The 72089-nt window shown below is 38.4% G+C and overlaps 1 protein-coding gene and 2 long non-coding RNA genes across 3 annotated transcripts; 2 read left to right on the forward strand and 1 right to left on the reverse strand.

Moving 5' to 3' along the window:
• Positions 1-792: 792 nt before the first annotated feature.
• Positions 793-4120, reverse strand: LOC141548292 (uncharacterized). The gene is made up of 3 exons (XR_012483887.1): positions 3997-4120; positions 3727-3843; positions 793-1050 (listed from the first exon to the last, which is right to left on the reverse strand). It is a non-coding gene; the product is annotated as an uncharacterized LOC141548292 (long non-coding RNA).
• A 1003-nt stretch (positions 4121-5123) lies between these two features.
• Positions 5124-20274, forward strand: LOC141548513 (transcriptional regulator ATRX-like). Its single transcript, XM_074277459.1, has 8 exons — positions 5124-5173; positions 5592-5644; positions 8183-8226; positions 8530-8636; positions 10157-10270; positions 16194-16300; positions 17397-17461; positions 19523-20274. The coding sequence occupies exons 2-8, from the start codon at positions 5624-5626 to the stop codon at positions 20157-20159; spliced, it is 1095 nt and encodes a 364-aa protein (XP_074133560.1). The 5' UTR covers positions 5124-5173; positions 5592-5623; the 3' UTR covers positions 20160-20274.
• Positions 20275-28845: 8571 nt separating this feature from the next.
• Positions 28846-49017, forward strand: LOC141548662 (uncharacterized). Its single transcript, XR_012484019.1, has 3 exons — positions 28846-28935; positions 47504-47637; positions 48915-49017. It is a non-coding gene; the product is annotated as an uncharacterized LOC141548662 (long non-coding RNA).
• The last annotated feature ends 23072 nt before the right edge of the window (positions 49018-72089 follow it).

The raw sequence follows: 72089 nt of genomic DNA on the forward strand, positions 1-72089 counted from the left end.
TCCTAAGGAGGAGTCTGAGCAATAAGCTGTTTAGTTATAAAGCTTTCAGATGTTACAGTAAAGACATAACATATTTTCTTAAAAACAAATCCTTGGTTTCAAATATTGGATCCAAGGAAGAATTTTGAATCCCTTTTGGATAAGGGTGACCATACAATAATTCATAAGGTGACAATCCCACATCCCTTCAGGGTTTTGTTCTATTCTTGATAAGGCAAAGGGAAGGCACTTGGTCCAGGGCGATTGTGTCTCAGCCAATTCAGTCAGTTGCTCTTAAATTTCCTTATCCATCCTTTCCACTTTACCTGATGGGGCGGATGCCATGGGGTATGTAAGTCCCATGATATTTGTAGAGCTTGGGCCACAGACAGGAGGATCTTAGCTGTGAAAGGGGTGCTTTGGTCTGAATCTACCTGCTCCACCAACCCTTACCTCAAGGAGTACTTTTATGACGGCTGAGGCCGTTGCCCAGGAAAGGGGAAAGGCCTTCACTCATGAGGTCAGATGGTTCCCTAGGACCAACAGGTATTTGAGACGCTCCACTGATGGCAGCTTGGTAAAGTCCACCTGTATGCTTTGGAAAGGCCTGATACCAGAGGGCCTTTCTCCTTTTTGGGCTTGTCATTGGACCGCCCTATTCATCCTCTGATAAACAGAACACCCGCTGACCAGTTGCCTGCTATTGTGTACAAGCCAGTGCCACCAGCTTAGTCAGCACCACGTCACACAGGCCTCAGACACCTCAATGACTGCCCTGAGGTAAATGTTGGAGTGCATGTCTCATACCTGCTGTGGTCAGTAACTCTCTGCTATCAGGGAGGAACCAGTGCCCCTCTTTATTCTCCTGAGAGCCAAGGCTTTGGATTTCCTGCTTCTCTTCTGGGGTAAGGGAAGGTGGAGGCATTGGAGGCAGAAATGCCACAATTAGCACCATCATCTCCTCCATACTTACAGATTCCTCTTTTCCAGCCCGTTTCACCTCTTCATCCACAAAGCAGTTTCCCCTTGTCTCAAATGAATCCTCTCTTTGGTGCCCCTGCACATGAATCACTGCAACGTTTTTAGGTAACCTAAGATTAGTCAAAATTTCAGTGACCAATGCCTTTTGTGCCAATCCCTTCCCTTTACTGTTTCCATTCTTTCCTCAAGTAATTTACAGGATCTAATTTCTTTTTGCCTTCACTTATACAAAGACTTAAATATTTTACCTCACATTTCACAAATTGCAATTTGTCTTAAGAAACTCTCAGTCCCTGTGCTCCTAAATAATTTAACAAACTGATAGGGACTCGGACAAGGTTACTCTTTTTCCTCCCTAACACAAAAAGATTATCTATATATTGTAAGACTTTTAACAATAACAAATTTATCCCAGAATGTTCACACAATTCTTATACACCCAAGTAGATGTTCCATAAATTGAATATTAGAAAAATCATTTTACTGTTTAAAAAATATCCAATACACAGATAAATCTCAAACTACATATTGTCCATAACAAAAATATTTTCAAAAGGACAAAGGCAAAAACTATTATCCTTGGAGTCCCCCTAACAATTGGCATTTAGTACAGTTAATTAAAACTTCTTATTTTCACATAAAAGAATCTGAAAAGTTCTTAAAAACATCAAACTTTTTTTTTGAAATAATCCTTTCAAACTATATGTCACATTTCTGATCATATTCTTTAAACACGAAAATCATTATGTCTCTAAAGAAACAAATGTTCAATCAATTAACATCTTGTAAGAGCAGCCTGACCCTTTAAATCAGTTTGCTTTCTTCAGCCAAAAACAGCTGCAGCTTTCCACTGCTGCTCTCTCCTCCCAAAAACACATCCTGTCTCACAGCCATCTCTCTGTGACGACCCTTTTGAAACAGTTCCTTCTTTTTCCCACTGATTTCTTCTTGAAATCATTTGCTCCCACTAATCAATCCTTCTTAAATCACATTGATTCTCCTGTCCCATTTCTCTGTCTCTCTCCTCCCAATGCTTACTTACTCAAACCTTCTCTGACATATTTTAAACACTCCCAAACCCAATAACTCTTCTGACTAGATGCTCCCTTTATCAGTCTCTCTTGTCCCTTTTCTTTGAATCACCTTTAAAAAACAAACAAAATTTTAAACTTTTTCATAACACAGTAAATAGTTAATAACTCTATAAAGCTCACATGTCCAGTAAACAGAATCCATAATGTTAACAAATTACCCAATGTTTCAGAAGCAAACCAAATAGTTTTTTTTTCCTCTTCTTTCTGCCTGAGTGCTCTTCAAGGCCACTAGCAGAAATTTCTTTTTTCCTCTTCTTTCTGCCTGAGTGCTTCAAGGCCACTAGCAGAAATGTCTTTTTCCCAGGTGGCTTTAAGCACACAAGGTTTTATTGCCCTTACTCCTCTCTAACAGATTTGAAAGCCTGCTTTACAAGGAAAACTTCCCCACCAGTTTAAAATAGTCAAGTTTTTTTTCCTTTTACTTACAAATTGATATAACAGGTTGAAAAGTTTAAAATCACAAAAAATTTATTAATTTTATAATTATAAAATTTTTTGACATATATATGCATGAGTAATTTTTTTAATAACATTATCCCTTGCATTCATTTTTCCAAATTTTCCCCTCCCTCCTTCTACTCCCTCCCCTAGATGACAGGCAATCCCATACATTTTACATGAAAATCACAAAAATGTTATCCCAAGCATAGTTGCAAGATGAAAATAACCAATTGCCAAATTTCTTAACCATTGTTCTTAAATTCTTAATCAAATGTTGCAGACAATTACCCAGTTTAGCCTTCTTTACCTTTCTGTTCTCTAATTCCATGAAAACAAACTTGCTAATAATGATTTTTTTAGAAGTATGTCTAATTTTCCCACAGCTCCAACAGCCCAGAGAGCCCCCATGTTCAGCTATTTACCTCTCTTACTCTATTTTTATTCCTCCCTTCTACTATCTGCAACTTCTTATTTCCAATCTTAACACACATGCTAATTTAAAGTTATTTTAAAATTCAGCAATACTTTAGTTTGTGAAGTTTCCTAAAATCTACCTAGATATTCCATTCAAACATCTTTTCTTTAGTAAGCCAGAAAAGAGTTAAGCACCAATTATTTTACATTAATTTTTTATTTTTTTGGCAAGATTCCCACAAGCTGAGTTCTGATAACAGGGCTCCTTGTTTACAGGAGTGATAACCACTGTTCTTCTATTTTCTCAAAACTTTCCAAAATTTATTTTCTCCCTTCTCTCCCTCTTCCTGCAAAGCCAGAGGCAGAGGGAGAGAAAGAGGAAAAAATATTTTTCAAACTTCTTTTTTTTTTTTTTCTACCTGAGCCACTCTGAAAAAATTAGTACTCTGAATGTATTCCAGTTCCAACAGTTCAGCCTGATATTTTTCTAAGCCTGTAACACAGAGGCTGAATTCTTATCTCTTATGAGCTTGCTAAGTTTTAACCCAGACCAAAAAAATGCAAAGCAGACAAACATACACACACAGACAGACACAGAGATCTATTTTTCTTGAATTCCCTAGCGAACGTCCTGACACAAATCCATGGACTGCTGTCTCCCCATATTCTCAGGACTGGTGTAGGTCACCCTTACACCAACAGTCACCCTAGAGCGCTCTGGAAAGCCCTTTCCTTGGGATCTGAGCAGTCCTCCGGTTCTTTTAGAGAGCTTGTCTGTCCCTCGGCCCATAGACCCCAGGCTCCGACTCGCACTTACCTCTCCAGCTACTAGTAGATCTTGTAGACTGTGCTGGTGGTCAGGACTTGTCCATTGTCTTCTTTCTTCAATCTTCAATTCTACTTTCCACTGAGCATCCCTGCCTCGGGTCATTGTCTAAGAGGGGAGGGAGGCTGCTCACCCAGAGCCAGACACCATGGAGAAAACTGCTCTGTGGGTGCCTGTCCATGTTCTGGGTGCACACAGCCGTCTCCCCCAAAGACCCCATCCCGGAGAGCCCCAATAGTGAGGGATGTAGAAGACCCTTACCCAAAATGACCACTCAGAAATCACTCATAGAAAGCAGACTGCTTTATTAGAATCTCAAGAAGCAGACCCCATCCTGGTCTGTGAGCCCAATCTCACAGCAGGATAAGTCCAGAGCCTTGAAAATGCTTACAGCTTTTCTACATTTCAGACAAAGAACCTCCAAAATCCCGCCCTCTATGTGTGGTGATTGGTCACATAAGTCTACTGTCCCCCTCGTTGGTCAGTGGAATGTAGCAGACAAGGTAACATACAGCTTCTTTGGCCACATAATCCCTTCCTTGGACAATGGGATGTAGTCCAGGCCTTATCTAAAATCACATGACTCCACAGAACAGGAAACTGAGGCCCAATAGGCTTGATCTACTTTAGTTAACAGTCTCTGATCAATATGGGCTGTAAGTCCTTCACCTTTTCCCACACAGGGATGTGCTAGAAAAAGATAATTTGGCAGCTATGAAGAAGGGTGAAAGATGAAGGAAGTGCGAATGTCCTGCCTGGGTCAGCTGTGTTTGTTAAGAAAAAGGGATGATATGGAAATAAATGTAACAATTATTTGACTATTTGGAATAAAGGTTTAATGGTGATTTTAAAAATCAAATTTATTTTATTATTAAGGTATTTTAATTTTCCAAATGTACACAGTGATAGTTTTCAACATTCACTTTTACAAGTTCCAAATTTCCCCCCTTCTTCCCCCACTCTCTGCTCCCTAGTCAGGAAGTGATCCGATATGGCTGAAATAAGGGCAATTCCATATTCATTAATTATGATTTTGACTAAAGATTTAAAATGACACAGTAGCATAATAAGTGCAAAAGAAAAAAAAAAGGAGAAAGGACGAAAAGGAAAAAAGGGGGAAATGGGGAGAGAGGGTGAGAGGCAAGAAAAGGAGAAGAGAAAATGAGAGATATGAGGAAGGAAATTATGAAGAAATCAGAAAAAAAAAAACAGTGAAGGGGGGGGCAGGGAGAGCAAAGAGGAAGTCAGACACAGTTTCTATGGAAACGCACAATCCTGCAGTCCCGAGGTGGTCTCGAGAATCTCGAGCCCCATTGGTTTCCGGTTACAACGATTGGCTTACTGCTCGTCCAATCATCTTCGCTTATACTGGCTGCTCGGTGCGTGGGTGCCATTTTAGGAGAAGTGAGATGGCGTCTCCTGAGCTCCGGCTCGTGAGGTAAATATTTCTCCTTTTAAAGACATGTTTTTTACTTTTATTTTTCCCTTATCGACATTTCCTTTAATAAATTGGTGAACATAAGTCCTTTTTGTGTTTTTTTGAAGAATTTCCCCTTATTTTCAGTGCGTTATTTCAGGTTTTTTTTCCCCCGCTTCGACTTGGCCTCGTTTAGTTTTTCCCTTTTCCTCACCCATTTAGCGTTTTCAGTATCTTTCTCGGAATTGAAAATGTCATATCATTTGATTCCCCTAGACAGGATTTGCTACAATTTTCCGGCTTTTATATTGTTGGAATTAAGTGCTCTTGAACTGTTTAAGTGACTTTTAAAATGTTCCATTATTGCACGTTTATTTTCTTTTGTTGAAGTAATGGGTAATGCGAATGATTTATTTTTATCTTATATCTTTTTTTCTAGATAAACTGTGGAAAACACAGCGATCTTTCTCAATGGATACTCCGAAAGACGAGGTACGTGTGATTTCTTCTACTGTAAATGAATTTTAAGCATTTAAAAAAATCCTTATCGTTTCTGATTCTGTGGTAAAATAGTTTATGAATCTAAATAAACGACCCAGGCAGAGAAAAGTGGATTTTAATCACTGGTTGGGTGTTTTTCATTCTGAATTCTTTGGCCACAGGGGGAAAAAGCCTTTTGTGACGTGTAACTCCCTGAGATTCTATTTGACTCGGGCCTAGTTACCATTAAGGCAATATAGTACGTGTAATAAAAATCCATGTTTCCTGATAAACGCTTGTTCTGTGTTCATAGAAATGCTTATTGACATAAATTCACTTTTAAATATATTGTTTTTAGTGTAAATATGTCCTTTCCTAATTATACCCTGCTTGAGGGTAACTGGGGAAAGGAAAGGAGGAAAAGAATAAAAAAAGGCTCACAACAGAGAACAAAAGAACAATTTACAAGGAAGTGAAGAAAACATGGAGACTTATTAATATAATTTCTAATACTATTATATGTGTGTGTGTGTGTATATACACTTTCTTAAACTGGTAATTTTTGGTAATTATTTTGAATCCTCCCTGATGTTCTCCTGAGCACATGGCAGTGTTCTTTTTGGTTTTGTTTTGTTTCATATTTCTTTTTGGTTTTTCTCTTTTATTAGTATGCTTTTTAAAATAAAATATTTTTTTAAAAATAAAGTGTATAAGAATTAATGATTAATTGAATGAAAAAATGGCGAATCGGGAGTATGATGATGTCCTTGACAATCATAAGGAATAAATTGTTATAAACAGTGTAAGTTTAAATATGACAGAAAATATATTCAAAATAAAACTTAAATTTTTTTCTTTTCAAATAAGACAAAGGTTACAGGAGAAATGCTTGTTTTCAGTGCTATGATTCAGCCATGCTAGAAATACAACTATATTAGTCAAATTAGTAACTTGAACATAAATATATACATGGACTAAGAGGAAACTTTTTAAGATACAGAGTAATATTAAAAACTACCAAATAATAATTTATTCATAAGTAAAGAAAGAACAATAGAAAAGAGAGAAGGCAGGGGCGGGAGAGGGAGAGATCTGCAAACTCTTTTATGCAGGAAATATTAGATAAGATGTGTAGGGACCTTGCACTTATTATGTTAATAGATTTGCTTCCCCTGCACCAAATTCTAATTGAAATAGGGAAAAGACTGGGAAATGGATGAAAAAAAAAAAGAGCAAAAAATGGAAACAGCTCAGGCACTCAGCAAAAACATGTTTCCTGAGACTAGATTCTATAATTTGACAAAAGAGTAATTTCCCTTTCTACTTCCACCTGCCTTTCAAACATCTAGAACTGCATGGGAAGGAGACATCTTAAGCCTATTATATGTAAGATTATTTTTCTTATCTTCCCTTTTTCAGACAAGGATATCCACCATCTTTGTAGTCCCTCAGGCTTACAGCCTAGGACTCATTCTGAACTTCTCAGTGTCTCTTACCCTCCATATCCAAGTTGTTGTCCCAGCATATTGATTTCACCTTCTTAACCCCTCTCAAATACTCCCTTTCTCTCCCCCTCATAGAGGCCCTGGTTATAATTTCACAGGTAGACTATGGCAAGATCCTGACTTGAGTTTTTCCCACTCTACTCTAGTACCTTTCAATCACTACAGTGATTTTCCTAAAACACCTTTTCAATGATGTCATTCTCTGTTCCTTAGCTCCCCCTCCCCACACCCCATATCAATAAACTCCAGTGACAAGAGCAACTACAAAATGCTTGGCCATTCAAAACCCATCATAACCTACCACTCTTCTGTCTTGCATATTCTTCTTACCTTACCCTCTATGATACAGTAACACTGGCCTGGCCATTCTCTGAACAAGACCTTTATTTCTGGCCATTTTCCCATTTTCCCCCATCCCTGCAATGACCTCCTTACTCATTTCTAGCCACTGATTTTGTTCCTTTAAGTCTGAACTAAAATCCGGCCTTTTCAGGAACCTCCCTAGCCCCTCATAATTCCATTGTCTCCTTTTGTGAACTTTTCCCATTTATCCAGTGTATAGCTTCTTTTAATCTGTTTGTTATCTTGGTATATAAGCTAGTCAGCTTCATGAGTACAGGGATCATCTTTTTGCATCTCCTGTGCTTATCTCAAATCGTTTGGCAATTATGATCTCTAATTTATTGAAGTAAACTCTGGGATCTGTTAGTTGATGTCATGAACAATCTGACACAAGTGAAAATGACTGAACAATTACATCTTTGGATAGCTAGGTGACTTAGTACAGAATGGCCTGGATTCAGAAAATCTTATCTTCCTGAGTTCAATCTGACCTCAGAAATTTACTCAGAGTATAATCCTGGGCGAGTCACTTCACCCTGCTTGTCTTAGTGTCCTGCCATGTAGAATGAGTTGGAGAAGGAATGGCAAACCACTCCAATATTTTTGCCAAGAAAACCCCACATGTGGGTCATAAAGAGTTGTGTACAGCTGAAAAACAAACACCGTGGATTCGCTAACACTTGTATTTGGTTTTTCTTTTTAGGGTGGTGGCCATTTTGAAGAGCCGAAGCCATCATGCCCTGAGAGGTTAGTTAGTGTTTCTGGCCAAAGTATTTGGATTTATTTAAAAAGTACAAATACACCAAGGATGTTGTCCATCTAACTGCTGTCTTTATATCTCTCTCTTCTTTTATTTCTCCTTCTATATTTTTGTGAAAGATACAAGGAATGAAGTGATGCAAGTTAGTACTGAGTTGTGTATGGAATTATGAAAAATGACTGTGTGTATGGAATATTGAAACGATTTCATCTTTACTAACACCAAGGAAGCTGGTTTTCTGCAAAATTTCAATTGTTTTAAGTATAAACATAGATTTTAATTTTCTTTAGGAAAGAACATGTGGCCTGTGATGATGGACAGATGATGCATGAATGTATGAATCCACGTCATATACATGAAAAGTCACCTATGGTTGAGACAAAAAGCTTCACAGAAGGTATATTGTATCATAATGATTTACATATTTGAAAATTAACACTCCTAGTTATGGGTAGAAATTTTGGTTTTCTTTGTATAAAACTACTTTTCATTGTCCTAAAATTTTAGTCATAGAAGAACTAGATTCATGGCCAGAAGGGATTTTAGAATTCATCTAAATCTCTGTTAGTACAGATTAGGAAACAGGTACTAAAATAACATGGCTTACTCCAAATCATTTGTCATTATTTGTCATTAATAGTCTGTTTGGTATAGGCCCCTAATTTAAACTATCTTGCAAATTACCAATTTTTGAAATGGTTTGATATAGGGAGGTTTATTTTAAAGATCATTTTTGTTTTATTTTAGCTGTTGGCTTTTATCCTGGGGAACTTTTGACCTTTTTTTTTGTTGCCACTTCTTGGTTTGTTTCCTGACCTTGGTGTATGCTTCCAATATTCATCTTCATTTTCTACCCACTGTTCATTTAGACACTGACCTTGGGCTGCATCAGCCATATAGGTGAGCTTTTAATTTACCTCAGGAGGGAGAGCCACCTCACTTCCTGCTCATCTCTTTTTGCCTCAAGGCTTTGGCCTTCTAGTTCATTCAGGTTTTGCCTTATTTTCCTGCAGTTGGAGACCTAGACCCCTAAATGCTCTTACCAAAGTGTCCATGGGCACTTGATCTGCCAAATCTAATAGTTATCCTTCTACCCTCCACCTCAGTCCTAATCCTATTTTTATCTCTATACTGCACTTCATACACATGTTATAGTATCTCATCTTCTCTTGGAATTATTTTCCTGCCTCTGTCTATTTCTTGCTCGCTCTCTCTCTTTTTTTTTGTTTACATTTTGCAAACTACTTCTTGGCCTTGGGACCTTTCATTTGTCTTGGAGATTATTCTACATTAAAGGCTGTGATTTCACCAATATACAGTGGACACCCCGAGCTATGTATAAAAAGCACACTGTAACTGTTGTATTTTTCCCGGCCCACATCAGCTGTCTGGTATTGCTCCTATTTTACACATGAGGAAACTGAGGCAGACAGAAGCTAAATGTCTGATTTATAGATACAGGCGCCTTTGTGTGCTGTCACTAATGAGAATGAGAGCTTCTTGAGATCAGGGACTTGATTTTCTATTTTTGTTATCTGTGCTCTGAAGCTGTGCCAGAGGGCAGGTAATACTCTGAATCTTTGGTCTTGGAGAATAAAGCTTAAGATTCTAAAAGCAAAGATTCTAAATCTTTGGAATGGTTTTTCCCTCTGAGGCTTTAGTATGGAAGGAAGAATAAAGGCAGAATATTAATGCTCCATCTTCCTCCCATGGCTTTTTCCTAAAGAATTTCATTTTGAATATCACAGTTCTGGTTTTAAAAATTTCTGATTGCAGGGAAGAGGTTGTGATGAAGTCCCTTAGCATCTTGGAACAAACTTGGATTTTATTTTATCCGGTGCTTTTTAAAACTTTGTTTTTAATTCTGATATTCAGGGTGGCTTCAGTGTTTTCACCATGATTGTTAACAAATTGTAGGTAATGTGGTTGAACAACCAGAACCGAAGAAGAAGGAAGAAAAAGGCAATTTTCAAGCAATGGAAGTTAGGCCAAAAAGCAGACTGAGGACTAAAATTTTCAAAAGACGTGTTGGTAAGTAGTTTAGTTTAAAATTAATTTCAAAGTATATTTTGTAAAATAAAGAATATTGAAAATCATTGAAAGATCTGCACTCATATAAAGAGACTACAATATTGTAATGGGAAAGAACACTGAAAAAGAAATTGACCACTTTTTATAACCATAAAGAATGGAGGAAAAGTATATTTTTCCTGTGATGGAGACAAAAATGGAGTGACAATTCCTGTGCCTGTGATGGAGGTGTTAAGACCCTGGTGAGAGGTCTTTTTCTGCAAACAAACCAGGAGTGTTCAGGTTAATGTTATTCCCTGGGGTGGGGGGTGGGGGTGGGGGGGCTAGAACAAGTGGAGTGGAGATGGTGACATTCAGGTATGGGGCCTTAGCTGACGGTGCCTCAGGTGGAAGGTGTCCAGTATCATGAGAAAAAATGAACAGAAATGTGGAGAATTAATTTATTTAGGGAAATGGCCAGTGAGCAAAATAGGAGAAATAATGGTCAGAGAGAGGGGAAACACTTGCAAAGTAATAAGAGGATTAGGAATAGGAGAATGATGACAAAATAATGTGACAGGCAAAAAAGAAGAAATAATCAGAAAGAGGGAGCAATGAAGCGCCAACATTTTTAGAGAGTCAAGGAAGGATAAAAACTATTGGGCTTAAGAAGCTGTGTAACTGAAGCTAAAACAAACTGTCGATTAATAAACATTTATGAAGCGCCTATTATTACCAGGTGTCATGCTAAGCACTAAGAATGCAAAGAAAGATAAAACACAATCCTTTTCTCTGAAAAATATATCATAGTCTAAAGGGGAAGTAACTTGCAATCTACCTTTATGTGAATATTTTGATACTTCAACATTCTTCTCCCTTTGCTTTCAAAATTCTTCCTTAAAATTTTCCAAGTTAAATAAAGACCAGTTTTATTCTAGAAGATTTAAAATTTTCCCCAAACCCTTGTTTGTGGCCTACTACTGATCTGCTTTGATACAAGCAAATTGGTATTAACCATACAGCCTGTAATCCAGTCTAGTGTTCTGTCAGTTGACCTTTCTATCCAGATGTTTCATACAGCACCATAAGCAAAGTGCTTTGCTGTCTTTCTCAAAAGTTACAGCTCATTATTATGAACAAATATAGTCAAATTTTGGTCACCAAGAATTATTTCTGGAGGGTTTGTGATTAGAAAGAGGTTAATTTTTTTCATTGGGAGCTTGTTCATTCTGAACTAACAGTAGTCTTGCCACAATGATGATGAGTGTTTTTTGTTTTATTTGAACTTGTTTGAAAGTAAGTTACATTTTTAAAAATCTCTTTGTTTGCTTTAGCTCCTGCTGTTGGGAATTCACCTTTACTTTCTTGTTGATCCCTTTTGTTAATTCCTTTCCTTTCTCCCCCTTCTTAATTTGCTGTTCAGTTGTGTCTGAAGCTCTGTGACCCTGCTGTCTGTGGGGTTTTCTTTTTGTTTCTCTTCCTTTGGTAAATAAATTAAAAAATCATGATTAACACCCCAGCTTTTTTTAATAATACATTCTGCTGCCCCTACTCTTTATTTTATCTGTGTATATCTCATTTTTATTTGATAGGTATTATATACTCATACACGTGTCTCCTTTTGGTTGAAAGCAAGAAGCTGTGGACCTTAACTTTGTCTGTTTCTCTGTTTCTGCCTTAAGAGTAAATTAATACTTGGGTATTTTCCTCCTTCCTATTTCCCCCACTCTCCTCCTCACCCTATTTGCCTTCTGTCTTCTTGTTGCTGTTTTACTTCTCCCTGCCACCTTGCCCTCCTACTCCTGTCCCCTCTCAGGCTTTTTCTTTCCTTTCTGGAAAAACAGTGAGGTTCCTTCAGTATCTGCCTCCCCCCGGCTTATCAGTTCTTCCTTTTGTTTCTCATATGAATTAAATGAGTTTTCTTTTTTATCTCTCCCTACACAGTTTTATTTTTTTAGACTTGAACTTTTGTCCTCAGTTCGGCCCAAGCCTTTCTTTTTTTTTATTATAGCTTTTTATTTACAAGACATGTGCAAGGATAAGTTTTCAACACTGACCTTTGCAAAACCTTCTGTTCCAACTTCTCCCCTCTTTCCCCCACCCCCTCCCCTAGCTGGCAGGTAGAACAATACATGTTAAATAAAGTATATGTTAAATGCAATGTATGTATACATATTTATACAGGTATCTTGCTGCACAAGGAAAATCTGATTTAGAAAGAATGTAAAAATAACCTGAGAAAAAAACCAAAATGCAAGCAGGCATTAACAGAAGGAGTGGAAATGTTATGTAGCCCAAGCCTTTCTTTAAAAAAAAAAAGTTTGTTTTTTTTGTTTAAAACTTAAATATTAAAAAGAGTTAAAAAAGAAAAAAAAGTCATATTCATATCAGAATGTAAGGGAGGGTTCAAAATATGTAATAATAAATTCAATGTCAAGAAAGCCTGTATAATAATGAGGGCATTGTATTTCTTACAGTCTGTTTCCTAGTAGGTTTTCTTTGTTCTCGGTTGTGTACTTTTTACTTTATTTTTTCCCACCTTTCCTCCCTTGCACATTCAGTCAAGCAGGCTGCAGTAAGTATGTATATATTTATGTTTATATATGTACATGTATTGATATATGTATATCTAACGTATATACACATACGTATAAAACAGATTAACACGGCTGGCATGTAATGAAGATTTCTGTATTTTGACTGAATCTTTCAAGATTTTGGCCTAGTCTGGGATGCGTGATTACGACCCCTTCCTTGGTTCTCTAATAACTTCTGCTCCTGTTCATTATTATTTTTGTTTTCATTTCTTATTTTTAATCTCCCCTGACTCCTCTGCTGTATTACTACCTGCCCCCTCGCCTTGCTAGCACTTAACCTGCCTGAAGATCCCTCCCTTATTCTCCCCACTCTCCCCCTTTTCCCTCTCTCTTTATTGCTTTTTGACTAATGTAATACATTTCTTCCCAGCCCATCTCATTTATTTATAGATATAAAAGACTTTATCCCTTTATACATGTACATGTACCATCCTTTCTTTAATCCATTTCTGATATGAGTAGGCTTCCACTCCTCACTTGTCTAATTCCTTGCTCTTGTCCCTCATTTGTTCAATGGAGTTATTCTTTCTAACTTGTCCTTCATCATTTTGCGTTTCAGAACCACATCATCCTTTCTCTGCTTCTGGTTTTCTCTCACACTAATTACTAATGGCAGTCACAGACATAGGGTGTACATCTGCACACAAGAAACACATAGTCTCCCTGATTGAGTCCTTTGTAATTCATCCTTGATGCTTCCGGGATGTTTTTCTTGGATCTTATGTGTCTCTTTCCAACAAAAACTTGAAAGCCTGGCAGCTCATGGGATATTCCTTCTCTTAGTTCAGAGTTATCCTTCACTTGCCGGATGTGAAAGTTTTGGCTGCAATCCCACTTCTTTCCATCCTTGACATATACTGTCCCAGGACCCATAGTCTCTTAGAGCAGCCGCTGTGTGGTTCTCATTATGGCAGTGTCATGTTTGGTTTGCCCATCTCTCGCCTCCCTCCTGGGCCCCTTCAGTTCTGCTCTGTGCAGCCCTGTACCACTGAGGGAACATGCATTCAGTTCTACCATTCCATTTTCTCTAGAGTTCTATCTTTTTAAAAATATTGATCATCTCTTAAACTTCTTGTTTGTTTGTTTTGATGAACTTATTCCCAAAGGGGAAAGTTAAGGGCCCCCATTTGTTTGGTGTTGTTGCTTTTCCCTTATAACTCTTTTAAGTTTTTCTTAATTAATTTAGATATTGCATCACTTGGTGCATGTGTATAGTGTTGATATTATTTCATTTTTTTATGGTAATTCTGAGTGAAAAGTCATTTTCTAATTTCTTTTAATTAGACATGTTTTTGCTTTTGCTTTATCAGGAATCATAATTACTGCCCTCTGTCCCAGGCCTTACCTTTACTGTGTTGTGTATCTCTTTGCTTTCCAATGTATTTCTTACTTTTTAATCCACTTATGTTTTGTGTTTAGGTTTGTCCCATTTCCATTTGCATTTGCAGTTATTTTACTATGTAGTTCCCTTCAAAATATCTTTCCCTCATTTACCCTTTTATCTATTTATTTGATCCAGTCCTCTTAGTTTATGCTCACCTCCTCCAACCCTCTTTCCCTTCTCTCTTCCCTACCTGTAGAACTAAACACGTTCCTGTGCCCATCTCGGGCTGTTATTCTCTCTGATCCACTTCCAGCGGGAGGGAGGTGCAAGCATTATTCCTCATTGTAAAAGCTCTTCTTCTTTTCTACTTTGATGTAAAATAATTTCCTCCCTTCTCCTTCTTCCTTGGAGACTGAGCCTTTCTTGGGATATTTTGTAATTGTCTTAGAACAATTGTTTGACTTGTTTTCCTATACTCTCTGCCCTCTCTGAGGCAATATTCTGTCTTTTCTTTGTAAAGGAAATTTGATTTTCTGAAGGGCTTTCCTGTCTTCCCAGAATTCTCTCTCTATGGTATTTCCTCTGTAAAGATACTTTGCATTTGCAGTTTTCTTCCTCCTCTTATTGCTTGGACCAGGGCCACACATTTCACACTCAGCCATTGCTCACAAGTCTTGTAATCTGGAGACATGTGGTGATCTCTGTCAGAGGGCCCTCATTCCTCCACCCAGCAAATGCCTGTGGATCTCCCAGGATCTCTTCTGCCTTGGCTTTTCCTTGGACATGACGCTGCTTTTCTTTCAATATTGTCATTTGCTGGTGGCTAGATCCCTCCTGAGGCTCCCCAGACCTTTCTGTCTCTCTCCCTAAGCTGCCCTGGGCTAGAAAAGAAATCATCCTGTGTTCTTTGCTGGGCTTGATTAGGGCAAGGCTTGCTTGTGTTCTAATTGTATGGAGAAAGCTTTTAGTTTATCCCCATTGCAGGTAATCCTTGCTGATGACAGTTATAAATTTTACTTATCACTTCAATGCAAACTGCATTTATTATTATGCCCTAGGGCTTTTTAATAGGAACAGGTCCTTTGTTTTGGAAAGGTCTTTCCCGGCACCTGTGAAGATAATCACATGACTTCTGTGGGATGTTCTTTCTTTGGTGTCTGCTTTTCCATTACAATTGTCTAATTATGCCCCCGGCTTATCCTTACTCCTTAGCCATCCTTTTTTTTATACCTGTCCATTCTCTTGTGTTCTCCTCATTTTCATTTTTAACTAGCTTAACAGTGCAGAAACATGAGAAGTAATTTCTGTCCTAATCTTTTTCAAATATTTGTTTACAACCATTGAGCAATTGCCTAGATTGAGCACTCTAATTCAAGCCCTCCACATCTTTGTTGCTATAATAATTTTCCTTAGCGATTGGTTTAGTTCTGTTATTTCTTTTCCTAATTAGCCTCTAACAAAAAAATACAGACCCATCTATTGGACTTTTAACGTCCTGCAATATTTTCCATTCTAACTATACTCGCTTTCCTTCCCCAGCTGACCTCTTGTTTGACATACTCATGGTTCATCTGTGTCTGTTCCTTCATCATGATTGTTGTTCCCACACTATCTGTCTTTCTTCTGTGAAAGTTTTTGTCATGTTAGTGGTGTCTGACTTTTCATGACCACATTCGGGGCTTTTTTGACAAGAATTCTGGAGTGGTTTACTGTTTCCTTTTCTAGTCCACTTTAAAAATGAGGAACTGAGGCAGAAGTGAATTCAGAAAACTAATGATGAGATGTCTTCCAGTTACAAAAGTTGTTTTTTTTTTTTTGTGAAATTTATAAAACTTATCCATAATGTAATGTAAGTGAGCAACAGTAAAATGATGTGAATACATATATCTTTGAAAATTCCTATTGATTAAGCAAATAGGACATGGCCAAAAAGATATTGCGATATAAAAATGCAGTTTCCAAGGTTTTATTGAATTTTAAATTTTATTTGTGAACAGACTATGTTTTAAATTTATTTGTTTAGGGGAAAAACTTTATGAGATTGTGTGTTGTACCGCTTGTGGACGACAGGTGAACCATTATGAGGAGGCAGTGTATAGACATCCTGCACTGAATGTTCTTGTTTGTAAGGTATGTAAGTTATGAAGTGGATGATGATTTTGTTATCTGTAAACTATTATGCCTTTTGTTTGGGAATAAAGAACAAATTCTCCTTTTAGAATAAGACATCTTTTTTTATTTTTATGAATTCTCTAATGATTTATTTCAAAGTGAAGATTCTCTTTAGAAGTGAGATCCAATAAGTGCTGAACTTATAACATCAGACTTGATTCATAAATAGGTTAGTTTAGATAAACTTAAGTTTCTCATACACATGGGGACAAACATAAAGACTATGTGTGCGCGACCTGGGAGTTATTCTGATCAGTCCTAGTGGCTGCCAAAGAGTCTTGACCCTATCATAGTGAGGTAATTTTCACCCTCTTTGCTTATTAAGAACATGATTAATTAAAAAACAACTCAGTATTATTCATGTTTGACCGTATATGGAATATTTTGCTTTCAATAGTTCCTACTTCTGGTGAGAGGAGAACATTTCAAATTACCTCTTTAGAGATCATTATTTATTGAAATAATAAAAGTAGTTTTAAAACCAGCTTCTTTTCCTTAGCACTTTAAGATTTATAAAAGGTTGTTCACATGCAAACTTGTTTGATGCACAATAACCCTGTGCAGCTCTATTATTATAATATGTTTTACTAATTAACTCTGAGAATGAATAAGTTGAGAAAGGAGTTCATGTGAGCTCTTTCAGACTCTTATCACCATATAGAGTGTGCTTGAGTGCAAGTAAAGTTACTTTTGAGTGTACTAATAATGTTTTCTGTTGTTCCTTGGACGCTGTTTATTTTCCCTTTATCAGGTTAGGTAATTTTTTCCTTTGCACATGTTTTGAATTTCCTTTAAATCAGCTTATCAGATAGCAAAATGAATTGTTCATAGACATTTTGTTCTTCTGTTCCCCATGATATATCTTTACTTTGTTCGCAGTTCTTTACTTTTGCAAAATGTTTCATTTTTTCACTGCAACTAAATGTATCACCCCAGTTTTATATTTAAATGTAGTGTATGCTTAGTGGATTTAAGCATTTTAAAATTTTTGTTTTGTGAATATTAATTTAACAGATTTAGAACATTTAGAATTGAATGTTCATTCCTTTTTTAGAGCTGCTACATTTTTATGAGTGATGACATAAGCTCTGATTCTACTGGACCTCCTCAGCACTGCAGGTAGGAAGATATCTCACAAAATAGAAAGCATTCCTCTTTGGGGGATCTCTTAAATAGTTTTATTTATTTATAATTCATTTATTTTATTCTCTCCGTCCGTATTGTGTTAAATGTCAGAGATTACAGCATATATTCAAAATGAAAGGTATACTAATTTTAAATTTATAACTACCGATATTTTCTCATTGAAGAGAAAGAGGCATGCAACTTGTTATGGTTTAATTTTTCATTTGGATTCAGATCTTCTTGAGCTACCCATGATTTTACCAGACATTGTTAACCTGGTTGCTTTTAGAAAATTTCATGATATCTCGGAACTTAGACGCTGAAGAAATTTATACATTGGTTGTACTTGCTGTTTAAAAATAAATCTTTTTAAGAAGTTAAAATAAAATTTCAGGCTAAAGACACCATTGTACCCCAAAGGTGTCCATAACACCTGGGCTCTCTACCACTATTGGGGTCTTTAGTACATAGTGTGCAAGGGCTGCATCATATCTGAGGGACCAGGAAATAGATTTGGGAAGGACGAGAGTCTGGTTATCTCATTTTATTTTCTGTCTCCCCTTTGTGCTAAGTCAAAAAAAAATACAAAGTCTAGTTTATACTCAGTTTCCAACATAACTGCCACAATCCTATTCTTTGTTGTTGAGCCATTTCAGTTGTCTCTGAAATTTTTTAAAATAAATTTATTAATTTTTAATATGCATAAGAGTCAGATGAGCTTCTTCCTGAGCTTACAACAACCTTGTCCAAACTAGCCAGGTAAAGTGCTTGTTCATGGATGTTTAGCTAGTCAGTGAGCCTGAATCTGAACTCAGAATTTACTGGACTAAAGGCAAAACTCCGTATTATTGTTTGCCACAAAGGTACTCACAAATGTCTGCTTCATAATGAACAAACTTACTTTCATTTTCTATTGAGAAAAATCACATTGTTTTCATTCATTTCCACTTGCTTGTTGTAATTTTCAATGCATTGTGTTCTTCAGTGAACTTTTAAGTTTTATTTTTTAATGAAATCCCCAATTTTGCTTTCTAAAATTTTTTTTGCATAAATGCATTTTTGCTACCAAAATATTAACTTTTTTTCATGATTTTCTTGCATCACTTTCATTATTTTCCTTAACTTTTCTTCTCCCTCTTTACTTTCTATTGGGATCTTTATTTTTCAAGCATTTTTCAGTGATTCTTTCTAGAGTATGAGACTAATTCACATTTCTCTTTATGACTTTGAATGTGGAAGTTTTGACTGTTGATATTTTCTGATTTTGTGCTTTGATCTTCCCTCTCACCAGAGTAATTACTTATGGTCATGTTCTTTTTTGTTGTTTACTGATTGATCTTTCCAGTCTATCTTAAGTTGTACCTTTGTAATAAAATTGGGTCCTGAATGAAGAGAGCATTGCCCCAAGCTTTAAGTTTTTTTCTATTGGTTCAGAGCTGTTCCTGGGCATCTGTAGGTTTTCTGCTTTTCTAAGGTGTTATGGTCTAAGGAGAGATGTAGTCACTGGTTTTCTGGTCTGAACTTTTAGAAATCTGTGAGTGACCATAAGCTCTCTTTGCTGAACTGGATCTGTGAACCACGCCCTTGGCTGCTAGTCTTCGTTCTTGCCTTAGGATGGTAATGGGGACCTCCATATGCCCAATGCAATAGAGTCCTGGGCCCACTTTCTGCCGAGTTTCTCAGTCCTTGCTGAGAGCCCTGGAAGCCTCAGCTGCTGCTGATTCAGTTGCCTTTCAAGGTCTTGTGTGGGAGACCCAGGAATGGCCACATTATGTTGGTTTTATCCTTTTCATTTTTTGGTTCCTTCCATTCCACAATTAATTTGGGGCAGGATTTTAAAATTGTAAAGATATTTCATTAAGAGAGATTGGATAAGTTCCTGCTTTTACTTTTATAAGTACGTGAATAATTTAAAAATATATGTTGAGGTATATTAAGGTATATTAAGTTTTCATTAATTAGTAAATTTTTGTTTCTGATTAACTTTTTAAAAAGTCCTTAAATAGTTGACTAAGAATGATGCTTCAATGTTTTTATTTGTTTTTTACTTTTCAGATGGTGTGCAGAAAGTGGACGTCTCGTTTTCTGTGATTTCTGTAATAATAGTTTCTGTACAAAATGTATTCGACGCAATCTAGGGGAAAAGGAGCTGTCAAGAGTGATGGATAAAAACACTAAGTGGAGTTGTTACATTTGTCAGCCAGAGCCTTTAATGGATTTGGTTGCCATATGTGATTGTATATTTGAGAATTTAGCATTCTTTGATCAGCAGGCTAAAAAGAGGAAGTTAGTGAGTGACAAGAGTGATAACAAGTGTGACCAATCTGAGAAATTAAAACAGGGAAGCTCTGCTGAAGAGGCACATCAGGTGGATAATCCTTCCCCTGATACTGCACCAAGGCCTCTTTCTACCTTACAGATGTCAGAAGCACTGATTGAGCAGACAAAAGCATTAGTTGAGAATGTTAGAGAGACAAACACCGCTTTTCTGAAGCATTTGCAACAAACATCTCCTTACTCAGAAGTGAGCCCAAGTGAGAGGTCCTCTCAGTATGAAATTATGAATTCAATGGTCAGGGAGATACATCATGCTCAGGAGGCCTTGGAAGATTGTCTGAGTACTGAATTAAGTAAATTGGTTGTTAAAGAGGTAGAGGACAAGAATAAAGAAAAAGAAAAGGAGAATGCTTAAAACAATATTAAAAGTCTTAAGATTTCTTTGTTAGGACTGGTTAAGAGATATTTCCTTGTTCATAGTTTTTGTGATTTGTGAGCTACAAATCTGTCCAACCAGATTTGTTATGTTTGGGTACATAACCCTCTGTTTGTTTTCTGTACACTGTCTCTTCTTACTGCCAGTCCTCCCTGGTCAGGGGAGATGCCCAGTTCTCCTGAGATGTGATTAAATAAAGGTTCGTTTTTCTGCATTGCAATACCTCTCTTTTTAATGGACTTCTGACCACCCAGTTTTCCTGGCTCATCTGGGAGAACTGGGCAGAGCAGGGAAATCTGAGGATCTCAGAAGGTTGTTCATACCTTTGGACAATCTCGGGTAAGGCATGCGTGGGAAATGTCCCTGGGGTTGGATGGGGTAGGCATTCTTCTGGGGCCGAAGCAGAAGCTACATGTGCATGGAAAAGCTAAAGGGTCCTGTTGGTCCAGTGAAGTTCCAGGGACAGGATATCTGGGCTGGGGCAGATGCTGTGACTCCATCATTCCCATCCCAAAGAAGTGAGACCCAAATTCACTTGGGGCTAGAGATGGAGGACTCATCCTCATCCACAACAGCTCCTGACTGATAAGGGTGGAGATGGATGTGCATGTGCCCAAATAGCATCCAAAGGAGAAGTGTCCCCTGTAGAGGCTGAGCATGCAGTGACATCCCTCCTGCAAGGCCATGAGAAAAGTCATTGAGGCAAGTCTGGAAGACACAAATCTTATGAAATTAAAACTGGGGGTGTTGGGGTACAGTGGAGTCACCCCTGCTCATCAAAACCATATCGTTTGCAATGAGAATGTGCTCAGGCTTCCCAGTCCCATTAGACATGGTGAGATGGACAGGATCCTTGGCAGCAGTGAAACCACAGGTGGTGGTAATGAAGGGGCTCCAGAGGAGAGGGGCCAGCCCTGAGAGTGAGGTGGTCTGTGGAGGCTGAGTGGTCACTGTGGGCCACATCTTGTAAGAAAACTGAGAGCCCTAAAAGTCTCTTCTCCAAACCCCACTGAAATCCTTTCTGATTTACCTTCAACAAATAATACAACAGCTAGGTCGATAAGGGTGAATAGAACATTATCCATACATATCTTTTGAAAACAAAAAGCTTTAAAAATAAAAAAACCCAAAAGTGTAATGCAGGAAGATATACTTGATAACTCTGTAGACATTCCTGAGACAACTAATGAAATACCACGTAACCAAACACACAGATGACCTCTGGAGAAGAAACAGCAAGGGTGCAATTCCCAAGACACATCTTGTTGGAATTTAATAATTCATGCCAATCGGTGATATTGGTGGGAGAACAGAAGGGATGGTAAATGGGAAGAGAATAAAAGGGAGTGTGGGATGCCTGTGGGTCAAACAGCATTGACAAGGAGGGCAAGTGAAGCCTTGTAGTCTCAAGAACTGAAGAGTCTTCAGGGGATGGGAGAGGATGTCGAGGGAGGAAAGATTTAAAAAGGGAATGGGAGAGGCCTAGTTTTGGTAGTGGAAGGAGGAATCTACTTGAGGGTGGAAAAGGGGAAGAAGCAAATAATGGGAAAACATGAAGCAAAAAAAGAACTAAGAAGCAAACACCTAAAGGAGGAAGTGGTAAGAAATGAAGATAAAGGAGCTGTTGGGAATAGGGCCATTAGGATAGAATGGAAGGCAGCCCAGGACTGCCCCAGTGGGACACTAGGAACGACCTGGATGGGGGTCCTACTGAGGACATTGAGGAGTTTAGGGGGTACTCAGCTGGTGCTGTTTTTAGCTTTCTTATGTTTCCAGGGCTTAGCTCTTAACCCGGCACATAATCGGCACTTCATAAATGTTTGTTTAATGATTAAAAGGTGTAATTTTAGAAGAAGAGCAAAGTATCAAAAGAAGAGCTAATAACGGTGCCAAAGGTTGCAAAGTAATAAGGAAAGGTGAGGATGAAGAAAAGGGCATGGGATTTGCCATCAAAGAGATGATGACCAATGTGAGAACAGAACATAGATTGTACATAACTGAGAAGGGAGAACAAGCAGAGGTGACTGATAAATGGGAGGATAATCACAGGGAAAGGAGAGACCAAGACAGGTTTATAGGCAGAGGAAAAGTAGCCAATATCCAGAGAGATATTGAACTGAGAGAATAGACATGCTAGAGAAAGTGGTCTCCTGGAGGAAATGGGTTGGAAGGACCCATCATGCAGGTAGAGAGGAATTTGGATCAGTAAGGTGTAAGCTCATCTTTAGGTGTGAAAAAGGCATGGAGGAGGAGACAGTGGCAGAGGCTCTCTGAGTGATTTGTGAGGAAGAGAAGGGAACAAGAGGGAGCTCTCAGAATGACCTACATATTTTCTGGAAAATATCAGACAAGTTCTCAACTGAGATTTCAGGAGAGATGAAAATTTTCTTTTCTTTTTTTTTTTTTATTAAAGCCTTTATATTTTCAAAACATCTGCATGGAGAATTTTTCAACATTGACCCTTGCAAAATCTTGCGTTTCTAATTTTCCCCACTCCTCCCTAGATGGCTAGTAATCCCGTATATGGTAAATATGTGCAATTCTTCTGTACATATTTCTACATTTATCGGGCTGCAAAAGAAAAATCAGGTCAAAAAGAGGATAAAATGAGAAAGAAAACAAAATGCAAGCAAACAACAGCAAAAAGAGTGAAAATGCTACGTGGTGATCCACAGTCCCCATAGTCCTCTCTCTAGTTGTACATGGCTCTCTTCTTCACAAGATCATTGGAAGTGGCCTGAGTCATCTCATTGTTGGAAAAAGTCAAGTCCATCAGAATCACACAGTCTTGTTGCCATATATAAAGATCTGGGTCTGCTCAGTTCACTTAGCATCAGTTTATCTGAGTGTCTCCAGGCCTCCCTTAAATCAGACTCCCTTATATCTCAAAGAATTCAGCATCACATGTGAGATTCCAAATGTTTTTATAGCGTTCTTGCAATCCAGGGACACAATGCGGGGGGCATTTAGAGTGAGCATTGGTGAGCCAGACTTTCCAGGAACAGTCTATAAAACCAGTTCTGACAAGTTGGGAGATGAGGACCATAAATTCTTGATAACTTAGAGGACTTGGGAGCCAAGATGTCTGAAATAGAAGATCTCCCCCTTATCTGAGATTAAACATTTACAGTTTATAATCCTAAAGTAGCCATTCTTGATTTATATCAGTCCTAATAGTTAGGAAAGGGGGGGGTTGCAACCAGTAGGATTGAGGTACAATTCAGGTAAACTGAAGTAGAACAATTTAGGGAAACTCTGACACAACAAAGGCACATCATACAGAAGAGGGGAAATTTCATAACTTAAAAATAAAAACTGTCTCAGTATTAGAGATAGATGAAGGGAAATATAACTATCATAAGTTTAAATGTGAATAAACAATTTGGAAAAAAAAAGAACAACAGATTGGATAAGAAAACAAAACCCTATAATCTGTTGCTCGTAAGACAAACATTTTTCAAAAAGACATACACAAAACAAAAGTAAGGGGATGGAAAATAATTACTACAATAAAGTAAAGTTTTGTTAGTATCTGTGCATAATATCTTCTGATTATGCTTTTTGTTCTGGTTTTGCTGTGATTTCACCTTTCTCATTTACTATTTTATTGATTTGAGCTACTCTTTTCTTTTTAATCAGATTAAAAAAGGGTTTATCAACTTTATTAGTTATTTAATGAATCAGCTTTTAGTTTTATTTATCATTTCTATGATTGTTTTGTTTCCAACTTACCTATTTTCCCTCTGATTTTTTTTTACTTATTTAACTTTACTCATTTATTGGATTTATATTATTAAAGTATATTCATTTCATTAATGTTCTTTTACCCTTTTATCAATGTGAGATGATTGAGGATATGATCTTAAGACTCCGTGACAAAAATTTTGACATGTTTATTCATTATCATTTCCTTTTATGGAATTATTAATTATTTTATTGATTTGGTTCTTTACGATTTCATTAATTTTCCATTCACTTGCATATCTTTTATTAACCAGACCAATTACTATTTTTACTTAAAACATGTTAATTATTTTGGTTATTTTATTTTATATTTCTTTATAATATCTCTTTGCTCCTAGTATGTGGTCAATTAATATAAAAATTTCATGTGGTACTAAGAAATACATCCATCCTGTCCTATTTAGAAGAGGCCATAAGTCTTTTAACTGATTTTCCCAGAAATTTATTCACTTCCATATTTTTCCTTTTGCTTTTTTTCTTGTGAAGTCTTATCCAAAAGCTAGAGAGGGATTTTGAAGTTACCTGTCTCTATTTTGTTACTGTGTCTTCCTGAAGCTCAGATAATATTTCCTTTATAAATGTGTATGCTAAAACATTTGGAGCATATAAATGTATGACGTATGTTGGTGTATTGTTTATGGTTCAGCATATTATATTTTCTTCAACTATTCTTTCAATTTTTGTGTTTGAATTGTTTGAATTTTAAAAAAATATTTTAGTTTCTCAGATGGCTGGACTGTAAATTCTGTTTGTTTTGTTTTTTTTTATTCACTTGATAGGTATTTTATTTTTCCTTCAGTTTCATTTTATGTAGGTCTTTGTTTTGTTTTTAAATGTGATTTTTATAAGCATCTGATTATAGAGTTTGTTATCTAATCATTTTATATTTTATTGATATACCTAATCCATTCATATTTAAAATTGAGTTAAGTTTATATTTTCCTCTATTAGCTCAAATTATCATTTTTTCCCTCTTCAGATATAGACACAATACTATGTTCCCTCAGTTCTTTTACCTGAATAATTTTTTAAAGGTAGCCTTCTTCCCACTGCCTTTCTTCTGCAAACCCAAAATCTTCCTCTTGTTTGTTATCCATTTTGTTTTTTAGTTCCTTTTGCTTTCTTGCCTTCAATTGGGGTTATAGATTTCTTTCATATCTTTTTTTTTTCTTTCAATTAGTAAAATAGATTCTCCTGTTCTCTTCTCCCTTTCAGCTACTCCTGTTCATTAGGTTTTTTTAATTATTATTTCATTTTGTTCTTTCAAAAATGATTTATTTAATTCTTTTTATTACCCACATTCTCTTAACTATTTACCTTAGATTCTCATTATTTGATTCATGACACATAATTCTCTGGTCTCTTTTTCCCCCCTCTGTATTCCTCATATAATCAAAGGCACCAAGTTATTTTAGGCTTTTCCCCTAAGTGATTTCTGCTTTGTAGAGCTTGCCCCATGGATTCCTTTTTTTCATTGTTCGCAATTCTCATAATAATGCCAATTATTACAGAACTCAGAGATGACACATAGTAGAGATCCTCTCATACCCAGTCCTTGATTATGCAACCTGCCACTGATAATATGAGTTTCTCTGATTACCTTTACCCCCATTTGTCTCCATCTCTTTCCTTGTTCTATACTTTTCTGCTTCCCCAGCTTCCAGTTGTTCCCAGAAGATCTAACTTCACCCCCACAATATATACTGGAGACGAGATGAATTCCTTTTTTTTTTCTTTAAGATTTCTCTTTTATTTTTACTATTTTATACTTCTCTTGAATCTTATGTTTCAATGTCAAATTTTCTATTCAGATCTGATCTTTTCATCTGGAATACTTGAAAGTCCTCTATTTCATTAAAAAACTATTTTTGTCCATGAAAGATTATAATCAGATTTTGTACAGATTTTGCTTGATTGTATGAATTCCTTTTTCAATCGCCAAGTTCTCTAAGTCACACTCAGTACAAGATCCTTATAATGAGATCCTGAGTAACTGAGTGGGGTTGCCAGAAGAAAGCCTGGAATACTGATAAGATTATAATATTCCCTGAGGCGAGCAGGGAAGGACATTGATGGGGATCAACTCAGCCTTAGGGTTCCACCCCTATGGAGGTCTTAGAAAAACCCACCTTACTGTAAAGCCAAGTTGTGTCAAACTCCCAAGTTAAATTTCCCCTATAAATCTATACTTGGCCCAAGCCATCTTTGTCAAATCCCAATTGAAATTATCCTATTCTTCCTCATGATGTCTTTCTCCTCACCCAGAACCCCATGCCTCATATTAGCTTTCTCTTCAGCCCTCCCCCATGACTCCTGATCTTTTTCCTTACTTTTCTCCCATGCCTCACAGTATCTTTCTTCTTGTTATAGTTAACTATTTATTTTAGGGTGCTAAATTCCTTTGTGAATTTAGCCTACCAATCAGTGACATGCTCCCACTTCATAGCATATTCCCTTTCTCCTGGTTAATTGTGAGTTCCACTAGAGAATTTGTCTTTTCCATTGTTGATTGTTAAAAACTCCTTTCCTGGGGCAGCTAGGTGGCACAGTGGATAGAGCACCAGCCCAGAAGTCAGGAGGACCTGAGTTCAAATGTGGTCTCAGACACTTAACACTTCCTGGCTGTGTGACCCTGGGCAAGTCACTAAACTCCAATTGCCTCAATGGGGGGGGGGGGGGGAAACTTTCCTTGCTAACGATATGCTCTCCCGATATTGTCATATTTATCCCTATGTCTATTTTGCCCCTTCATTTTGCCTATAATCTTTTCTCATTATTTAAAAAAAAGGAAAAAAGATATCTTTTAGCAATGGGAAAGCAATAGTGAATTCTTACTGTGTGGGATAAAATGAACGAAGACCTCTCATGGACATGTGGCTTTGAACTAAGCTCTAATTGTGATTTTTAGAATAAAAAGTTGACCTATAGCTAAAAAGCTTCAGGTGTTGTCTTGGATGAACTTTTCCCCTCCTATTTCCCACCACCTCTTAATTAGCATCTAAGTACTTCTTTTAAAGTTAATGATGGCTTTAGGAATCAGGTTACAGAATTCTCTGATCCAAGAATTATCTGCTTGTATAGCAGTTCTCTAGGGAAATTTAAATTGAGTTTGTTATTTATTAATAATTTATTTTTCTGGGGATAGATTTCCATGTTTAGAGAGTGAGCCTGGCCTCCCTCAGCAATGGAAAAAATGGCCAAAGAAGGGATTGTTTCTGCTCTATTTTATCTTGTGCTTTGCAGTGTGTGCTTTGCACTCCTTTATTGACAACACCTTGTCTGTTAGGCGTTGCCTTTTCTTGTGAGATTGTAATAAATTCCTTTTTGCTTTTTTTTTTTTTTTAACCTTGAGAGTCTAATTGTTTTTGTGCTCATTATTGGGCCACATGTTCACATGTGAGTTGCTGCTAAACCCCATCATTTGGTGTTAGACCCTAACCTCATAACCTATATTCCTTCATAGATCATCTTTCTTCTTTCATAGGAGAATTCAGTAGAACTCCCTTCTACCAGAAAAAATAAGGTCTCCCTCCTTTTCTCCCCTTTTTTTTTTCTCTTCATCCATTCCTTCCTACTTTACTTTCTTTCTTAGATGACAAGGGTCAACTTCCCTTATTGCCAGCCTGTGATTTATCTCTGGCACATTACACATTCCTCTCTGTCGCTAAACACTTTCTTTTTTGTATTCTGTCCTGTTTTAATGTAGTTCCATAAAAGTGTAGAAAATCACTTAAATGTTTCCAATTTCTCTTAAAAATTCTCCATTCCCATTTTTTTTCACTGATACCTTTTCCAGATTTCTTCTTGTACATGCAAAATGAAGTTTCTTATGGTTCTTTCTGCAATAACTCTGTTATTATTGCCCTATCCTGCTACACTTATTCCTTTGCATGAGTTGTTCTGCCCAAAGGAATGTAAATTTTGATTCCCATAAATCCTATGTCTTTGGATTTAATCGGTTAGGCCCAAGCATTAAATCCAAATCACCCTGGCTTTCATAAATTGAACAACAACACATCCCAAATCAATTTTCACTTGATAATTGTTTGAGCCCTAATTGTTTGAGCCCTAATTGTCTCAGAGTGGATATAAATACCAATTGTTTCTCCTTTGATCAGAAACCCTAAGCGGTTTACCCTTCCCAGTTTTTAACTCTATGAAAGAGGCTAAAATCATCTTCATTTTTAATTAATCTTCATCACTGATTAAGCTTTGTTAAATCAAACTGAGACCTATTAAAGACTTTAGTAAAAAAAAAAAAATCAAGGTCTCCTGCTGCATCCAGAGCCATCTGTAGTTATCCTGATCTATAATCTTGCCATTGGACCCAGATGATTTTGGAAAAGAAAATGAGACTGCTGACTCTGCACAATCCTTCACTTAATTCCATTCACTTGCATGTCATTACATCACCTCGTTGATGTCATGGTGTTGAGGGGTAAGAAATGAGAGGTGAGAGATACCCTAACAGCAATGGCGGTCATAGGTTTTTGCCAAAGAATCCCAGTCTGCTGGTGAGGTTTTTGGCCAAAAATGGGTTTATTTTAAACTGAGAAACAACTTCCCAGAGGGCTAGTTCCAAACAGGAATTAGCAGTGGTTTGAGGTACAGTTGTTTTTATTAGCCTTAGTTTAGGGTTAGGCTAATTTTCAAATCAATAAGGGTAGTGATTGTTTTCCAGACCAAAGTGATTCACAGACTAATTGGAGGTGGGTGATACCCGTGGGAAACCAGGTAGCTTTTCTGTTAAGGGGCAGGTCAGTTCTTCGAGAGCCTCCACAGCTGTGGATCATAACATCTGAAGGAGTTGCAGGGCAGCATTTGTTGACACAGGTGTTGCTTGTGGACTGGGAATGAGATAAATTGGAGGCAGAGGGAAGAGGAGGAAGATCAGACGCAAGAGCCTCTCAGTCAGAGAGCAGCAACTGCCTTTCAGTCTCCTTGTATCTTCCTTTCACACGAGGAGATCCTTTCTGCAATTCTGGGTTGGATCTCCAACAGCCACTTTCAGGTAGCTTTTGGTAGCACAACACTTTCCCAAGGGAGATGTGGGGGGGAATCATTTTTAGAAATTTCCTCTGGCCAGGTGACCCATTCTTCACAAATATCAGGGAGACACACAGTCCCATTACCCCAATGGTACCCTTTGAAAACAAAGGACAAGCCATAAAAACTACAATAAAATACATTCCTTCCTACAGTTCTAGTATTTGGGATATTTTAGAAGCAGATAACCTCTTTGGTTCTGGTTTTCTTTCTAAAAATCTTTCAAATACCTCTTATTGAGCATATCTATTTTCCGTTTATGGTTAAATTCACATTGAAAGTGTAGGTCATTTTGAACTGTTTCTTTAGCCCCATTGTTCTTTAGAATATAATGCCAGAGAAACTGAGGCAAGATAGAGATTAGAGAGTATTTAATAACTTATTTAAAAGGGAAAGATTTACTGGGACCAAATGGATCCATGGTTGCATCCCAGGGCTGAATGAGAGTATTGTCTCTAAGAATCCAGCAAACAGAGTTCTCAATGACCTGTGTACCCATGGCTCAGACTCAGAGGGTAGACTGAAGCAGGGACAGAGTCAGGGTGCTAAGAAAGGGAATGGGACTCTGACAGGATGGGATGAGCTACTTGGGAGGAACCCTGAAGATGGGGAGAGGCATTTTGATAAGGCAGTATCTGATATACTAAGAGCTTGGGATGGGGAGAGGCATTCTGATATATCAAAACATAAGATCTTTTATCCTTATCAAATATTATGATAAAGAGGGAGGGGAGGTTTTGCTGGACTGAGCTTTGAGCTGATAATTATAAACTGAAGCAGAACAATTACAGAAACTGAGTCAGGACTGGGTCAGGATAATTAAGGAAACTGAATGGGACAATAAGAGAACTGTGGCATAACAGGAATACATTATTCCATTTTTTGTTTTGTTCTCAGTACAGAATAGTCTTGACATTTAAATTTCCTTTTTCCCCCCTTTTGTATATGAAGGCAATTTTTTTCCTGAATTACACTGTTAAATTTAAATTATTATGTATCTTAAATTTTTCAGCCTTGAGTAATTATTATTGTTTGATGTCATTTTCTGGAAATTATCTGAATTATTTCATTTGATATTTCCTTTTTATGTTCAGAAGTTCTCAGCAATTCTCTATTATTTCCTTCATTATGATGTTAAAGCTTTGTTTGTTTGACTATGCTCTTCTAAGGACATCTTTTAATTCATCCTGTCTTTGAAATAAGTATGTTTTGTTTTAATATTGTGCATGTTTTTCTTTTAAGGTTATTTTTTCTTCTTCTAGATTGTTCTTACCTGTGTATATTTTTATTTGCAATCAATCCTTTGCTTTTTTATATTTCTTTAGTGGGTTATGATTTTCATCAAAGATTTCAGGTTATTTTTTCCTATGCTGACTTTTTCTTTTCTTTCTGGGTTTTTTTTTTTTTTTTTTTTGGGCTATGCAGGCCATGAATTCTCCCATAATCTCATTTTTCTTTTGAATCATTACAGCATAGGATGTTGTGTTTTGTATCCTCCTTAAATTCCACTGGTTCCCCCAACTCATCAAATGTTGGATCATTTCCAATACTATTCCAAATGCTATGTTGCAGCACTTACTCTTAGATTCCTGAACATATTTGTTGGATATGGAACCAAATATTTCCTTTATGTTCTTAATAATTTTGTGGTAGATTTATCTGCTTATGTTCAAAAATCTTCGAATTTTCTCCTTGACTCTTTGACACTGAAGAGGAAAGGAGGGAGGAACCCAGGTTTCAGAATGGCTTCTATTATACATCTGTGTTCTTCCTCTCATTCCATTGTGATAACATAAGAGGTGGCAAGTGATCTTGAATGAGCTTCAGTTCATAGACTAAGGTTTTCTTTTCTAAATCTTCTTTTGGTTTCTAAATAACATAGGCCTTGAAGATAACTGAAATTACTATATCTTTAGCATAAGATTTTCTATTCTGTGCAATTTTGAAAGGTCTTGGGGATCAGAGAAAATATCTAGTCTTTGATTTTTTTTTTCTCATGTGAGGCAATTCTGTTACATTTTACTAATGTTTTGTCATTTTAGTTATATTTTATACATAATCCTTTTCTTTTTAACTTTTTGATTGGTCTTTTTAAAAATTAATTTCATTCTTATTTTCTCCTATCATTCACTTTCTGACTCTGTCCTCTCTAATGGCTATTTCCTCGAGGTTTAGATCTCAATCTGTTCCTCAACCTGTACACTAAGCAAATAAATCAAGGCATACTAGCCTGACATTTGTGTGGTCAGAACTGCTCTCAGCCAATGGCTGTGCTCTTTCCTTCAGGCTTAATGAAGTGCTGCTAAATTTCCTTCCACCCTCCCACAGACAGGACATAATATGTTATCCTGTCCCATTCCTACTATTATTTAACTCTCTGAACTGGCATTTACAGTTTAAAGAATTGGCTCTTTAAATGGTGGTTGTGGTGCTGTGGACTTGCTTCCCCAACACCAACAATTTAGAACTTTTTATCACTAGTATTGTGAGTTTACATAGCTGTCTATTATAGCCAGGGAAAACTTCTTCAGCATGGAGGAAATAATAGCAGTCATAAAAGGCCAATTTATACTCTAAAGATGTAGATTATCAAAACTGTAAAAATAGATTAATGAACTGAATATGCCATTCAAAGATTAGGAAGCCAACAAATAAACCTCAAATAATCCAAAATAGAGAATCTAGAAAAATTAGAGAAGAAATATAGAAGATAAAAAAAAAAAAACCTTAGAGCTGACAAACTAAGTTATTTCACTGAATAGACTTTTAAAATGATAAACATTTATCCAACTTTATTCAAAAGGAGAAAAATCAATTTTTAAAAAGATAAGATAAAATCACAACAGAAAAGAGAAAAAAAAATATATATATGTATGTAAATCAAAATAACATGTATACAATTATGCATTGACCAATCTATGCTAGCTCTGTTCCAGGAAATTTATCACATTGTCATAAATTTTGGAACAATTATTATTTCTATATTTGTTTGATGTAGCCATTATTTAGGATGTCATATTAAAATCACCATTTAGTCCTGTGCTTTGTTCTTGATCTTTATGCATTAAGATGAATTGTGAAAGATATATTTAGCTTTTAGTATTTTTATATTTAACAGCAATTCCTTTGTACCCTAACAAATGGCTGTTTTGTGTGGGTGTAGATGTATTGTATGCATATGCATGAAGGGGGTGTTTATGTGATGTGGCTGTGTGGTCCTAAGAAATTCTTTTAATCCTACATTCTTAGAGATTGTGCAATTTTATATTTCCCTTTATAATTAATTTTTGTTATGTTTGCCCAGTTAAGAAAGAGGAATATTAAAGTTGACTATGATTATTGTGTTACTATATGTATTTTGATAGTTCAGCTACATTTTCCTTCATTAATTTAGTGGCTATATTAAGTTTTATTTCAGTTATTTGCCTTTCGTTCCTCTACCCATCATGTAATTTTCTGTTAATTCTTATTGATACACTAAATTTGTTTTCTTTATATAACATGATTGAAACTGATCCTTCTTCCCTGGTGAAGTATTGTAAATTTGTTCCAGCCTTCTATTGTAATTTTTTATGCTTTTGCTTTATAGATATTTCTTATAAACAGCAAATTGGGGTATTATATTCTTTTCTATAGTTTTGCATGAATTCTTTTGATGCATTTTTATTCTTACTTTGTTTCTTCAGCTGAAAGCTCATCCAAATTGTTTGCCTACACTTTCCTTAGTTTTTATACTCTACTTAAATTATTTACTTTGTAATCTACTTCCCTTCTTTTTCTGCCTCTACCTTCATTCACTGAAGTAGATAATTCAAAATTATCTCATTCCCTGTGCAACAGTTTTATATATCTGTTGGAATTTTTTCTAACTTCTAAAAAGAATTTTCCCCTTATTTTATTTTCTTCATTAATTTTATTCTGTTCAAATATAATCTGAAATTATTCTCTCAATTATGGACTTTACCCTTATTTATCCATCTTTTAATCATCATTTACTCCTCATGAGGTTACTACTTCTGAAATAAGAGCCTCTTCTCTGAAACAGATTTGATGTTGCTTTCATTTTTAATTAATTCTTGTTTTATTTTCATTTTTAAATGTTATCCCTCCTCTATCTTTTCTCACTTATAGAGAAGATGAGAGGAAATTCTTATATCATGCAAGGGAGATGGTGCTGTACATAGAATACTGAGCTTGGAATTGGAAAAACTTATTTTCCTGAGCCCCAAACACTTACTAGCTGTGTGACCCTGGATAAGTCACTTAACCCTCTTTGCCTCAGTTCCTCATCTATAAAATGACCTGAAGAAAGAAGTGGCAAACTGCTCCAGTATCTTTATAAAGAAAATCCCAAATAAGGTCATTGTAGTATTCTGATTGGTTTTCTGGAGGTCTTTGGAGCAGCCTTCTTTTCAGCAGATTAATCATCATAATAATAGCCAAGGATAAAGTCCAAATCCTTTATTGTCTCCTTGCCTGGGCCCTGCATTCCTGGTGTAAACCCCACTTGGTCATAGTGTGTTATCCCGCTGATAAGATGCTATAATATCTTTGCTAATATTTCATTAATTATTTTTTTGGTCGGGGGCAATTAAAGTTAAGTGACTTGTCCAGGGTGACACAGATAGGAAGTGTTAAATGTCTGAGTTCTGATTTGAACTCAGGTTCTCCTGACTTCAGGGCTGGTGCTTTATCCACTGCACCAACTAGCTGCCCTCTTTATTTAAAATGTTTGCCTCAATAGTCATTAGGGAAATTGGTCTGTGATTTTCCTGGTTTGTGTCAGTACCACAGTTATGTCATAGAAGGGATTTGGCAGGATTCCTTCTTTACCTATTTTTTCCAAATAGTCTATGTAGTATTGGAATTAATCATTCTTTAAACATTTGGTGGAATTCACTTATAAATCCATTTTTCTTAGGGAATCCATTTGCATGTTTGATTTCTAATCCATTCTGTTCTCTTTCATTTTGTGCATGAATTTATTCCCATTCAGTTATGATTGCAAATTCTGTATTCCATTCCATATTCTTATCTTTTATTAATTTATTTTTAAATTTGTCCTTTTCCTGATGTTCAAGGCCTTTGACACTCTGACCCCATGTTACTCAGACCTACATATTTCTTCCTTTGATACATTCTACATTCTCATCTTACTGTAATACATTCCTTTCCCAGTTCGCATTACACAATCACCATTTTCTCACATCACTCCCAAACTCCTGGAATGATACCTTGTTCCTTCTAAAATCCTTCCCTTCCTTTAAGCCCTTGATTATGAATTGTTCTCAGACCAAGTAAACAATCTGTTGCCCTGCTGCTCTCTAACCAGGTTTCTCAAAACCACTGTGCTGGGTTTTACTTACTCTTACTCTTCCTTGATTTCTATTTCTTTGGGAATATCCATGTTGTTTCTTTCCATCACATTGTAAACTCTTTGAGAAGAAGGCATGCTATACATGTATCTTTGGATCTTAAGTGTAAAACATAGGCTTTTATGGATAGTTGGAATATAATAAATATTTATTTAGTTATTCTTTACTGAAATTAGAGTGCCCTTGGAGGGACAGAAGTAGTACTGATGGCTGCATGCTATAGTGACTTTGAAGGAAGAATCCTGTTATTATAAATATCAACAATGGAATGGACTTTTTCAGCCTATAATTGAATTTCAGGTTAATGGAATTCTTCAAAGAGAGGGTGAAAGATTTTTTCCCCCAAATGATGCCATCATGGAAATGAAATATTTGAGGGAAGATTTTGATCCTTGAATTATTATAATTTTAACAGCTATGCTTGATTCAATTGAGTGAGCATTTGTTAATAATATATCACTTGGTAGATGAGACACCAGAAATACAAACATAAAAACAATAAAGTCACTGCCATCCAGTTGCTTACCTTCTAGGAATGATAATGCATATTAACTGTTTTAAGATATCAATTCTGCATTTGACATTTGTCCTTGCTATATGAAATTTAATAACTATCCTTGAAGGATAGTTCAGAATCCTGATTATCATCATCATAGCAAATTATTAGCATAAAATATATTGAAGAAACCTTGGGCTCCCTGTTTTCCTTGATGTCCCTTGTTGTTTGGGATCTTTCCTTAATTACCTCATAATTATGTTATTTCATTTTGTTTCTAAGGAGCTCAACATAGTGCCTTTCATAGAGTAAATACTTAATGGATGTTCTGTTAATTCAAATCTTCTTTGAGCACTGTAGAAGCTGGAGTGTAAGACCTGGTCTTTGCCTTCAAGCATCTTATGGTTTAACTGGTTTTGTGGCTGAAACCCTTTGATCGTTCAGTTCAGAGATCTGGGTTTCTGTCCCAGCACCTTCCTACTTCAGGCAATTCAGTTAACTTTATGATCTTCAGTTTTTTCCTCTGTATAACTGAAGTGATGATATGTCATGCTGCTACTAGTGGCTTTTTGTGATTATTATAGGAAGGACCTTATATAAAATGTTCTGTTACTGAAGTTGTCACCAATTATTCCCATAACCTAATCAGGGATACCAGACTCTTCATACCCATGAATATCTAGGAAAGACAAACTAAAAGATAACTGGTGAAGATGGGCTAACTTAATTGGTGTCATGGACTATTGAGGATTTTGGTTCTATCCAGCTGCCCCCCACACACATATAGCCCTTTATTCAGTGCCTTCTATAAAGGAGACAGCGGAAAGAATGATGAATTCGGAATCCCAGGGCATCCCACTGAAACCTGTATCCAGAACAAGACATTTCACATTTCTGAGCCTTAGAAAACCATTCTAGATACTTTAAAACCTTTCTCCCTCCATCTTGACTCTATGAAGTAAACTGAATTCTTCAATGTCTATTTTAAGTCTTGTCACCCATGAAGCCTTCTCTAGGGTTAACCCAGTTTAGAAGATTTTCCTCATCTTTGAACTCATGTGACCTGTTATTTCTCTAATTTATTTGGAAATCAATCATATCTTTTTGACTTTTGAAACCAATTGTTCATTGGTCAATTGCCAATAATAATACCTGACTGACCTTCCCTAGAGACTTGTTATGAGGTAAAAGAATTGTGTGAACCAAATCAACTCCGTCTTGTAAAAGTGACTCCATTTTGAGAAAAGTTGCATTTTCCTGTAAGTTCCACCTCTGACTAATTGTGGAGATTGAGTGAAATGCTATTTCATATCTGGGAAAGTTCAGCAAATCAACGTATAAATGGGAAATAAATCTGTTGAATAATTGAGAGGGAGAGCTAACGAAAAACTCATTGGTTCAGTTGTTGCCTGTGTAATATTAAGAGAATGTGAAAATGAATTCTGGGACACTTGGACATGAAGAAGCATGTTAATACTCTTTGGGAAATTTATGGCTAAGGACTTCACAGAAAATGGGTCAGGTTGCTCTCTGTAAAGTTCGAGAGAAACCACATTAGGAGAATCCATATTAATGTGATCATAGATCCATGGGAATAATGGTAATCTAACTTCTGATTATTAGTTGACTTGATACATATCTAGGACTTTCTAGAGGTGGATAGTGTCTTTCATATAGATAAATAAAAATATATCACACACTACACACACACATATGCACACATATACACAAAAACACACATATATCTGTTTTACTCCTGATGTGTTGCATATATCCAAGAACATAGTGGGCACTTAGTGGTTGTTGATATATTGAAAACAGGCCCAGGGGTCTCTGACCCTGGATTTTGTTTCCCATTCTTCGGTTTCTCTATTTAGGTTAAACTGGATAGCTTATTTGTTAAGGACTCAGAATAAGTTATTTCTCTAAAGTTCAAATCAGCCTCTGCTTTGTAAGTGTGCCCATGCTCAACCATAGCATAGCACAGCTTTGACTTTAGCTGTTATAAATAACATCTGCTTTTCTGATTTCTTCATTGATCAGTGTAACATTGTAATTATCTCCTCCTCTCCTGCTTTTTCTCCCACCTGTTCAGTGATTTTTGGCTCAGATTAATGGCTTCTGAAGGAGAACAAGGAGTAGCCTCCTGTTCTCAGGAAGGATTTATGAGTATCAGATTCTTCATTCCCTGTGGATGACCATTCATTGGGGTTGCTGTTGTGTTTAATGAAGGCATTGAAGAGCTCATTCTCTTTGCCACTAGCTCCTCTGCATGTCAAAGACACAGACACTTTGGGAAAAGGTAGCTTGAATGGGAAACATGATCAGCATAGCTGCCCCCATATGTTAAATGGAATATCCTAGCTGAAATATTTCACATGGGTCAGGCCCATGTTCTACTTCCTATTTATGTGACCTTAACAAAGCCTCCCCAACCTTGGGCCTCAGGTTCTTCCCAACTGGAATGAGGGCACTGGACCCAATGAACTCCAAACTTTAAATGTCATGATTATTTGGTCTTTGTGGGGGAGTGGCTTGTGATTTCATTGGACAAGGGAACCGCAAGTAGGGAAATTTCCTTTATTGATGTTAGTTAATACCTTCTTACAACATTCGTTTTTGGAGAACTGCATCCTTGAGAGGTTGAATGATTTCCCTAAAATCCCATAGCCATTATGAATTTGTTCAGTACATGAACTCAATACTCCCTGACTCTACTTAGAAAATCAAGCTGTCTCTAAGACCTTAATATGTGAAAGTCTCAATTGTAGTAATTTAAAAAAAAACTATTGCTATTTCTGTAACAACATTCTTTTTTTTTTTTTTTGTAAGTGCTGGGGTGTGTGTATGTGTATTTCTACTTCCCTATGAATCATCATAGTTCTTCAGTGAACAAATGTAGTTTATATCTAGGTGTAGAAACAGGAACCAATTAAGGAGGATCTCCCTTTGTGAGGGAGCACAGGCCAGGCTAGTGACATTTTGTGGAAGTAGCCAGGAAGTGGAACTGAAGGAAAGACAGAGGAAAACAACTTTGACAAGTACTTCCTGAAGTCCGAGTATATAGCTAGCATGGGAGGGCATAAGGAAAGATGTGTACAGTTCTCCCATTCTGTGGCCAAACTTTTCTTAAGAGAGACAATGTGATGGAGAAGCTAGGTAGCCTAGTGGATAGAGCACCAGCCCTGAAGTCAGGAGGACCCGAATTCAAATTTGGCCTCAGACATTTAACACTTCCTAGCTGTGTGACCCTGGGCAAGTCACTTAACCCCAGCCTCAGGAGGGAAAAAAAAAGAGAGAGAGGGAGAGAGAATATGACAAGATCAAAGGAGCTGATGGCTAAACTTGTCAGGATGTGAAGGATTATGGGCAGTAAGGGAAGGTTTTCAAAGGAGGGCATAGGATCCATTGAAAGAGCAGAAAAGGAAGAAATATTATTGCTCCTACTAAAATGAAAAAGGAATGCTTAAATATATGATCATAAATGCAAGACTTGTGTAGAAGGGTGAGGTGATTAGTTAACTGATGGCTCTATAGAAGTTAACTTTTTTGACTGCCATATCATTTCTTAATAGGATCTTACAAGCCGTAACATCTCACATAGAAGAAGTGTTGACTAGATGTAAGCTAACTTCTTTAGGAATTACAAACAATATTGAGGGGGAGGCAGGAGTTTCTCTCCTAAAAGAAAAGCAATTATTGGCTTGTTTAAACTCTTCAAATATAACTCTTCAAAAAAGTATGGATCTGATTGTATTAATTTTTATAGGTTCAATTATATAGATGATTGTTGTATCCCTCTAGTCAATCCTACCTTCTTGAGCTCTAGTCATAACCAGTGATTGTGGATACTTCTCCATTGATGGATATTAAGCATATATTCTAAATTCTTGTTATTTATTTACTTTTAGCATCTTCTACATTTTTTGAATTCCAGATTTTCTCCCTCCTTATGGGCTTTGCCCCCTTCTACTGAGGAGGTAAGCAACATGATATCCATAAGACAAATGGAATGATTCAAAATGAATTTCTGTACTAACCATTTCACAAAAACACAGAGAAAATAAAGTGAGGAAATTAGACTTCAATGTGTACTTGGAGTTGTTCAGTTTTCCCTCTGGAGTTGGAGAGCAATTTCATCATGAATCCTTTCAGATTGTCTTGGATCATTGTATTGATCAGAATATTGAAGTCTTCCACAATTAGACATTATTACAATATTGCTGCTATTGTGTATAATGATCTCATGGTTCTTCTCACATTACTTCGTATTAGTTCATATAGGCCTCCCTAAATTTTTCATTTCACGTAGCACAATTATTTCATATAGGGTAAATGTTCCATCATAATGATATACCATTCCCAATTTCATGAATCTCTTCAATTTCCAGTTCTTAGACACCACCAAAAGAACTGCTGCAAATATTGTTCCTATGTATAGGTCCTTTGTTTTTTTTTTCTCTTTCAGATGTAGTACTAATAATGGTATTCCTAGATCAAAGTATACACAGTTTTAAAGTCTTTTAGGTACAGGATGCTTATATATTTGTTGATCATTTGATGAAACAGGAATGTGTTGCAGCAGTAGAAATGAGGCAGACTTCTAGGGGAAGAGGGCCTTTTATTTTAGAGGAAGAAAAGCTAGAGAAAGTGACAAAAATTAGCCCCAATATGGATTGCACCCTGTATTTTAAGAAAACAAATTTCAGAGTACTGAGAAAAGTTAGTTCAGATCTCAGGGGACTAAAGCTCAGCACAGAAAGTCAGCCCAAGAGAAATGGAAAGCTTTTTAGAAAGAAAAGGTGAAAATACAAAGAAGCAATTCCAACGTTGATAAAAAGAGGATGGGGGCCCCCAACGTGATAAATATGAAACACAATGACCAGTTTAGATTTTTGAAATGTATGAATAAAGATGAAAGCAAATTAAATAGTGGAGGACAAATTAAATAGTTTTGAATCGTCTTGAAAGGATAAGGTCAGAGTTTTAAAGCTTAGGAGGAGCAAAGCTTGGCTGCTAATACCAAGAATCATGAAAAGAACTTGGAAAGAACTTCCTCCCTTCCTCCATCTCTCCCTCCTTTTTTGTTTCCTTCCTCCTTCATATTTCCTTTCCTCCCTCCTTCCCTCTTTACTTCCTTCCTTCATCTGTCTCTCTTTTGATCATCTAAATGTCCATCTATGCCAATTTATTTGTATATAATCTATTTATCACCTATATCTTATCTATCTGAAAACTATGGACCATCCTAGAAAGGATCTTGATTGGAAGTTTAGTAAATAGGAGAAAATGATCATCATTAGGAACCAGAAGAAGTAGGAAAAGAACAAGTCAAAAGTCATTGCTGCAATATCATTCATACATCAGTCAGTAATCAACAAGTGTTTATTAAATGTCTGCTATGCTCCAGAAACTTTTCTAGGCACTCTGACTCCAAGTACAAAGGATAAAATGAACCATATTCTATATCTGTATCTATAAATACATTTCTATATGCTATATAACTGCATGATTTCATTCATAAAATAAATATTTATAAAAGTCAGTCATGCATAAAACACTGCTAGGCAATGTGAAGCTTAAATAGAAATTTGAGATTCTATAATCTATAAATACATTTCTATGTGCTATATAACTGCATGATTTCATTCATAAAATAAATATTTATAAAAAAGGCAGTTATGCATAAAACATTGCTAGGCAATGTGAAGCTTACGCAGAAATTTGAGATACATACTTCTGTCAGGAAACTCACTTTTAAGGAGGGAAATAAAAAAAATCAGAAATGACTGTTACATGGTAAGAAGTAGAAGTATATAAGAGGAGGGTTGAATGATGGAGACAGGGTAGAGTAAAAAGGAAGCTGTATGTGGAATTGGAGGATTCCGGATTGAATACAACTAAGGCATTTATTGTTCATATGTCTTGACATTCTCTGGGACTCAGTTTATTTATTTTTAAAATGATGGGCAATGTCCAAGTGAATTAATTCTATGGTACTTCCTGTATATAAATCTATACCCATCTCCCAGCCTGTGACTTCTACTGAGAATAATAAAAGTAATCATATCCATTTGGAGAGATTTGAGAAGATTTCATGGAGAGCTTTGTGATGGGGCAGATTTTTTCAAGATATTTAAGGGCAAGAAAAGAAATTTTTCTCAAGCTATTTTCAGATAGAGGAACAAAATGAATTAAAGTTCAATACTTATTTGGGTCTGTTTGGTCTAGTTTGGATTTAAGGGTATGGGGGAAAGCAATGAAAATTGACTAAGATGAGACAGAATTATAGGGAGGCCCTTGAATGCCAGATGGAGGTGGCTCATAAATGATTTAGGGCCAATCTGTGTGCTGCCCGTGAGTTCTGCTGTGGCTCCATGGGAATGGCAGACCCTATCTCTGACTTTATTGAACAGAATTCAAACTCATTGCAGTGTATCAATTAGCCCTTGTGTACAAGCACGTTCAGCTGAACTAGCACTTTTCACTGGGAATGTCATTAAGTGAATCTCTGCTTAATTTGCTGCAGTAATTTATCAGAAGTTTGCTTGGATCCCTGCAGATACTCTTTCTTGTTGCCCTGAATAAATGAGAATCAATGGGATGGACAAGGTTCTAGGTCCATGATTACTTCTGCAAAGGAAAGAAAAAAACCAGAAAGGCATTGACTCGCTCTTAAGGAATAGTGATCCTCCTTCAGGGGGACAAAATGTTCCTTGGAAGTCATTCACTTCATTTGCATTTCATTTTTTTCATTTCATCTTATTTGTGGGTTATTGATATTTTGTGTTTTTATGTCACAATCCTTTCCTGATATGTTTTTCCCTGCCCTACCTATTTAGGAATTGACCCCTTCAAAGGAAGGCAGTTTAATCAGAGTGGCTAAAATTGGGACTGTCTGACTAGGAAGGCAACAGTGTTCCACACCTGTAGTCACTCTCTACTGAGCAGTAGATCTGATTATCTCTGTTCTAGCATTAGTACTAGTCATTAATTGACTCTGATGCATATTAATATTGTTTTCTTTTGTAGTCTTTATTCATTCATGTGTATATATGCCCACAATCTCTCTATATGTGTGTGCATGTGTTTAAGTAGATATACATGTGCGTTTACACACACATAATTTTTCCTGCCAAATAACTAATTTTATTTTGCTAGTTTATTAAGTTTATTATTAAGCTTAGAACAGTACCTTAGTAGTCATTTCCAGAAATTACTATTTGACTATGGGAAAATCATGTATGTTATTTGAGCCTCTATTTATCTTTAAAAACAAAAATAGTTGTGATTAAATCAGTCCTGCTCTGATTCTGTTCAGAAGAGTATTTTAAAGATTAAATAAAACTTTGTGTCAACGTGCATTTTAAACTATGTGTTTGGTCACACATTTTATTAAATGTGTGCATGTGTGTATAAAAATATGTTTTTATGTCTATATACACATGCACATATACATGTGTATATGTCATTTTTATGTTTTTCCCCCCCTGTGGCTCTGATAACTGTCTCTTGTTCAAAGGAAAATAGTTAAGCTAAAGTGGCTGATGGCATACACAAATAAGATATGGCCAGGATAGAGAAGTCATGATGAGAGAATAATTCACATGAAATATATCTGGAGTTGCTTTTAGACACAAACTCAATTAGTCAACATTTGCACTGTATATATCTTGTATGGGCCTCATTATTTACATGTTATTTCCCCCATTGGAATGTGAAGTCCTGGAGTAAAGGAACCGGTGTTTTTGCCTTTCTTTGTTTTCCCAACGCTTATTATAGAGCCTGACACATAGTTAAGACTAAATAAATGCTTGTTGACTGACTGATCAATGTGATAACAAAGCGTATTAATATGATGCTGCACTGATGATGAATAACTCGAGCAAATGCCACAAGACACCATTTGCTGATTATTTCCTGCCTTGTTCAACCTGTATCTGAGTACATGGGGTGTATATTATGCTTTAGGAAAGACAAATAGGAGTTGAAAACAGAATGATGATATTGGTGATGGGATTTAACATAACTCTGTGTGAGTGTGTGTGTGTTAAACAGAGGGATGGAGAGAGAGACAAAGGAGATTTTACCAGTTTTATCATTTTACCAATGTTTTCATTTGATCCTCGTAACTGCTCTTATTTTATGGATAAAGGAAACTGTGACTGATAGTTTAAGGAACTTGTCCAGGAGCACATAGTAAGGGTCTAAGGCCAGTTTTGAGCTGCCTTCTTGCCTCCAGGCAGGATTACTTTATCCATTTTGCCACCTAGCTTCCCAGACATTGGACTAAGCACTTAATGTTTATCTTATGTGATTCTCACAACAACCCTGGTAGGTAGGTATTGATATTATTCTCATTTCACAGTCAAGGAAATTGAGACAGACTGATGATCTAGGGTCACATAGCTAATAAATGTCTGACTTGATATGAACTCAGATTTTCCCTACTTCTATCATTGTGCTATATAGCCGTTTCATCTCAAAGGATGATTATTTGGAGGAACTGGGCATGTTTATACTTTTTTAATATTTTAAAGTTTTTGTTTAATATTTTTCCAAGTTATATTTAAAACATTTAAAAACATTGATTTTTAATTTTTTTGAGTTCTAGGTTCTTTCCCTTCTCCTACTTACAATGAAGAAACCACATATAAAGTTATTCTGAACATTTCCATAGAAGTCAAATTCTGAAAGAAAATATAGCTCTCACCCTAATGAAAATAAAAACTCTCAAGAAAAAATGTTGTTGTTGTTTTTTTAAAGACAGAATGCTTTAATATGCATTGAGATATGTAGTTCCTTCTCTGGGTATGGATAGGATTTTTCATAAGTGTTTGAGTAGTCGTGAATGGTTGTACTACTGAGAATAGCAAAGTCTTTTACAGCTGGTCATCTCAGAACATTGTTATTATTTTGTATACAGTACATTTCACTTTGTGGAGAACTTTACGGTTTTGTTTTTGTTTTTTCTCTGAGAACATACTGCTCATCGTTTCTCATAGAACAATAACATTCCATCACAAACACATTGGGTATGTTTATTCTTGAGAAGACACCATGAATATGTAATAGCTGTGCTCAAGTATTTGAATGATTATCATATGGAAAAGGTACCAGATTTGTTCAGTTTGGTTCTAGAGTTTAAAACAAACAAACAAACAAAAAAAGGAACTAAAAAGTGCAGCTAAAGGCTGCTAAGAAGCAACTTTGGGAGATAACAAATGTCTCCTATGTGTTAAGCACATTGATAGACACAATTGGTCTGTGGAGGAAGCATTTTGTACCTAAATAAGCATGATATGAACTGTAATACATAAGAAAGGATGAATATTTGTGCAAAAATATGGAGTGGGCTATATTGAGTTTCCATAACTTCAGGTTTTCAATTCAAAGTTAATGACCATTTGTCATCAATATTCCAGAGTCTTGTTCCTGATCAGGAAGCAAGTCACTTAGTAGTGTAAGATTCTTTCTTTCTTGCAACTATAAGGTGACAGGCAATAAAACACCTATAACATCTATAAGGTGACAGGAAATATAACAAATATAATATTATAAGTAGAGAAAGTCAAGAGAACAGTTATATCTAGAATTAGAACAACAGTAATACTAGCTGGCAATGCTAAATCACTTTTCATATCAATTGCTTCATTAAACTTTCATAATAAACTTGTTAGTATGTTAATGATGATTTTTGTGAGTTATAGGATGGTTAGACTTGTAATTTCAAAAATATAGGGAATTTCCTTTACTAATGCATATCTGAAACTTAGAGCTTTAGAGCGCTGCCTGGGACATCAAGGAGTTAAATGATTTGCCCAGAATCCTTCCATCAGTATGTATTAGATGAGGGGATTGAAGCTAACAGAGTCTTTCAGACTCTAAAGCTAAGTCTCTGCCCATTAGTCCACTCCCAACTTACAATATAAGAAAATAAAGTCCACAGAGGTGAATTAAGTAGTTCATTGTTATACAGCTAGTATGGGAAAAATTAAAACTCTAGTCCAATATCCTCTCCCATGCAGCACGTCAATTCAATTAGAGGCCATCACCAGACAGATAAACATTTTTTGAACCGAAATGAATTAAATTGATTTCCCTTTTGGCCCTGTGAGCTAAAACTCACAGGTAAAAGTAAAGAAATGAGATGGAAGGATCACATGGTTTTGACAGAGAACTTTACTTGTTGATAAAGATTAAATTAGATTTTGTAGGTGACTTGAGTTGGATTTTTTTTTGTGAAACTTTCTTTTGAATTGGCAATTGTATGCTCAAATAAATCCTATTGATACCAGTATTTGTTCATGACTTGCATTTTTCATTTAATTGTAAGGAGGAAAAGAAGGGCCTGGAATCATTATAGTTTCTTGTTTTTCTTAATATTCCTATCCCAAGGAATCTTGGAAGGTCCCTAAGGAGCCCCCTGACTGGAAGGGAAAATTGAATTTAGGACTTCAATGAAAGGAGATAGGAAAAGCAATTTTTTCCACATTTAAATGATAGTGTCAAGACATAAATTATTAGAATTTGTATTCAAAGATGAAAATACTAAAACTCTTAGACTAAAATTCTCCAGCTTTATTTAAGCATGAATAAGATTAGGTGATCTTTAAATGTAGTGAGAGGGAAATAGGCTAGAGATCAAAAACTATTGTTTGACATTGAGGGTTATTGCTAGAACCCATTAAGCTCCCATTCAAAGACTTTTCAAATCTAAACTGGCAATGACCTGATGGATTTAACTAGTCCATTATGATTTCCTGGTCCCCAGCATCCTCTGCTTTAACATTCATCCATCTATCCTGCTGGTGAATTCTAATTCTATCCCAGGCTTCTTGGCAAGTAACCAGTTGCATCATAGAGTTGCTTTGCCCTACCTGAGCAAAAGGTTCATCAAGTCCAATTTAACAAGCATTTGAAACTCATGAGGGACTGGGGATAGGGCTCAAATCTGTTATTTTATTGATTTAGGAGATTCCCAGGTAAGAAAACTATCTACCAACAAAAGCCAGCATTTCCTCTGCAACTTAGTCTTAGAGAATTGCCCATAACATTGAAAGGTTGTGACTTACCTGGATCACATGGCCAATATCAAATAAAGTTAGCAAACAGCTACCCCATTCTAGGCAATGTTCTGTGTATGAGCAATAAAAAGAATGACAAAAAATTCTAACAGCTATTCTAAATGAGCTCACAGTCTTCTGGGAAGTCACCATGTAAATAATTATGAACAAAGAAGCTATAGGCAGGAGAAATTAGAGATAATCTTGGTATTTAATGAAGATGGGACTGGAACATAGATCTTCCTGCTTTCAAACCCAATTTCCACCTACTGTGTCATCCATCTTTCATTACCCATTACTTGTCAGAGCATGTATTGGGTTTTCTTTTCTGTTTGCCATAATTTTGACTCTGGAGAAAACCCAGCGTGCCATGTTGATTAGGTTTCAAAAGGGGAAAATCAGTGTGATCGATTCACGGTCTTGGCACTTTCTTTCTTTCTTTTTCTTTTCTTTTTTATTTTATAATTATAATTTTTTTGACAGTACATATGCATGAGTAATTTTTTTTACAACATTATCCCTTGTATTCATTTTTCCAGATTTTCCCCTCCCTCCCTCTACTCCTCCCCTTGATGACAGGCAATCCCATACATTTTACATGTGTTACAATATAACCTAGATACAATATACGTGTGTAAATCCAATTTTCTTGTTGCATGTTAAGTATTGGATTCCGAAGGTATAAGTAACCTGGGCAGACAGACAGTAGTGCTAACAATTTACATTCACTTCCCAGTGTTCCTTCTCTGGGTGTAGCTACCTCTGTCCATCATTGATCAACTGGAAGTGAGTTGGATCTTCTTTACGTTGAAGATTTCCACTTCCATCAGAATACATCTTCATACAGTATTGTTGTTGTGTAATGCCAGAGAAACTGAGGCAAGATAGAGATTAGAGAGTTTTTAGTGTGTGTGTATATATATATATATATATATATATATATATATATATATATATATATATATATATATATATATATAATTTATGTTCTTTACTCACTGGGAGACCTTGAACAAGGTCTCACTTAACCTTTCTAAATCTAGTTGAAATATTATAAAATGAGGGAGTGGGACTAGATTGTCTTCCTAGTTTGATGTTCCCTGCTCTGAGGCTTCCTTCAGCTCTGACGTGATCTATTCTAAGATCACTCCTCGGTTATTCATTCTATATTCTAAGACCAGTTATGCTCTATCTTGTAAAATCCCTCTCGGCTAGTTTGTTGAATTTCCCCTCCTTTATGTCTGACGTATTATGCTGCCATGATTCCATAAGTCCATTGGCTGAGTTCCCTCAGGAGTCTAGAAAGAAGCTCCTGTTAGCAGAAAAAGAAGCCCGTCCTACCAATGGCCAATAGTTTCCAGTTTGGAAACTATTGAAAATTCACCTTCTGTTTGTGACCAGGCAGTGTATATTATCTTTCCAATTCAACTCGATTCCCTTTCTTCACAGGGTCAGGGCTTTTCATCTCCAGATGATCCTCTCCCTCATTGTCCAGAAGCAGGTGCCAGCCCCCTGGGTGTATAAGCCAATTGCTTAAGTCAAAGGACAGTTAGTCATCACTCTTGTTTTTTTCTTTTTTTCTTTTTTTTTTTTCAGCTGGGAGAATTTTCAGAGCCTCCTGTAAGAGCGCGCTGACTGAGAACACTCCATTTGCTCCTTAAAGACACCCAGGCTAGACGAGCAAAGAAGAAAAGAGCCCACGCGAGTGGATACCAGGAGGTTTGTGGCAGGTGAGGAGGATATACTTGGGACACAAGCTGGTGCCTCTGGGGAGGGGTTTGGCTCTCTAGTAGTTTTCAAATATCAACCAGTAGCTTTTTATAGGTTACTTAGCGCCCCGAATTTTTTTGGAGTTATGGGGCCAGCTTCCTGTGGGGGAGGACATTGGACCGACTTTTAAAATGGGGAATGATTCCCTCAGCTGAGTGGGACCACTGTGCCAAGCAAAAGAGATTGCTTATGGAAAGGGAAAGCACCTACACCATAAACTCCCGCGCCCGTGGAAGGGATCATAACGGAGCACCAGCTGCTCAGGCATCTGAAATAGTGCCGACTTCGTCAGTTTCTGTGCTTTCACCTCAGTGCCAATAAACTTTGTGCCAGCCGAGCTTTCTGGTTTGGAACTTCTTGTATGAAGGGCCTGCGCTGACCAGGAGTTCCCGCAGCTCTCTGCCCCGCTCCAAACCTCCTCCCCTGGATTGAAACTTGGAGCGGTCCGGGTGCCGGAACCTTCCGAGGCTCTTCCTTGAGACCGGAGGGTGCAGCGGCGCCCTCATTCAGCTCCCTATCTTGGGGTCACGAGGGAATCGCTGAAGGCGTCAGTCTAGAATTGGACCGAGTGTCAATGTCAATTTTGGGGTCCCAAAATGCCGCCGCTCACCACCATCACCCCCGCAGCGGCTCTGCGGGCGGCTTCTGGAGGTCTCTGTCATCTTGGTTTCCTCCCGGGAGGACAGGCCCGAGTCCCCCCGTACGGGACACTTCCTGTTGCCATGCAGGGAGCTAGGCCGCTCCTGGGGGACGGAAGCGCTTTCCCCACCTCGGGCCGTGCTGGAAGCGCCGCCCTAATAGTTTTCTAGATCTGGTAACATGTGAATACCACGTTCTGCTCTGGGGAGGGGGTTTTCATGGAAAATTTAGCGACATCAGTCAGTGAGGAGAGCGGGACCCTCCTGTGGGCCGAGCGCTGCCCTGGAGACACGGACCCAGAGCTGCTGCCCTCAAGAAGCCTGTGTTCTTGGCGAGGGTGGGGGAGGGACGGGCTCAGCATATCCGCGTACAAATAAAAACAAAACCCAAACCAAGTAGACACAGGACTCGGAAGGAGTCCAGGGATTCTCAGAGTGTGGGTGCAGAGGGGGCGCCTCCCGGGCAGGAGGGCGTCCGGCCCCAGGCGTGACGTGTGGGGTAGAACTTTATCAATGAGCTCGGTTGGAATAGAGACAGTCTGGGACACAGAGGGGGGAGTGCTTCTCATCCAACCGGAGTGTTTCTCTTTCTTCCCCAGAGGCCGCTCAGACCCCCGGAGCGTCCTGAGGAGGAGCGCGGGGCAGCCTGGGATAAAGGGAGAGGAGCTCGGGAGAAGATGGAGGAGAGAAGCTGGTGCTGAGACCCAGGTGAACAATGAATGAGAATGTGAACGGGGGAGGGGGGGTGCCTGGGGGACAGGAGGCAAGGGCATGTGTAAGAGACGCCGTAGCCTTGAGCTAGAACTGAAAAGACTCGGCCCCTGATTACATGTGGAGGAGGGGGGAGTTACACATCTCCGGGAAGGGAAGGATGGCGGCGCCTTGGGCAGAAAGAGGAGTTTTTAAGGAGAAGCGGAATTGGTGAGGGAGCCAAGAGTGGGGGGGGGGGGGGGGGAATGGCCCACTGGATTTGGGAGGCCGCTAATGTGACGTGGTGGAGGGAAGTGCGGGGCTCAGTGCCCACAGCGAGCTTCAACACGAGCAATGTTGGACGCAGGAATTGGACTCGTCGCCCCCGAATCTCTCAGAGAGGCTCCGTGTGGCCTTTACTGTCTCTGCAGTTTGGGGAAGAACCGAACCTTAAAAACTGGGTCCATATGGGGAGTTCTGGGTTAATCACACACACACACACACACACACACACACACACACACACTCCCTCTCCCACACTCCCTCTACCATCTCATCCGTCCAAGTTGGCGTTCAGGAGAGTGGCGGGAAATGGCTTCAAAGCCAGAGAAGTCAAAGGCAGCCCAGAGGCCCAAGTCCCAAGGCGGCGGAGCATCCACAATATCAACTACTTTGAAATTCAGAAAGAGCCAGACTTTGGTTTATATTTCTATAATAAAACATTCTCGTAAATGCATTTCAGTTGACCTCAGCAATGTCCACTCAGTGTCCTCTAAGAGCAATCCTAGCTATAGAGCATGAGCCTCTCGCATTCTCATTCATTCTCTGTCTGCCCCGCCCGCCTTCTCCCGCCTTCTCCCGCCTTCTCCCGCCTTCTCCCGCCCGCCTCCCGCCCGCCTCCCGCCCGCCTCCCGCCCGCCTCCCGCCCGCCTCCCGCCCGCCTCCCGCCCGCCTCCCGCCCGCCTCCCGCCCGCCTCCCGCCCGCCTCCCGCCCGCCTCCCGCCCGCCTCCCGCCCGCCTCCCGCCCGCCTCCCGCCCTCTCCCTTTTGTGTGTTCTTACTTTCCCTCCCTCTTTCTCCCGCCCCCGCCCTCTCCTCCCTCGCCCCCCATCCCGTTCCACATGCCCTCCCCATGTTCTCTCCATTTCTAGTACTCTTGCTTCCTCTCTCCTTCCCCCCTCCATCTCACTATTCCCCCTCTCCAGTTCCTTCTTCCTTTTTCCCTTCAGCCCTTATCTCCCCCTTTCTTCCCTTATCCCTACTCTTCCCTCTTCTCCCTTTCTCCCATCGTCTTCCCTTTCTCCCCCCCTTCCTTCCTCTACCTTCTCTCCCCCTATCCTCCCCTGCCTCCCTTCAATGTCCCTTCTCTCCCCCACTTCCCCCTCTTTGCCCCGTGCGTGCCCCCCCCGTGCGTGCCCCCCCCGTGCGTGCCCCCCCCGTGCGTGCCCCCCCCGTGCGTGCCCCCCCCCGTGCGTGCCCCCCCCCCCGTGCGTGCCCCCCCCCGTGCGTGCCCCCCCGTGCGTGCCCCCCCCGTGCGTGCCCCCCCCCCGTGCGTGCCCCCCCCCGTGCGTGCCCCCCCCCGTGCGTGCCCCCCCCCGTGCGTGCCCCCCCCCCGTGCGTGCCCCCCCCGTGCGTGCCCCCCCCCGTGCGTGCCCCCCCCCCGTGCGTGCCCCCCCCGTGCGTGCCCCCCCCCGTGCGTGCCCCCCCCCGTGCGTGCCCCCCCCCGTGCGTGCCCCCCCCCCCGTGCGTGCCCCCCCTTTGTATACCTTTCCCATTTACATGTTCTTGCTTCCCCTCCCCCCTTTCCCCCCTCCCCCCTTTCCCCCCTCCCCCCTTTCCCCCCTCCCCCCTTTCCCCCCTCCCCCCTTTCCCCCCTCCCCCCTTTCCCCCCTCCCCCCTTTCCCCCCTCCCCCCTTTCCCCCCTCCCCCCTTTCCCCCCTCCCCCCTTTCCCCCCTCCCCCCTTTCCCCCCTCCCCCCTTTCCCCCCTCCCCCCTTTCCCCCCTCCCCCCTTTCCCCCCTCCCCCCTTTCCCCCCTCCCCCCTTTCCCCCCTCCCCCCTTTCCCCCCTCCCCCCTTTCCCCCCTCCCCCCTTTCCCCCCTCCCCTCCCCCCCTGCCTCCCCTCCATCTCCCTTCTCCTGCCCTCCCCCCTCTCCCCCCTCCCCTCCCCTGCCTCCCCTCCATCTCCCTTCTCCTGCCCTCCCCCCTCTCCCCCCTCCCCTCCCCTGCCTCCCCTCCATCTCCCTTCTCCTGCCCTCCCCCCTCTCCCCCCTCCCCTCCCCTGCCTCCCCTCCATCTCCCTTCTCCTGCCCTCCCCCCTTTGCCCTCTTCCCTCTCTCATCCTCCCTCGCCCTTCCTCTGCCTCTTTCCACTCTCCCTCCCTGCTCCCCCCACATGCTCCCCCCATTTGGCAAGTTCTTGTTTCCCCCCTCCCCTTCACTTTCCCCCTCCCCCACCAGTCTCCCACCCTTCTCTTCCCCTCCCTCTGTACCTCCCCTTCCCTCCTGCATTCTCCCCCCTTCCCCCATGTGTTCCCCCCATTTCGTGTGCTCTTGCTTCCCTTTTCCCGTTTCCCCCCTTCCCCGGGACTAGCGGACTTTGGACTAGCAGACCAAAGTACAGGTTTATGAATTTTCTACTACCACAATTTTGAGAAAATTTTTACCAAGTTGTAGAAATTCTATAATCTGCTTTTTCCAGCTGGGGACTCAGTTGCCAGCTGCTCCTTTCTGTATTTGGATAAAGATTTGCAAAAAGGAAGTTTTTAGGGCCCACTGAAGACAGACTTCCTAACTTTAGAACTGTCCAAAAGACCTAGGGGATACTGAATTTTTCTTTATGGAAGATTTTCCGGCAATGACTGGATGATTATTTGTCAACCATGGTGTCTGAAGAGATTCTCAAAATGTAGAACAGACCCATGAATGGCCCTAGGACCTTTGCATAATTTCATAATAATATTAAGATATTCTTTGGCAATTAAAAGACTAGTGCCACTCCTTTCTAGGTATACATCTATGTAAGACTAGATTTTCTTCATAAAATTCCACTAAAACAACAGATTGCAACAGATGGAAAGTAGAAACAGCTATAAGAATCCAGCTGTCTTCCCTTAAGGCAGACATGATAAAGATTTGCAAAAAAATAAGGAAATAATAGCATTTTTTTCCACAATTTTTTTGTTTTGGAAAATAACTTTTAAAAAATAAAAGCAAGTTATTTATGTTGACATGTAATAGGTTTTTGTTTACGTTTAAATGGATTAATATTTTAAACATTAATCAGCTTTACTTTATCATATTGTAAAGATAATAGCATCCACATAAAATCTTCTTAGAATCTTCAATAATTTTTAAGACTGCAGAAGGGTCTCAGACCAAATGTTTGAGAACCAGTATTAGGGAGTGATTAACAGGCTGCTAATGTTACTCTTTCCTTTGGGGTTCATTAAATTCCTCTGAGACATATTTTGTTTTGAGACCCCCTCAAGAATTCCAGCAGTTCTTCTCTCTTCCATTTATCCAGGAGTGGAGGGATGGATTGGAGAGGACTTCTTCATATGCTTTGCTTGTCTGCTTCCTTTTGCACCCCTTTAGGGGGACTAATTTGTCAAGTGATTGGCTGAAGTCAAAGAATTTAATGGTGACAGTCAATAAAGCAATGACATCTCCATGGACAGCCCATTAATTCCATTTCCCACACCTCTAGACTTAGAAGAATTTGGACCTTAACATCACCTCTTTGACTATATCACTGTGAATCTAAGGCAATAATTCTATAACAATATAACATTATATATACAATATATAATGTTATATGTTATATATATAATATATATTATATGTTATATATATATATATATATATATAATTCTAATAATAATCTAAGGCAATAATAACTCTCTGGGACTCAGTTTCTCCATAAGCCAACTTTTATTAACATATCAAAGATCTTACTACTTTGTTCAGTGTTGATAATGAAATAAATTCAAATCATACCCCTGACTCTTTTTTTTCCCCTGGGTTAAGTGACTAGTCCAGAGTCACACAGCTAGAAAATATTAATTATCTGAGGACAGATTTGAACTCTGGTCCTCCTGACTTTGGGTTGATGCTCTATCCACTGTCCCCCTACCCCTGACTTTTTAAACAATTTATATAACTTAGAAGCAAGTCATTTTAGCACCATGTTTGTTTTTATGTTTGTTTTATTTCGTTTTTTGTTTTTTTGTTTTTTTTTTTCATTTTGTTTTTGTTCTTGTGTTGTATGGCTTCTGGGCTGCCTTTCAGCTCTGGATTCCCATGAGCTCTTGGGAACTCAATCTGACACTTTGCTCTAGTTAATCCCTCCCAACTTTATTTTCTTATTACTTTCTCGTCCATGCCATTTTGACTTATAGGGTAGAAGCAACATCAGGCTAATACTAGCTTTAACTTTGGATATATCACTTGACACTCCCATGTTGTAAATAAGGATAATAAGATAGTCATCATTCCACAAGTTTGTTATTAGGAAAGTTCTTAGAAAATCTTACTATGTAATAACAATGGAAACCTCTGATCATTATTACTTTTTTGAAAATATATACTTATTAAATATTTATAAGTTTCTTTCAACAATTAAATCAAGCATCCCAAAAGACAAATGTTATGTCCCAGAATAAAGAAAGTGATACAGAAATTATGAGGTTGACCCAACATGACTTTTATGAAGTATATACATGCCTCTAGGCACTATCATATGCAGAATTAGTTAGAATGTGAAAGCAAGTGAGATTTCCACCATTAAGAAGGCCTATTAAATCTAACATGAAGTTAATCCTTTCTAATGTTGCTAGTCCAGACAACCAAGCAACCAGATCCACAAGGAGAAAGCTGGAAATTCCATCTGTTATTGGGGATAATTAGCTCTGGCTGGAACTCAGCCCACAGTTTAAAAACAGACCCTTAATTTCACATTAATGTGATGATTTGAACTTGATTTATTCTAGTATTTGCACCAATTGTTTTTGAAAAGAGAGAGACTCAGAGTCTTCAATTGACTGAATCCAATTGGCAATAAGTGCTTATTATATAATAAAAATGGTTTAATATTCAAATTCTTCACTGTGATTGGCTGCCACTAAATTTATAATTTCTGAATTCTTAACAACTAGATTGTCTTAAGAGCATTTCTTTCTGCTGACAAGGGGAACAGAGGTGAAAATGCCTAGGGGCAAATTGAGGGCCTGCTTTCCTCCCCTTCCACCTCATATGGTGTGCTTGGGTTTTCTGGACTGAGAATAAAATCATGTTAATATTTGGTGGAAAGATCAATTCTATCACCAGTGCGACTTCAGTGCACTATGACTCCAGGGATGGATTTCTTAAGTTGTTATGGTTTGACCAAAAAGGAAAAGGAAACAAAACAAAACCCTCCGCTCATATTGACATATTTTTCTTGCATTTCCAGGTCACCTGACAACAGACACAGTTGGTCTTCTCACCGGCCCCTGAAGCAGGTAGGATGTTTTGGTGCTTCTGGTGTGGGGTCTGGAACCATCAGTTCAGATATACTTGACCAGGGGTCTGAAGGGACTTAAATAGAGGAAATGGAAACCAGTGATCTTAATTATTCAGTGAATGTCAATGGGCCTCAACACTGACATAAAAATGTGTAGTGCCAGCATTGTAGAACGTAATGAAAAAGCCCAACTAGCTATATCAGATAAAGAAAAGGGCTAATACTCAATTACAGGGCTGCCATTTTAAAGGCATTACTTCCTCTACTATTTTTTTACTCTTCGAATATTCTCTGTTGCCTTTTCACCCTAGAAGATTCCTCTTTCCCTAGAATAGGACTACTCACTTAGAGACTTTTCATACTCTTTCCTTAGAAGCCTCTTTCTCTTCCCATCAGTGATTTCTTTCTCTCTGACCTCTGTTCTGAGTAAGTGTCCAAGACAGCCCTGCTTGTTTCTTTGCTCATCTCCCTCCACTGGAGACAAACCACCTTCACTATCTCCCTCTTTCCATTTACTTTTCATGTAAATGTCTTTCCCCATCACAATACAAATTCCTTGAGGACAGTTACTCTGAGTGTGTGTATTTATAGGGTTTGCACGGTACTTGGTACATAGTAAGTGCTTATTAAATGCTTTATCTTTTCTATTAATTTTGTATCCCATTCATATTTTAAATGCACCTCTCCATTGACCTTTTGGTGACTAGTTTCTCTATTTCTTCAGAGTATGCCATTCCAAAAGTTTCAAATGGCATCTCTGAAAGAATGGTATTGTTTAGAGAGAGTTCTACATTTCCCCGAGAAATTGATGATTACCATGCAATGTTCCAAAGGCAACCTGCCAAATTATATTTCTCTATAATTTATTTTAACTTAGTACAGTGAGAGAGGTGTATAATGAGAGAGAGATGCGAGTCAAAGGTCCCCCTCTTCTTTTTCTCTCTATTCTTTTTTATGTATGGATGGTCATCGTAATACTAATGCTATTGATAAGATAGGGATATCTGTGATCTTGTGAGGAGTATCATCTACCAATGAGGGGTAGGATTAGACATAACAACTTTCTCTCCAATTCATAATCTTAGAAGATAAGGCCAAAATAATATGGAATTTAAAATAGGCAAAATATTTTGGAAATATAGCAATGTGGGGAATTATAACTCTACACTCACTACCCTCACTAGAAGTTTTCATGTTCCAGTTCTTAGGTTTTCTTTACCTCCCACTATGATTTTGAGATATGAACATGAAGGTACTCACAGTATCTCAGGTAGTTCCCATTGGAAGAAAACACAGCTGGATGAAAATTGGATACATTAGCCAAAAAGCTGACTATTCGGTCTCTGCAACATGGGGAAACATGGGGAGTTGGCAGACCTTTTATTCCGCCATCGGGATCACTGTGCAGATATCAACTTCCCTGAGAGCCAGTGTTGGCTTTGGGCTGGGCAGGGCACTTTAGTTATTCCTTCAATGTGAATATCAAGGTCCCTAGTTGGGGAACTATGCTTTAATATTTGAGAACTCTTCAAGAGATTTGTTGTTATAATGGATACATATTCATGCATATAAGTAAATTTACAAGGGATAAAAATACACTATGTAAAAAAATGTATTTCCTTTAAGTCATTTTATCAGTTCTCATAAACATAACAAAGGCACAGAACAGGTTTGAAATATTTGTGCATTTTCTTCTTGGAAAAGGCTTGTTGAAACAATAGCAGTAGTTTAATTACCGTGGAGGTAGGCACCTCATAACCAAATGCCAACTTAGAAATAGTTTAGTCTAGATAGCTAACACAGGAAAAAATGAGGGCCAGAGATTGGGATTTTACCAAAGCCATGTAGATAGAAGGTGGCAGAGCATATACACTCAAAAGAACATACACACTCAGGTATAGGAATTTATCTTATCCTATAGGAAAGTCAGAGGGAAAAAGAGGGAAGGCTGATAGAAGGGAGGGCAGAAGTAGAAAGGGAAGGAGGTAAGAAAAGGAAGGGGCGACTGATACAGGGAAGGTACAATGAGAGAGATGGGGGTCAGACTATGTTCATAATCCTTAAAGTCTCACATTCCCTATCTGTATATGGCGAGAGAGCCCCTGCTTTACCTCTTCTCAAAGAGGCTTCAACAATCCCACAAGAAAGGTCTGCCAAAGCCTCTTAGTTCATGCATGACGGCAAAGCAGCGAATGTTTGCCTTTTTAACCCCTGCTGAGCCAACCTCAGAACCTTGCACATACTAAGAACGCAGTAAGTGTTTCTAGAATTGAATTATGCTGATACCATCACTCATTCACTCTCTGAGCTTTCACAAGGCACACACTCGTCATTTTGCTGTGGCAAAGCTGGCCGACTCATTTGACTTGACCTTTCATCCCCGTTTGCAGGACTGCAGTCATCACCACTTTGCCTGAAGGATTCGGGGAGTTGTCCAAATGGAAAGCATTGGCTTCATTGCTTTTTAAAACCATCACGTGAGTAGCCACCCAGCTGATAGGATATGGCGTGATTGCCTCACTCTCTCATAAATGGTAGATATCACATGAAAGAAGAGTTAATTTAATGCCTTAGCTGTGGTCCTATTTCTGCTTCCCCTTTTCTTATTCCATTTTGAAATGTTTCCACTTCATCCTTCACTGATCATCTTTTGGTGCGTGGTGGAAAATCTTTTTAGAAATATGTTTAGCATCTCTTGATACATATATCTACTTCAATTTTCTCGTTGTTCCTCTAATATCCTCTTTGTCTCTCTGATTATTTTTCATTATTTGTCTCCGCCATCTATTTCATCTGGCTCTGCAGTTTTAATATCCTTTTTTGTCTCCTCTATTTCTGTATATTCCCATTGGTCATCTTTCATTTAATACTTCATCGTATGCTAACTAAGCCATAGTGAATCTAGTGCTGAGACCTGGTTCCCTTCAAGGTTCTAAGAAAGGATGTCATATGAGGAACCAGAAGGTCAACAGTCAGGATATTTATGGGGTTTTCAACATCCCTATTTCCTCTTAGACATCAGAGTACTGTTATTGTTGCTCCCAGGATCCCATCCTTTCCCACAGAATCAGAAAAGCAGAGGATGGGGAAAAAGCTTCAGATACCACTGAGTTTAGATAGTAACCATGTAGCTGATACCTATGGAGGGACCCACTCTACAACCTCAGCCAATCAATCAGCAAATTTATTAAGTACCTACTGTGCGAGGCATTATACTTAAAGCTGAGAGCATAAGTACCAAAACCAAAATCTCCTTCATGCAAAGAAATTATATTAAGACAAGTGTTTAAATCAAGGCCCTATTTAAAGATGAATCAACAATTCAATTATCTTGACCCCCTGATGTAGCTTATTTCCCTCTAGGGAAACTTTAATTATTAAGAAGTTTTCCTTATAACAAACTGAATTCTGCTTTTCTGTACTCACAACCCACTTTAGTCCCTCCCCATTACTGCATGGTTCTGTATCTGTGACCAAGCAGACTAAAGGGAGGCTCCTTTTACACAATATTCTTTAAAACACAAACCAAAAGGTAGCACCCTCTCCTAAGCCTTTTCTCTTGCAGAATACTCATCCCCCTTGCTTCCAAATGATCTTTATATGGCATGCTATCTGATGTTGCACTCTTTCCTTGAGTCTCACCCTAAGTTATCAATGTTCTTTCTAATCTGTACTACCAAGAATTAACTGTAATATTAAAGCAGAGGTTCAACCAGATCAGAAAACAGGGGGACTGTCATTCTAGGTATGTTTACCTGATTATCACCTTGAGGCAGCTAGATGGTGCAGTGGCTAGAAACCCAGATTTGGGATCAGGAAGATGAGTTCAAATCCTGCTTTACACACTTACTAGCTGTGCAACTACCTTAACTTTTTTTGGCCAAACTTTCTTCATCTCTAAAATGGAGATGGATCATAAGTTTTCAAAAGTAATTTGAAATTTTAAAGCACTATATAAATTGATAGCAACCACATAATGTTCTCCCTATTCATGAAAGATATGTTTCTCTAAATGCAGATTAATTAATAGTAAAGTTTGGTTATCATATCACACTGTGATGGGAACTCACATTGAACTTCTGTTCCCAGGTTTCCATTTGGAAATTGGGAATGGGACATATGTGTGTATATGTATTCATGTTTATATATATATATACAGATAGGCATATATACATATTCATACATATATGCAGTATGTATACATGTATAGAAAACTATTATTAAATGATTGGAAAGATCTGTGTATGTATATATGTATATGTATAAATAAGTATTCATGTATAGATATATACAAACATACATACACACATATGTATACATATATGGAATACAGTTATTAGGTGATTAAGAAATATCTGTATATATGTGAATTTATGAATATTCATGTAGATATGTATACATATACATAGAGATCTATATAAAATATACATGTGTGTGTATATATATATATATATATATGTATATATATACACACATATATGAGATACTTATTTGGCATTGGGAAAGATCTATATTTGTTCCGTTATGAGTATTTAAGTATAGATAAATGTGTACACACATGTACATATTTGTATAATGTAAACATATAAACACCCATATATGTATACATGCCTATACACACATGTATATGCATATAGGTATATCTACATATGTATACATATATTTATACATACACACATATGGATATCATTAAGTGATTGGAAAAGATATCTGTGTATATGTATATTAATAAATATTTACATATAGATATACACAGATACATATTTTCACACCCATGTTTTCTCACATATTTTCATACATGTACATATATACACATCTATCCATAGTCATGTCTGTATATGCATATGAGAAACATTTTTTTAGATGAATAAGAAAGATCTCTCTGTATGTGAATGTTCATGTATAGATATACACATACATACATATGTGTATACATGCATAAGTGTATTGTGCATATATGTATACACACATCTATATGATATATGTATACATCTATATCTACATATATACCAATATATGTATACACACAGATATAGATATAGATATAGATAGATAGTTTGGACGGAAAATAGCATCTGCTTTCAGAAAAAGAACTAAGGAGACTGAATATAAATAAATCAACACTATATACATGTATATATGTGTGTATATATGTGTGTGTATATATACATATATATAGATACATACATATACACATATATGTGTATATATACACATATATGTATATATGTATGTATATATACATACACACATATATGTATATATGTGTATGTATATATACATATACACATATATGTATATATATGTGTGTGTATATATATATATGTGTGTGTGTATATATATATATATATATATATATATATATATATATATATATATATATATATATATATATATATATATGATATAGTTATCAGTGATCTCAAACATCCAGAAAGTAGCTGAGAAATACTAAGTACTAGTAACTTGCCATCTTCACTTCTCCTTGACAAGATTAGTTTCATCTGTAAAATGAGCTTAGACTAGACTATGATCTCAAAATCCCTTCCAGCTCCAGTTTCTATGGATCTCTAGATCTCCTCTACATGAGAGAGAAAAAAATGTCATGATAATGAAATCATATTGCTTTACTGCATAGTTGTGTGACCCTGAGCAAGTCACTTAATCACAATTGTTTGAGCAAAAAAAATATTGTTTATCAAAATTGATATAATTTCTTTGTACAGGAATGCTCCTCAGGCTGTAATGAAGGACATATTTATTCTTATTTTACACATAGTTTTAGGAAGTTCTGTTTCTTAGTTTCCCATACTGTGTCAAATTAAAAGTGGCAATTTAAAAAGATATTTATGAAATATCTATTATGCATATCAATGTGCTGGTAAATGTAATAAAAAGAAGAAAAAAAAATAGTTCCTATCCCCTTGTATTTAGCCGGGGACTAAAACAAATATGTTTGTTCATATTCAAAGTGCAGGAGGGCTAAGAAAGTATTAAGAAGTAAGGATGTGAAGGAAGACTTCCTGTACAAGATGACACATGAACTGAGCTTTAAAGATAGCTAGGAGTTTTAAAAATTAGAGGTGAGGAAGAGCATCATTCCAGGCATTGGGGAAGCCTGTTCAAAACCATGGTTACAGAAGATGGAACAACTTAGAAAAGATTTCTGAGGGCAGGCAAACAGGCAGTAAATGCAATGTGACAGCTGGCAATATTGCAGGAAGAAAAGAGGAAGGGCTCAAAGAATCAGATATGAGAATAGAAGAAGGCCAGAGTATGGGGCTATTCAATGCAGGTACCCTTTGTACCTCACTATATATCCCTGAGACAGTAAGTAGTGTCCCCCAGTGTAACTCTTGGACCCAGCACTTTAGCTCATGCTCTATTTCTTCACCTTGAGCCAACTGCATGTGTCAATCTTCAGTCTCTCTCTTCTAGAGATGTTCTACACAGCTGTCAAAATGATCTTCCCTCTACACTGATTCAGTCTCTTCAATCCTCTACTCAGTTTAACATCACCCACCAGGTATCTCATCAACTCCCCATTCAGACATCCAAGGTCCTACAAAATTGACCTTTAAAAAAGTTAGCTTAAATGACTTGTCCAGGGTTATCATAGAATTAGTAAGGGTTAGAGGTGGGATTTGAACCCAGGCCTCCTGCCCCCTTTCCAGAGTTTCATATTGTATCTCTGAAACACAGATCTTTTTTTTTCTTTTACATACCAGCAGCATAGGTTCATGTCCCACCCCCATTGTTTCTGTAAGCTTCACGAGCGTGAAATCTGTGCCCTCCAAATCTTTGACTCTTCAAAGCTGCCTTTTCTTGGCTTTCCATTCTTCCGGATTTCCTCTATCCTGAAGCTCTTCACTATTCCCTCATCAAATTGGAGCATAAATAGAGTGTTTTCCCTTACGTCCTTTGAGCTCAATTCTCCTCCCTTCTTATTTGTTTCTTTGGGTAAATCACTCTAATTTTTCTGAGCCTCAGGTACCTCCTCTGTAAACCTAGAGGACTGGACTCTATGTCCTCTGAACAATCTTTTAGTTCTAAGTCTATGATGCTATGTTACTAATTAATGTCTGGGCTTATTCCCATTTCCTGTTCCAGAGAGCTCAGAGGAGGCAACCATCAGCAATATGGAATTCTGATTGTACTTTATCATGGTAAGTGCAAAGATGGGGGCCAGGTTTAAAACAAATGACATCCTTGAATGACAAATATGGAGATACATTTAGAAGAATTGCACATGTTGAACCTATATTGGATTCTCTGCTGTTTAGGGGAAGGGAGTGAGGGAGAAAATTTTGGAATACAAGGTTTGGCAAAGGTGACTGTTAAACTATCTTTGGAAAAAAAAACTATTAAAAAGAAATAGAAAGAAAAAAATAAATATTCTGCACATGTTTTAAAAAAAAAAGCTTTTCCTTATATTATCCCTGTTTGTTGGATGATTGACCAATGTGGTTAACATCACTGGTCTCCCTCTGAGACTTAGGCCTCTCAAGATCACATGGATTTTTGCACACAGAAAACAATTAGGGAGCAGGCCCTGATGCAACTGAATCCTTAACCTGGCATCTGTGCTAATTTGAGGAAGATTCATAGACTAATGGAAAGAGAAAAGCTTGGACTTAGGGTGTTTGGGTCAAATTTAAGGTTCTGATATTTCATTGTCTTATTTCCCCACTTCTTGGCTCATGTTTCTTCATCTGGAATATCAAGGGACTAGATCATTGTTGAGGTTCTTCCCGGTCCTAAACCCATTTTATCTACTTCATGTGATATAGCCTTCTTAACCAAGGCTATTCTTAATCTTCCTACTATATTTTTTTAGCCTCACAAGGTAGAGGAAGGGAAGGGTGATAATGCAATCTTTTAAACATGAAACTCTTGGATTGTTGCCCCCACAAAGCCCTCCTGCCCTCCATAATCAGTGTAGGACAGAGAGCTCATAGGCTTTATCTGGCCCAGTGAAAAGTGACCCAATGCTGTTTGCAGTAATCACCTTCAAAAAATACCTTTAATTGCTGGGCTCAGCAGCCAGACTGCAGTGGTGCAGAGAAATATGCCAATAATATAATCTCAGTCAGACTTTATTCTAACCAGTGAATGTCCAGGACAAACAACTAGCACAATGGAAATTCTAACCTTGTTGTAGGTTACTAAAAGCTGTGATTTAGCAAAGTTATTCAAAGCAGCTTAGCACTGCAGCAGGGGGACATTTCCTCCCCACTCTCTGTGTCACTGGAAGCACCATAGCAGGATGTGAGGAGATAGAAAGGTAAGCAATGGAAAATGATATGACTATCAAAGTTTTAGGACTTCAGCCCAAGGGGATTTCAATTATTTTAAGAAACATGTATTCAGGCACTCGCTGTGTGAAAATCACTGTGCTAGGCACTAGGAATACAAAGACAAAATGAAACAGTCTCTGCTCTCCAAGAGATTCTTTACAATTTAATTTAGTTTATTCGGAACTTAAGAAATAAAACAAGAATGACCATAATAGAATAGAGGGGAAAAGATGATTGTACATGAAATTGCAAATCTATTATGTACAATCTGCTATTCCTTTTAAATATAGAATAAATATAGAGTCATGTAAGAGATTAGGTAAGCCATGATGAACTCCCCAAATGACCTGATTCTTAGGCTTATCAGTTTTGAACTCTGGGATGAGTTAGAAGTATTTTTTTTTCCTTTTGCCTCATTTGACTTGCAGGGTACATATCAAGGAAGCTCCAAATATGTTTGAATCCATGTTTTTACAAACATGGCTAAATAGGAGCATGATTGTCTATATAAGCAGTCAAGCTAAATTACATATATATATATATATATATGTAATTTAGCTATATATATATATATATATATATATATGTAATTTAGCTATATATATATATATATATATATGTAATTTAGCTATATATATATATATATATAGTAAAGTACAGCCTTGATTTCACCCATAGAAATTTCATAACATTTGAACAGCTTATAAAAGACCACAGACAGTTAAAGAATATAATATAATAAACTCAAAAGCTTCCTTTAGAAGGAAATTTGGTGTTTCTAACAGGGCAACACTTATAATCTGGCTAATCTCTTACTTTCTCATGGCTTCCTATGTTAGGAACTATGCTGAAGTAAATGACCAAAATGTTTATACTCTTTAATCCAGATATCCCACTGTTAGACATAACCTCTGAGGAATTTAAAGACGGAAAGGCATAGGCAACAAAATATTAATAGTAACATGATTTTTGTGATAGCAAAGAACTAAAAACAAAATATATACCTTTTGACTAGAGAATGAAGAAATAAATTGTCGCGCAAAATTGTAAGGAAATGTGACAAATATGAAGAATTCAAAGAAATTTGTGAAGTATATATGTTTAATGTCAGAATTGAATTTAACATCATAAAAGTAAAAGCAAAAGATATAAATGAGCAATAAATACTTTCACTTCTATCATTCCACTGGGTTCTCAAATTAGCCCTCAGACCTACTCAGGTCAAAATTAGAATGACAACTTGACAGATGATGAAACAGAGACTCCAAGAAATGTAACATTTCTCGAAAGCCAAAAGTAAAATCCTAGAGTTGATATTTGAACCCAGGGTTCCTGGCTTTTATCCCAGAGCTCTTTCTATTATTACATATACAACTTTGTTCCTAAAGACATGAAATATTTCAGAAAAAATATAAAGACAGAACTAGAATGATTCAATTTCCATTTCTAGTTGTGATTTTTAGCTTATAAAGTTCAGCTATTCCGCTGAGGCTCTGTGGGGAATAATTCCTTCCATCTTAACTCAAAACTTAAAAGCAAGGGGAAAAAAAGCCCAGCCATATTATAAATTAAAAAAAAAATTAGCCAGGAACTTTCACGTATTTGTATGTTATTGCCCACCTTGTTCTTTTTATACCATATGTTAGGACCTTTGGACTACAAAAGAAACTTTTACTTCAAGGGACTTTAAATCTTAACTGAACAGATGAGACTAAAATACATGGAAAAAATAGAAATAATTCTTGTCTCAAGAATGCTTTTATCTGATCATTTTACACAACCTCCTTCCCCCCTCTAGTTCCTAGCAGAACTTCTTATGCACAAATGTTTAGCTTGATTTAAATTGGATGACATTATTGATATCTAGAGAACATAAATTTGGGTTCCAGTTAAGGAATTAGCATAGCCTGAAGTGGTTGAGGAGAAGACTAGAGTAGGGTGGAAATATTGTCAATAAAAGGTCCAAAGAGAGTAATATGAGACTATCCCAGGAAGATGTTATGGTAGACTAAGATATCATACATGAGTACAAGAGTAGTATGCATTGTTAAAAAAAAATAAAAAAAAAGTAAGATCAAAGTATTTTTAGTCCAATAAAAAACCTATAGGACTGACAGTTTTAATGTTTTTTTAAAATAAATTTCTTTTTTTCTTTTTAAAGCTTTTTATTTTCAAAACATGTGCATGGATAATTTTAAAACATTGAACCTTGCCTAGTCTTATGTTTCAGATTTTTCCCCCTTTCCCCCCCCCACCTCCCCATATATGGCAAGCAATCCAATATATGTTATACATGTTAAAATATATGTTGAATCCAATGTGTGTGAACATATTTATACAATTCTCTTCCTGTCGAAGAAAAATCAGATCAAAAAGGAAAGAAAATGAGTAAGAAAACAAAATGCAAGGGAACAATAACCAAAAAGAATGAGAAGGTTGTGTTGTGATTCACATTCAGTTCCCACAGTCCTCTCGGTGGGTGTAGATGGTTCTTTTCATCACACGATCATGGGAACTGACAAGTCATCTCATTGCTGGAAAGATTCACGTTCATAAGAATTAATTGTCCTATAATATTGATGTACAATGATCTTCTGGTCCTGCTCATTTCACTTAGCTTCAGTTCCTGTAAGTCTCTCCAGCCTTTCTGAAATCCTCCTGCTGGTCATTTCTTACAGAACAATAGTATTCCATAATATTCATATACCACAATTTATTCAGCCATTCTCCAATTGATGGGCATCCACTCAGTTTTTAGTCACTACAACAAGGGCTGCCACAAACATTTTTGCACATGTGGATCCCTTTCCCATCTTTCAGATCTCTTTGGTCCAATAGCAACACTGCTGAATCAAAGGGTATGCACAGGTTGATAACTTTTTGAGCATAATTCCAGATTGCTCTCCAGAATGGTTGGATTCATTTACAATTCCACCAACAATGCATTAGTGTCCCAGTTTTCCCACATCCCCTCCAACCATCATCATTATGTTTCCTATCATCTTAGCCAGTCTGAGAGGTGTGTCGTGGTATCTCAGAGTTGTCTTTGCATTTCTCTGATCAGTGGTGATTTAGAGAACCTTTTCATATTATTAGGAATGGTTTTAATTTCTTGATCTGAAAATTCTGTTCATATCCTTTAATCATTTACCAATTGGAGAATGGCTACAATTCTTATGAATCTGAGTCAATTCTCTGTATTTTTTAGAAATGAGGCCTTTATCAGAAACCTTAAATGTAAAAATGGTTTCCCATTCCCCAATGGGTAATTATGGCTAGGTCCCCTGTTATTCCAGGGCTCGGTGGTTTACAATTTTTTTTTCTGTAGAAAATCTGCCAAACCACCTGCTTGCAAGCAGGACAAAGTAGCCCAAAAGGCTCACAAAAGATTGCCAGGTTCGGGGAAGTTACAATGCTCTGACTCTCTGCCTCAGCTCTTGCTCCTCCTTCTCTGGGTTAGACAGATTATCCCCCTGCCCATTTGAAATAAACATGTTGGACTCTAAATATTTGTGGGCTGACTCCAAAACCAGTTTAGAGGCTTAATCTACTGTCAGTTTGAGAGGAGGTCATAGAAAGTGCTGTCTGCTCTCTGCCATCTTGACTTTGCTCCCCCCCCCCCATTTTAATGAGTTTTAAACACAGTTCACACATTTAACTTTTCTGTTTTCCTAATATAGAGAAAGAAAGGGTAAAATTTGGTAGTCTATAAGACCCATTTCTGAAATAATATAACATCATTAGAATTTCTCCTGGCCCTTTTGTTTAAATAGTGAATTTAATGCAAAATCTTCTTAAGTTATTATATTCTAACTCAATTATATTCTAGTCCTTGGATGTTCTCTCTCTGTTTAGCTGAGAGAGTAAATATTTGCTGGTTGATGTTATTTCTGTACTCCTTTGGATTTTTTCTCATGGTGTCTTAAAATTATTTAAATATTTCTGAGAAATGACAGTTATCAATCATTATCCTTATTTTTTATCTTTTTCCTGCTTTTCTAGAACTAAAAATTTATTTGAATAGGTCAGACTGCAGTTGTAATTTTATTCATTTTCTCTCTCATCTTTATCTTTTTAAAATCAACAGTAAATTCAGGGATTAACTGGTGCTCTTCCTAATTTATTGTTTGCTGTTGATCAATTAATTAAAAATTAATCCTGTGTTTATAACCAATAATTTTCTATCTAAAAATTAACCCTGTACTTATACCCAGTAATTTTCTATCTCTTAAAAATCTATTGCATTTTTGAGATGCTGTTTTTAATCTGTTTTTGTATATTTTCAGTTGCTTCTAGATGAAGACGTACTAGAAGAAAAGAAAGCAATGGGTTCATCAATGTTTCACAAATTACTTTGCCCCTAAAAAATTATGCTTAGCATATTTATGTCTAATCTGCATGAACATTTTCTCTATCACTTTCTTAAGTCTAGACAAAAACAAAGAAAAAAACAATAAGTCAAGCCCTAATTTATGGGATTTGGAGATTTCTGAAGTATAAATATTTACATTGAAAATTTAAAAATGAACTCTTATGAGACACACACATGTGGATTGTTTTGGAAAACATTTTCAATTTCTTCATAGAATTTCTATCCCTTCTCCTTATTTGGGACAGATATTATTATTATTATTATTACTATTTGGGATTTTTAAAAAAATTGTGGCATTTGGGGCTTACATTCATTTTTATGTAAGATTACCAAGAGTGTCACAAAAACCTGTTTTGGGTTTAGGATGAAGCTAATTCTGACAGCTTCTTTATCTAAGTATGGAGAATTTTTGAGTTATTTCTTTTGTTTTCACATACACCAAGACTAGTAATATGTTTCATTTTCTACAGAAGCATTCTAACTTATCATTTTGCATCTTTTTTTTTAATTAAAGCTTTTTATTTACAAAGCATTTGCATGGGTAACTTTTCCAACACTGACCCTTGCAAAACCTTTTGTTCCAAATTTTCCCCTCCTTTCCCCCTCCCCTAGCTGGCAGGGTGTCCAATACATGTTAAATCCAAAATATGTATACATATTTACACAGTTATCTTGCTGGACAAGAAAGATCAGATCAAGAAGGAAGAGAAATTGAGAAAGAAAGCAAAATTCAAGAAATAAGAGTGAGAATGTTATGTTGTTCCACACTATTCCCACGGTTCTCTCTCTAGGTGTAGATGGCTCTCTTCATCATTGAACAAATGAAAGTGGTTTGAATCATCTCAATGTTGAAGAGAGCCACGTCCATCAGAATTGACTGTTGTATAGTCTTGTTGTTGCCATGTATAATGATCTCCTGGTTTTGCTCACTTCACTTTGCATCAGCTCATGTAAGTCTCTCAAAGCCTCTTTGAAATCATTCTGCCGGTTGTTTCTTACAGAACAATAATATTCCCTAACATTTATAGACCATAATTTATTTAGCTATTCTCCAGTTGATGGGCATCTATCTGCTCAGTTTCCAGTTTCTTGCCATTACAAAGAGGGCTGCCACAAATAAAAAATCTTACATCTTAAGCATCAATACTTAAGTTATTGGTTTTGTTTGTTTTAGCAGTATCCTGTACAATGGGAAGAACATTGGAGTTGGAGTCAGAAAGCCTGGCTATTGTACTTACTTGTTCACCTTGGATTTGTTACTTAATCTAGGTTCCTCACTTGTAACATGAAACAAGAAGTCTTCCAACTTCCCATTCTGCTCTTTATTTTTAATCACCTAATACTTTTGCTTATCTTTTTTTTTTTTTTCTATCATCCAATGATCATCATATCAGATGTGGAAGGAGCATTTCACAGTTTTCTTTGCTTCATGAGTTTAGAAAATGATAGCATGACAGCTGTTCCAGGTCAAAGGATCGAATGTTTAGTAGATTAGCAGCTGGGAAGGAGCCTCTGTAGAGCTTGCTAGACGGTTCCTTGGATAACAGTCTTGGTCTACCAACAGAGCTCTACTTAGTCTTTCCAGCTTAGTATGACCAAAGTTTGTATTTCTCTGAGCATCTAAAGTCTAGATTTAATTCTGACCATGAAGAGAGTGTTTTTTGTGGGCTGATCAGTAATGAAAATATATAAGGCAACTCCCTCATTTCTTAGACCCCTTGAAGTCGACAAGCCACTTTTTATAACACCTTTTGTAGACTTAGGAAAAGTTATTTACAGAGAAAAAAATGGTATCAGGGAAATTGAGGTTAGTGTGACAGACTAGTTCCTACTCACTGAACTCTATTCTCTAGGGCTATTCTCTGGGCAAGCAGCCATTTGGTATTTTTTTTAGTGCTGAGAAAGGCTTCCTTCAAACATGAGTAGGTAGGTGATTGAGAACCAAAAAGAAAATTCATTTTTTTTCTTTCCTGAGTAAAACTGGACTGGATTTCTGAATCCATCCCTGTTAGTTGTAGGGAGAAATTCTCATTATGAAAGAACATCGATTGAGCAAACATTGAACATAGAATCACACTAAAGTTCATTTGTCCAATGCCATGTTGGATTCTATAACTATCTTTTTTCGTTAATAAATCATAAATCTCATCCTCCCTTGATCTCCCCCATCCTTCCTTTTCTCCCCATGTTGTCATGTGATTCCTTCAACTTGTGTGAGTGTGTATAAATATATAATGTGTGTGTGTGTGTTTTGAAGGGTGGAAGGAGGGAAACAAGTGAACTTTATTTTGAAGGGAAAGGAAGGAATGGTAAGGTGAAGGGGAGAGGGGAGGGGAGTTGGGGTGTACAGGGAAATATAAGTTTTTTTAAAAAATCAAAAAAAAGTGCAAAAAATTTAATACTGACATAGTATATACAAATTTCATAAAAGTCTTATTAGTTTGTGTAGCTTAACCCAAAGCAAAGCACTGAAAATGCTTAGATGGACTTTAATCAGTAGTAATCAGTAAAGGGGAGTGGAAGATAGAGGGGAGATGGGGTGTGGAGGGGGAGATACGAGGAGGTGTGATAGAGGGGGAGGGGGTGATAGAGAGGGTGTAGAGGGAGAGGGGGTGTGGAGGGGGTGATAGAGGGGAAAGGAAGATAGAGGGGAGATGGGGTGTGGAGGGGGAGATAGGGGGAGGGGATGGTAGAGGGGGTGATAGAGGGGAGGGTGTGATAGATGGTAGAGGGGGGAGGGGTGTGAGAGATGGTAGAGGGGTGTGATAGAGGGGAGAGGGGGTGATAGAGAGGGTGTGATAGAGGAGAGGGTGATAGGGTGTAGAGGGGTGATAGAGGGAGAGGGGGTGATAGAGGAGAGGGGTGTGGAGGGGGTGATGGAGAGGGTGATAGAGAGGGTGTAGAGGGGGTGATAGAGAAGGAAGATAGAGGGAGATGGGGTGTGGAGGGGGGTGATAGAAGGGGAGGGGAGAGGGTGACTAGAAGGGTGTAATAGAGGGGAGGGGGTGATAGAGGAAGGGGAGTGTGGAGGAGGTGATGAAGGGTGTAGAGGGGGAGAGGGGGTGTGGAGGGGGTGATAGAGAGGGTGTAGAGGGGAGAGGGGGTGTGGAGGGAGGGAGAGGGGGTGTAGAGGGAGAGGGGGTGTGGAGGGAGAGAGGGTGGGGGGAGGGGAGAGGGAGGAGAGGGTGGGGGGAGGGAGAGGGTGGGGGGAGGGAGAGGGGAGAGGGTGGGGGGAGGGGAGAGGGAGGGGAGAGGGTGGGGGGAGGGGAGAGGGGAGGGGAGGGGAGGGGAGAGGGGAGGGGAGGGGAGGGGAGGAGAGGGTGGGGGAAGGAGAGGGGAGGGGAGAGGGGAGGGGGGAGGGGAGGGGGAGGGGGAGGAGAGGGTGGGGGAGGGAGGGAGGGGAGAGGGTGGGGGAGAGGAGAGGGAGGGAGAGGGTGGGGGGAGGGAGAGGGGAGGGAGAGGGAGGGGAGGGGAGGGGAGGGGAGGGAGGGGAGAGGAGAGGGAAGGAGGGGGAGGGGGAGGGGGAGGGAGAGGGTGGGGGAGGGAGGGAGGGAGAGGGAGGGAGAGGGAGGGAGAGGGTGGGGGGAGGGAGGGAGAGGGTGGGGGGAGGGGGAGGGGAGAGGGTGGGGGGAGAGGGTGGGGGGAGGGGAGGGGGAGGGAGAGGGTGGGGGGAGGGAGAGGGTGGGGGGAGGGAGGGAGGGAGGGTGGCCAGAGGGAGGTGGCCCTTCTCTATAAGTATATCTCTTCTATATGTAGAAAAAGAGATGCCGGGAAAATAGTGGAATTACCCTCTCCCTCCCTCTCCCTCCCTCCCCCCTCCCCCCTCCCCCTCCCCCTCCCTCCCTCTCCCTCCCTCCCTCCCTCCCCCCCCTCCCTCCCCCCTCCCTCCCTCCCCCTCCCCCTCTCCCTCCCTCCACCCCTCTCCCTCCCTCCCTCCCCCTCCCCCCTCTCCCTCCCCCTCCCTCCCTCCCCCTCCCCCTCTCCCTCCCCCTCCCTCCCTCCCCCTCCCCCCTCTCCCTCCCTCCACCCTCTCCCTCCCTCTCCCCCCTCTCCCTCCCTCCACCCTCTCCCTCCCTCCGCCCTCCCCCTCCCTCCCTCCGCCCTCCCCTCCCTCCCTCCGCCCTCCCTCCCTCCCTCCCTCCCCCTCCCTCCCTCCCTCCCCCTCCCTCCCTCCGCCCTCCCCCTCCCTCCCTCCGCCCTCCCTCCCTCCCTCCCTCCGCCCTCCCCCTCCCTCCCTCCCTCCGCCCTCCCTCCCTCTCCCTCCCTCCGCCCTCCCTCTCCTTCTCCCTCCCTCTCCCTCCCTCCGCCCTCTCCCTCCCTCTCCCTCCCTCCCGCCCTCTCCCTCCCTCTCCCTCCCTCCACCCTCTCCCACCCTCTCCCTCCCTCTCCCTCCCTCCACCCTCTCTCCCTCCCTCCACCCTCTCCCTCCCTCCACCCTCTCCCTCCCTCCACCCTCTCCCACCCTCCTCCACCCTCTCCCACCCTCTCCACCCCCTCCCTCCACCCTCTCCTCTCCCTCCACCCCCTATCCTCTCCCTCCTCCCTCTCATCTCCCCTCAACTCTCTGCCTTTCCCTCTATACCTCAACTCCCCTCTACTCCCTATTTTATCTTTCCCACTACACTCTGTCTCCTCTCCATACCCCATGTCCCCTGGACTCTACCCATTCTCTACATCCCATCTCTCTATTCTACCTTTCCTGCCTGCCCTACTCCCTCAGCCCCCTTTTCCCTCCTCCCCACTCTGCCTTCCCCCCCTCTCCTACCTTACCCCTCTCTTTCTACCCTCCCTTTCCATTTATTTTTTACTGAGGGATGGGAAGGATAATGGGGTCTGCTCAACACAGAGAACAACAATGGTGTTTGAAGTGAATTCTGAAATATTCATCACTCTGGTAAGTCCCTATTCCCTGTATA

This window comes from Sminthopsis crassicaudata, chromosome X (genome assembly GCF_048593235.1).
Source record: "Sminthopsis crassicaudata isolate SCR6 chromosome X, ASM4859323v1, whole genome shotgun sequence".
NCBI lineage: Eukaryota > Metazoa > Chordata > Mammalia > Dasyuromorphia > Dasyuridae > Sminthopsis > Sminthopsis crassicaudata.

Coding starts and splice junctions, on each gene's coding strand:
- LOC141548513 (XM_074277459.1), top strand. CDS start 5,624: ATGGATACTCCGAAAGACGAG. Junction 5,645..8,182: donor TGGATACTCCGAAAGACGAG/GTACGTGTGATT, acceptor TTTTCTTTTTAG/GGTGGTGGCCATTTTGAAGA. Junction 17,462..19,522: donor GGACCTCCTCAGCACTGCAG/GTAGGAAGATAT, acceptor TTTACTTTTCAG/ATGGTGTGCAGAAAGTGGAC.